Here is a 72,089-nt window from a genome sequence, read left to right on the forward strand (position 1 = left end):
TCCTGGGCCTTGGTGGAAGTCCCCAGGTGCCACACAGCTGTTCCACTCAGCACCGGTGGCCCTCTCAGAGAGTGACATGTCACAGCAGCAATGGTGTCTCGGAACAAAAATAATGAGAAACATCTGTCTCCCTGCTACTCTCTTTTCCAGGCAAATGGCACTTAAGATGCTTATTTTAGACTTGTGAGTGCCCCCAAAAAGCAACAGCTTCGGTGTTAACTGCATCTCCCTCTCTTTGAATCTGTTGATCACTTTGCCTTCACTCGTATTTTAAGAAAGTTTAAAAACAAGACAACCACAGCAAAATGCATGCCTGTCCCGGACACTGTGGGATTCATCAAAAGGAGAGGGAAAGGGGCCAGTGCTGTGGCCTAATGGGTAAAGCCGCCGCCTGCAGTGCCAGCATCCTATATGGGTGCCAGTGTGAGTCCGAATGGAAGACCTCTCTCTCTTTCTCTGCCTCTCCTTCTCTCTGTGTAACTCTGACTTTCAAATAAATAAATCTTAAAAAAAAAAAAAACCTAAGGTAAGAATGACCTGCACCCATTTAATGGTCCATCCAGTGTGCTCTTCCTTCTCCTTTTTTTTTTTTTTTTTTTTAAGATGTATTTATTTATTTGAAAGGCAGGGGCCAGCGCTGTGGTATAGCAGGTTAAGCTACCTCCTGCAGTGCCGGCATCCCATATCGGCGCTAGTTCAAGTCCTGGCTGCTCCACCTCCGATCCAGCTCTCTGCTGTGGCCAGGAAAAGCAGTGGAAGATGGCCCAAGTCCTTGGGTCCCTGCACCCACGTGGGAGACCCTGAAGAATCGCCTGGCTCCTGGCTTTGGATTGGCGCAACTCCAGCCATTGCGGCCAATTGGGGAATACACCAGAAAATGGAAGACTTCTTTCTCTCTGCCTCTCCTTCTCTCTCTGTGTAACTCTGCCTTTCTGTTTTTAATTTATTTATTTTAAAGTCAGAGTTATACAGAGAGAGAGGGGAGTCGGGGGGGGGGGTCTTCCATTCATTGGTTCACTCCCCAATTGGCCAAAATGGCCAGAGCTGGCTGATCCGAAGCCAGGAGCCAGGAGCTTCTTCTGGGTCTCCCACATGGGTGCAGGGGCCCAGGGATTTGGGCCATCTTCTACTGCTTTCCCAGGCCATAGCACAGAGCTGGATTGGAAGAGGAGCAGCCAGGACTTGAACCAGCGCCCATATGGGATGCCGGCACTGCAGGAGGTAGCTTAACCTACTATACCACAGTGCTGGCCCCTGCCTTTCAAATAAATAAACACATCTTAAAAAAAAAAAAAGGAGAAGGAAGAGCACACTGGATGGACCATTAAATGGGTGCAGGTCATTCTTACCTTAGGTTTTTTTTTTTTTTAAGATTTATTTATTTGAAAGTCAGAGTTACACAGAGAGAAGGAGAGGCAGAGAAAGAGAGAGAGGTCTTCCATCTGCTGGTTCACTCCCCAATTGGCTGCAATGGCCGGAGCTGCACTGATCTGAAGCCAGGAGCCAGGAGCTTCTTCCAGGTCTCCCACATGGGTACAGGGGCCCAAGGACTTGGGCCATCTTCTACTGCTTTCCCGGGCCATAGCAGAGAGCTGGATTGGAAGAGGGGCAGTTGGGACTAGAACCAGCACCCATATGAGATGCTGGCGCTTTAGGCCAGGGCCTTAACCCACTGCACCACAGTGCGGGCCCCCTTCCCTTAGTTTTTAAAAGAAGTAAGGGCAGGCAATGTTTCAGGAATGTTTGTACTTAAAATACCATAGGGTTTGGAAAATCACTGAGTGACCACATCTTGAATGGAACAGTGTTAAGAGCGGTCCTCCTGATTTGGCACGGATCATGGTCCAAATACCCAGGACCTCCCTTCGCCTCTCTCGTCCTCACACATGCACACCCTGCTCCGGGCACAAGTAAGCCACTTTCACAAGGAATTCAGATAATGTCCCTGTAATGAAGGAATGGCTTGTGGCCTGGGATTGCTACAGTTGCCCGCTGGGAACACACGCTGCAAGCTCTCCCACCGCGGTACTGAGAACACAGGTGTTAAAGGATGCCATTTGTCGTTCACTTTGGCTCACACAGAACCAGGACAACTCAATCCCCACCACCCCCACCCTCACCCCCACCTCCCAGTTTCTCTAATGTGCAAACTGAGGCTCAGCCAGGCACTGCAGCGTGGCCGAGGCATGGCGCCTGAGCACTGGGTTTTCAGTTCTGGCGTCTCGGCCCTGTCCTCCCGAGGTCTCGCAGCTCTCCCTCGCTCGCTTCTCCACCCCCTCAGCTGTTACAAATCCGCTGCCTCCTCCGAGCAGCTCACGACCTCTTCCAAAGCAGTCTGGTGCTGTTATTTGGAAAACAAGGAGCACAGAGCGATGTCTTTCTGCGGGTATTTTCGTGCTCACAATCTTGCAGCGTCTGGCAGGGCGGGGAGGGCTCGCGGTCACGCAGAATAGACCCTCCCCCTCCCGCCCTTCCCTCTTTCATTATTGGTCAATGAAATCATTTGTGAACATTTTATTAACTTGGGTAAGTGAACTTAGCATAGCCATGTAATCATATGTAAGACAGCCTAAAAGCAAAACTGCAAGAATTAACCTAAGTCTGCCTTTCTTCTGCAAATGGCATTCTATGCACCCAACAGAGGCCTATTCAAGCCACCACTCATTCAGGCCTATTTTCTGCGCATGTCCTAAGTGCCAGTTATTGTATATGCAAAGTCACCTGAAATACAGTCGAGTTAGGGAGACGGAGAAGTCTAAGTAATGACTGCACCGTGGCATGATGGACATGTAGTAGACACAACATTCTGTACTGCTGATAAAGGTTTTTGCAAAGCTCTTGACTGAACACTATGCAAAACCCAGCAAGTAATAAACAGTCCTTGCCAGTAGGATTTTTAATTAATAAGGAAATGTAACACACACACACACACACACACACACTCCTCTAATGCAAAGTAGAATGTAGTATCAGTTTCTCTAAATTACTCTGTAATTTACAGCATTTTAAAAGTTGGGGACAGAAGCTGTATGCATAAGTACAAGAAGAGATGTGGAAGTGGATATGGCTGTTTTGCAGGGAATAGCGTGTTCCATGGGTTAAAGACAAAACTCAGCCCGGCCAGGAGCCTTGCAGTGGAAACCAGGAGCCCGATGATGCTCTGTGCTTGAGCAGGCAGAGCAAACGCAAACCGAGAGAATCAGTGCTATCTAGACGAGGGCTGGTCTTCACGATTCAAGTGCAAACAGGGAGAAAGATGTCTCAGGAATGCAAATGAAGACAGTTTCCAATACAGAAAGGTTAAAGGAACTCATTGTTTTGCTGAATGAAGAAAAGACGGATGTATTCTTGTGCCCTTGGTCCCAACACCAAGTGTTCTGAGCGCCTCCGTGCGTGCCCCGCCCAGCCGGCTGAGTGTGGCTGTGCTGCTTCCTGGAGAGAGGGGCCCTGGCTCGCCAGGCAGCTTTCTGCTTTCACTTCCTTTGGTGCCATCCACATCGCTGACCCTTCTCAAGTTGTTCTTCCCTAAAGCACGCTGCCAAGAGGAGAGCCATTCCCCCTACAAGGGTCTGAACATGTCCTGCAGGGTTGAAGACTTCAGCACGCGTCCATCCTTTTGTTAAACTGAGTACCGCGGTGTTGCTAAAAAGCTCCGCCTTTTCCTGTGTCTGTCGGTGAGGCCCAGCTGCAGTGGGGTGAGGGACTTCTAGCCATGGTCTTAAAAGAGGCCATCAAGAATTTTGAGTTATGGGGCTGGTATTATGGTGAGGATGGTCCAGCTGCTGCTTGTGATGGCTACAGTCCATGTGAGCACTGGTTCGAGTCCCAGCTGCTCTGCTTCTGATCCAGCTCCCTGCTAACGCACCTGGGAATGCAGCAGAGGGTGACCCAAGTGTTTGACTCCCTGTTGCCTATGTGGGAGAGCGGGACGGAGTTCCTGGCTCCTGGCTTCAGCCTGGTCCAGCCCTAGCAGTCGCAGCCATTTGGGGGAGTGAACTAGCCTATAGAAGATCTCTCTCTCTCTCTCTCTCTCTCTCTCCCCCACTCTCTCTCTCTCTTTCTTCCCTTTGACACTTTGTCTTTCAAATAAATAAATATTTTATAAAAAGAATTTTGAAACAATCACTTATGCATCTGAATGCTCTCTCTACTATTAGCTTCAAATCTGTTCTTCTAAATAAATTAATGAAAATAAAAGCAACAATTAGATTAGGAAAACATAAATTCTTGTCAGTCACTTCACACTGTAGCCAAAATCCTAATAACCACATTCCACACTCGACGCAGCCTAATTTTTAAATTTTAGTTGATTTTTAAATACTTTTGTTTTTAATGTTGGCCCATAATCAGTTCTCTACATGAATACTTTTCTCCAAATTGTGTTAAGAAGCTACTTGACAAGAAGGCAAAAATAAAGTTTCACAATTAAACTTAAAATAATTTTGAAGTTTTTAAAAAAGATTTGTTTATTTATTTGAAAGGCAAAGTGACAGAGAGAGAGAGACAGACACACACACACACATACACACACACACACACACCCAGATCTTCCATCTGCTGGTTCAAGCCTCAAATAGCTGCAAAATCAGGGACTGTGCCAGACTGAAGCCTGGAGCCAGGAACCAGGAGCCAGGAACTCCATCCAGTTCGCTCACGTGGGTAACAGGGGCCCAAGCACTTGGGCCATCCTCTGCTGCTTTCCCAGGCACATTGTCAGTGAGCTGGATTAGAAGCAGAGTAGCTGGGACTCAGACTGGTACTCTGATTTGGGATGCAGGCATCATAAGCAGTGGCTTAAACCCCTGCATGCTAATGCCAACCCCAATTTTGGAATACTTTAAATAATGTAATACTATTTAAGGCAATAAGATCTCAGTGTCAGGAGTCATCAAACATCAAAAAAGGTACACTTTTTGGGAATACATGTATTGTCGTGATGACATAGTGAAAGGTAAATGAGAAAAACATCACCTGGAAAGCTGAGCCAAGACCCCACATGTGGAAATATCTGAACCGCACAAGGCTGTTCTTGAACCGGTTCATCAGTTATTTCAGGGTCTGTGGACTGACGATGAATGAAATCCATCTTGTGGGGGAAGGGTTTCCAACATGGCAGGAAGTACTTTGGCACAAAGAATGTGAGAGAGGGGATGCAGAGACTTGGTTACAAGGGCAAGGCTGCTTCTATTCATCTCTCTCTCTCTCTCTCTCTCTCTCTCTGGGTTGCAGGCTCTTGGGGCCAGAAATGACTTTTATGAAAGAGGAAGTTTCTATTCGCACAGGTCCTTGGAAGTGGAGGGTGTCCTACACCATGGGCAGGGCCACACAGGGAGGCCCCCGATCAGCCAGGAGGCAGAATAGAGTGAGTGGAAATGTGGGCAAAGGCCTTTATTGTGGTTTCTCTGGGAAAGAATAGGGCAGGCAGGGTGAGCAGGCTTAGGAGTGGCTTGTCTGAGGTTCGAGGGGCAATGCTTTCGGGGCTTGTCTCTTGTTGCCTGGTACCTGGTACCTGGCTCCCGGGTCATTAGAGCAGGTTGAGAGTGGCCCTGGCTATGAGAGATGGACTGAGGAGGTAGTTGGGGCACAGGCTCTGCGTTGGTTGGCTTGCCTCTGACAGCCACTTACTCTCTAGGATTTAGGTGGCTCTGGGAGGGGCATGCCCTCCAGTGCCAGCATGGCCCCCAATGTCAAAGTATGAGAATGAAAACATGTGCTTACCATGCCAGCAGACAGTGGACATCACCTGCCAGCCTGTGAGTGCGGAAGCCTCTGCAAGGACTCTAGCCCCAGTCCCAGGTCTGATGAGAGCCACGAGCGACCTAGTGAGAACTGTCAACCTGAGCCTGCTGACCTCCCAAATGCATGACAACCATGATCACAACAAATGACTGCTGGTGTTGCTTGCCACTAATGCGTGGTTTGTAAACAGCCATGGATCACTAGGGCATCCTCTGCTTAAAGGACTGATGCTATTACATAAATCACTTGCACATGCTGCACTTTGAACATTTGACAGAATTCTATGGCTACAGCGAATGTTATACATCCTCTCATATAAGCCATTCTCCCACATGACATTCTCTTAACAGCTTAATTATGACACTTCTGGAATGTTGTAAATGCATAGCTTGTCCTATAAATCATAAATTCTATTTTGAAGCATATTACTCGCATCAATTACTATTTACAAATAAAGTTGTTCATTTTAGCAATGTGCGTTTTAGCTGAGGACCACTGAATAGGAGAACATGGCTGCTTGTGGACACCGAAATTATGGATCAAAAACTAATAGGGCTGCTATTGAGACGGCATGCATACAATTGTTTTTGCAGGTACAAACATAGGAAGCTATTGCAGTATCCTTGAGAGATCATCACAGGGGTGCAACTTTCATGCCTGGTTTGTTGAGAGATTGGTGAGACTAAGCTCCACCTAATCAAATACAAAAGTTCATATAAAATGGAATTAAAAGATAAACTTATTTGGGGGGGGGTGGACGATTAGCCTAGTGGCTAGGACACCAGGTAAGATGCCTGTGTCCCACATGAGAGTGCTTGGCTGTCATCAGTGTGTGACTCCAGCTTCCTACTGATGCAGACCTGGAGGCAGAAGTGATGATAGCTCAAGTAGTTGGGTTCCTGCCACTTTTGTGGAAGACCTTTTGTGGAATTGAATTCCTTGGCTCCTGGCTTCGACTCAGCCCAGTTCTGTCTATTGCAGATGTTTGCGGGAGTGAACCAGACAATGGGAGCTCACACGCGTGCGCGCTCTCTCTCTCTCCCCCACCCCGTCTGCCTTTCAAATTTAAAAAAGAAAAAAAGTTAAGTTTTTTTTTTTTGGTGCAAACTTTTGGAAATCCTTGCATGGTTTTTTCATGATATGCATTGCTACAAAGTTTTTGAAGATCCTTTGCATGCATCTATTATTGTAAAAAGCTACCCCCATGCTCATGTGTGTGATGGCTAGGAAAAAAGCAGATGTCATCAGTGGGTCTTCACACAAGGGGCGCTAGCAACATCACCAGGATCAGAAGAGACAGCCCCTTTCTTGCAACAAAAGAGGGGAACCCACACGTCTTTTGCTGTCCTCTTTTCTAAACATCTCAGAGTAGGAGGCTCCTGCGCAGGCTGATGGTGGGTTGCAGAGCCTGACTCCTGATAGCTCTTCTAGCTCCTCCCCTTTCCAGGTTCCTTCTCCTCACCTGCACCCCACATGCTTCTGTCCCAGTCTTGCTGTCCTTTATATTGCTCATTTAAAAGAGATTCTTGATGTCACCAAGGCTTCTGAGACCCAAAATTATGACATCATAGTGTGAAACTCAGGTGAGAGTTGGGAATGGGGGGACTTGAAAGCTGGACCTGGTCATTGAGCCCTGCTGGCCCCCAGCTCAGCAGCCTGTGCGGCCAGCCTCTTCAGCTGCGGGATGAAGCGAATGAAAAGCCCCAACTCTGCTGTCTACTGGGTGAAAAGACAATCTAGAAAAAAATATAACTCATAGCATCACAGGAAGCATAATTTTAAGTGTCCCAGACCAGAGGTTTAAACAATTGTTTCTCAAGTCCTTGGATTGTGACATTAACATTTTAATAAGTTGTTATTTGTATATTTTCAAAATAAAACTGAAGATGACACATGGAGGAAATCTCTTTGAAGGAAAAGTGGTGAGGTCTCCTTCAAGGCCATCTAGATGACCTTCAATGTTTCTGCCATTTAAGACTCTGCTTCATCTTGCATCTTCAGGTCTTCACTACAGAGCAGGTGCTCATTGTTGAGGGAGAGAATGAGTGAATGGGAGAGAAAAGAGCATGAAAACTTAGAAAAGCAGAGAAGGAAGTTATGCACTCAACCAAAGAGACCAAGCATGATTGATACTTCTTTTAACACCAAATATCTAAAGGAAGAATTATTGAAGACAGGATTTCTACTACTAATTAAATTGACAGCAGTGGCCAATTGTGCCTGAATCTGTCTGTTCTGTGATCAACAACTACCACCCCCCACCACACACACAACATTCTGCCAAGTGAATAATCTTCTCGTTAATTCAATTAAGCTGTTCAGAAATTGGTGTCTTGTTAAATGCAGGGGCTGGTGTTCTGGAAGCTTCATGGCTTGATTAGATAGACTCTTTATTCTGGTAGAGGCTAGGGTTGCGGTTAAAGGCAAACAAAGAGTTTTGATGACTACCTCGGTTGCTTCTTGTCTCTTATGTTAAGCTTCCAGCATTTGTAACCAGCCCACAAATTTGGAAATTTTTCTTTTGTGCTATTGCTGCTATTTGAGTCTATCCCTCATCACAGGCTAAAATGCAATCTTCCAAACAATGATTTGCATCTGTGTTAAATTCAAACTTTCCCATATCTAAATGTATTCACCAAGAGTCCATTTAAATGCTCAATAGCACTATTGGAAATCTTGGACTATAAATGTAGACAGAAACCACAAAATGCAAATGTGTCCAGTCAGCTAAGTAAACACATAGTGAAACGTGGATTCTCCCTAAGAACCCTGAATATCAACACCTTTAGAGAAGGAAGAGAGAGAACAAATAATTACAAAGGCCTGAACCATACAATGTCTCTTAGGCATCCATATTGGGAGTTGAAATTGTTATTTAATTGTTTATGAACATCTTTAAAAAAGGGACACAGTGGTTTCAGCAGCTTGTAAAAGCATAGGTACGATAACGCCCCAAACCATTCACAGAAGATTAAAGAAAAAAAAAAAAAAAAAACAAACCCACACTAACAGCCAAGAAGTAGGGGAAGATTAGATCAAGAAGGTCTTTGGAGAAAAGTTGTACATACCTTCTTAAGTCATTATTTTAGTGGCCATATTTGGAGTGAAGTGACGGTATGGTGATGAGAATATGTGTACCTCACCAGTGTTATTTAATGGCTGCGTGACTTTAAGTAAACTTTTCTTAACCTCTCAGAGTCTCACTTCTCACCTGTGTACAATGTGCAGAGTAATAATAATAACACCTATCTCATTAGCATCGTCAAGATGGTAACTGAGTTCATATGTATGAATTGCTTAGAACAGTGCATGGCCTACAATAAGCTCTGTTGGGGGGTCTTTGTTAAATGATTATTTTTTTGTTCAGTGATAACAGAGTTCCCAGAGAAAGCCCAAGAAAACAATGAATCACCAAACTAAGGTTAACATCTTTATTTTTATTTATTTATTTTTAAAGATTTAATTACTTTATTTGAAAGGCAGAGTTACAGAGAGGCAGAGGCAGAGAGAGAGCGAGGTCTTCCATCCAGTGGTTCACTCCCCAGATGGCCAAAACAGGCAGAGCTGCACCAATCCAGAGCCAGGAGCCAGGAGCTTCTTTCCGGGTCTCCCACGCGGATGCAGGGGCCCAAGGACTTGGGCCATCTTCTACTGCTTTCCCAGGCCATAGCAGAGAGCTGGATCAGGAGTGGAGCATCCGGGACTTGAACCAGTGCCCATATGGAATGTCAGCACCACAGTGCCGACCCCATGGTTAACATCTTTAAAAATATGTGTACAGGCTGTTGGAAAAAAAGGAAATGTGGTCACACATAAATTCACTAGTCACAACTTAGTGAATTTAGACTGGGAGCTGTTGGAATCTTGCAGGGTTCTTATTTGGCAAAATAGACATTGAAATCCATCTACGTTAGGCCATCAGTTGCTTCCTTCATTTCAGTGCAACAGATGTTTGTGAAAGTCACTTCCACTATTATAATGTCCATAGCTGACCGTATTTGACTTTTAAAAAGTGGAACGTGATACTGGTTCAGTGTAACATTAACAGACAAAGAAGAACCATGTTCGTTGGAAAGTAAAACAAGTTTTAGACTCTCACCTTGCTGAGAGTGAACACTCTCAGAAGTTTCAGACGCTGGTTGCCATAGGGGATGCTGGGAGAACTCTCCTGTGTGTTTGCCCTTTGGTCTTAAATGACAGGAAGCCTTCTCCCTAGATTTAGCCACAGCATTTCCTGGAGTTTCAGACAACAGGGAGTGTTCCCCATCGTTCTCTGCTTTTAGGCTCAAGAATGGTGAACACCCGGATGGTGCAGGAAAAGACTCCATAAATGGTCTGCACAGACATTTTCACGTTTGACAAGCATTTATTGAGTGCCTCCTCGAAGCCACATGCTAAGAACTTAAGTAGCACCAATGTCACGAACGTAATTCTGCTGCAGCACCTGAATTTTGAGAAGGGACTATTTCATCAGAACTGTCTGCCACTAGGCCAAGCTCTTTATGTGCACTGCCTCCCTGAAACCCGTGCAAGGCAGGATCTCTGCCTTTGGAGAGCTGGGAACTTAGAAAGGGGAGCGGACAATGCCATGGCATCGTGGGCTTTCTCCCTGCAGGTCACGCAGACACGCATGCTCCATCCATGGTACATGTGTGAGTTTATGCCCAGCTGCTTCCAGAGGCTGCTTTGTGTGCACTCAGCGCCTCTTCCTCAGAGGAAACTAGTTAGGGCAGGAGCGGATGCTTTATTGGAATTGGGGTCACCCTGAAACACACAGGGGAGGCAACTTCCCAAAGTGCCATAAAGAACGCAAATAAACCCAGATCTCCGTCTCCCAGATAGATCCCGACTGAGGCTTCAAAACAAATACGGGACAAAGTAGGATATAAGAAACAAACCCTTCTACATTTAGCAGTAGCAGCAGGTGGAGCACAGTACTAATCATACCCATAATTGCTTATGCCAACTGTGTACTAAGATTGGGCAGGCACTTATGTCTCCATCTTCACAGCATTGCCACCTGCATTTTATTGATGGGTAAGATGAGGTGTAGGGCAGTTAGGTGAACGCCGCCTGGGGGTTTGAATCAAGATCTGCCTGTCATGGATTTCCTAAGACCTTGAGCCCCTGTAGCCTGGGCTGATGGGGTTTTGAACCCAGGTCTGTCTCACTCTAAGTGTCAAAGGTCTGTTCCCATGGTGTCGCAAAGACATTGAGAGCTTCTGCCTCTCTTCTGTCTTGGACCTTCCCAGTTTCCCCTCCACTTCATTCAGCGTCTCCCATATTGGGGTTCCAGCCCATCCCTGGTGGCCAATGCCAACTACAGCGTGTGCACTGCCCGGCCAGAGGTTCCCAGTGTGAGGGAGTGAGGTTAGGAAGGCTTTGTGTAGAAACAGAACGAGGCATTAGGTGCAGGATCTAACAAATCATTGGAAGGATGCATGTCTTGGAAATATTCCCCATTCTCTAGGGAGAGAGTGACAGGGCTTTGAGGGGTTCCCATCCGTCAGCTCAACAGCAACACGTTGCTAACATTTACCAGCTGTGGCGCCCACGGCTCCACAGCTACAGAAGTGGACACTGAAGTAGAATGAATGTGAAGAGGCTCACCTCGGGTCACGCAAAGCACAGCAGGGATTAAAGTGCAGACTTTGAATCTCTGGCCTACAGCGCAGCCTGTCAATCCGGCATCCATGCCGAGGGGAGTGGCGGCTGCTGCCTCCTTTGATAGATTGTGCGTCTAGTCCACACGCTTCTGGAGCCGGTATCCAGAGCTTGGATGGGGCACACGGAGGGAGTCTTATGGGAAGGAGGCAGGCTGCAGAAGTTGACCTTAGGCTCGGGGTCACACCTCCCTTTCAAACCCAGCAGGTGATGAGGAGTTGTTTTGTTGCTTATTTATCAAGAGACAACAAGTAGGGATTCCAGCTCACCAAACGCATTTCTCTCGGAGCCCTGCTGCCCGGAGAGTCTGTGCTGTGCAGGTGGGAACCACGCCCACTCACTAGAGGCCAGTGCTTTGACATTTCAAAACCCAACTCCTCTTCAGTATGACTAAACACACACATATATATGAAGGCGAACCCCATGCCGTATCTGTGGAAAGCCCACACTTGGGAGAAAATGGCAAACAGGCTGCCTTTCTCCTTTCACCGAAAATGCAGAGTGAGGGAACATCCTGAATTTTAAGTTCTGTTTGCTTTGTCATCAAGGCAATTGGGGAGGATCATGGGTTTTCATTCACACCTGGGCCTCTGTGTAGAGTCCCTGGCAGAACTTTCTAGAACTTTTGCACTGAGCAGGACCCCTTGTCTGTGAGGAAGGGCTCTGTGGACAGGTGTAGATGGAGTGGGACTGGTGCTCAACAGACACTAAAATGAAGCCATCAAGGAGCCCTTGGACCCCCTGGGTACCCTGGCTCCGGTGTGACCTTTTTTTCTCCTGTCGCTAAAACAAAGCTCTAAAACGTCAGCTCTCAAAACCATGATGCAGAGGCCAGCATTGTGGCACAGCCAGTTAAAGCCCTAGCCTGTGGCGCCGGCATCCCATATGGGTGCTTGTTCGAGTCCTGGCTACTCCACTTCCAATCCAGCTCCCTGTTAATCCACCTGGGAGAGCAGCATAAGATGCTCCAAGTGCTTGGGCCCCTGCACCCACATGGGAGACCTGGAAGAAGCGCCTGGCTCCTGACTGGATCAGTCCAGCTCTGGCCATCGCAGTCATTTGGGGGGTGAATCAGTGGATGGAAGACCTCTCTCTGTCTCTACCTGTCTCTGTAACCCCGCCTTTCAAATAAATAAAATAAATATTAAAATAAAAAAAGGTGTAGCCAATGGTTTCAGATTCCAATTTACTTTCCATGTTTGTCGTGATTCCTGGATATATTTTATGGACTTAGTCATTGGCATATTCATGCTTAATTTAAGAAACCTCACAGCCCCTTATTACAGTCTTAAACAAGGTAATAGGATCAACTGAATACAAACTGATGAGAGGAGTTACTTTCAGAAGGCCAGGAATTATTGGCAGAGCGGGCGTCCCCAGGTCATGAAATTGTCAGAGCACAAGAATATTAAAGTACAACATTAACATGATCATAAATAAACATTCAAGGATGATTATGATAAGAAACAATGCTTTATGGTAACTTTTGCAGTTACTATAAATCAGAGCACCATAAAATCATAAATCTGGCAATAAACTTAAAAGGCTACCTTAACTCTAAGGCTAAGAGTCAGAGGTCCCTAGTGATATCAAAGATGTCTATAATTTGTATTTTTAAAAATGTTACCATAAGTAGAACTATCTTAGACCTGATAATAAATTTGAAAATGGAAATTTTCATGGAAATCTTGGAATTGGGATTCTCCAGTGATAAAAAATTATTTATTTTCCTCTATTTGTATTTCTCAAACATAATATGCAAAATAGTTATGATGCTGAATGTATGTGGTAAATGTTTAAATGAAACATTAGAGTTAAATTATTCATAAGTCCTATATTATAACACCAATTAAAATGTTTCAGACTTAGAATTACTTTTTTTTTAAGATTTACTTATTTATTTGAAAGGCAGGATTACAGCGAGCCAGAGGGAGAGAGAGGTTTTTCCATCAGCTGGTTCACTCCCCAATTGGCTGCAACAACCGGAGCTGCACCGATCCAAAGCCAGGAGCCAGGAGTTTCATCCAGGTCTCCCACGTGGGTGCAGAGACCCAAGGACTTGGGCCATCTTCTATTGCTTTCCCAGGCCATAGCAGAGAGCTGGATCAGAATTAGAGCAGCCGGGACGCGAACCGGTGCTCATTTGGGATGGCGACACGGCAGGCAGCGGATTACCTGCTAAGCCACAGCGCAGGGCCCCTAGAATTACTTTTAATTATTATTTTAATGTAATTCACAAAGGAGTTAGTTTTCTTCTTCTTATATTAAGAGCTGCACGTATTGTTCTAAGAGTTGCCTGGGAGCCCGAGCCTAATGGCTACCCAGCTCTGAGCTACTTCCTCCTAACTGTAGCATTGAAACTGATGCCCTTGCCTGCCTTCCATGCCTTTATAGAAAAGACAAAGTAGGAGAAAATGCAGTAGTGAGTAACTAGTTTTGCTTTGCCTAAAAAGATTTCATGTGTAATCCTGTCTTATTTGAAATACCACCAAACATACGTTTGCACATTGGACCATAATTATTCCCATTTACAAATGAGAAAACCAAAGCCTTAGGGGGTTAAATGAATTGAGTTCATGCATTGTATATGACATCAGAGCCTGAAAGTCTCAATCACTGTCACATAGTGCTCCACACACGCTTACAGGTATGTAAAGCACATTAGAAGGAGCATATTGGATCGTCTCTACCATTCATTCGTACAGCATTTCATGCTCTCGTCTTCTCATTCAGCAGGTAGCCATTGAGTACTTTCTAGCTGTGGGACAACACGGGGTGCTGGGGATTTATCAATGAACAAAACAGGCATGATCCCGGTTCTCAGGGAATGCGAGAGATGGATGCTGTCCAAATAACTACATGAATAAATGAGCTGATTACAAACTGGATACGTGATTGGAGAAGTCTAGAGAGCTGTGAGGGTCTGCAGAAAGATGCAGTCCTGAGCCTGGGAGGGCAGGGGGGGTCCCTCCTGAAGGGCTGATCCTGAAGCAAGAGGAGGTGACCTTCAGGGAGAGAGCAAACACAAGGCCGGCTCCTGGATGTTCATCACCAAACCGCAGCTTTGTCCTCCTACCCAACCCTGATACTACTGTCAGTCAGAAATTTCTGTTCTTGCTTCAAGCGTCAACATGGAAAATCTACCTCCAGATACTTGCTAAAACATTCAGGCAAAGCTCAGCTGTGTTTGACGCTTACTTAGTGGATTCTTTTCTGTTCCCTTCCAGCTATCACCAACCATCACCATTTTCCTTCCTCTTGTGTGTAACTTCTCACAGCTGGACATCATCTCTTACCAGGAGTTTCGCGGTCACCTTCCTGCCTTCAGTGTTGTCAAATTATTTGTCTCTGCTGCTGTCAGGATGCTGTCTATAAGACACAGATTTAACCAAGAGCTTTCCAGCCTCGCTTTGCCAGCTCCTCTTCACGAGGCTGAGCTAGGAATCCTTATCCAGGGCATCTCTGCACGCGTCTTTCATACGGCGTATTGGGGCCAGGAGCACGATTTAGCTTGTGTACACAGGGTCAGCAGGGACAGACAGAAATATCCAGAATCCAATAAGCTGATGTTTACAGTGCTCAAGTGTCAAAGAAAGACGAATCCCACTGACGAAGGTAATACAGCCTGGTGGGGATCACAGATTTCAGGGAATGGACAGAAAAGTAATGGTAGGATTTACATCCTGTAACATGGACAAGAGACCAAGCAAGTTGTCAAGTTTTGGTGTCCTCTTTGCAATGTCAATCAAGAGACCTCATTGTCTCTCATCAAAGTAGCATCAAGAATCTTGTCCTAGGGCTGTCTTAGCTCTTCAGGAAACTTCGGTATACTTGCTTGGAATGTGATGGCAAAATAGTTTCTTTATTTCTCTTTCTTTCTTTCTTTCTTTCTTTCTTTCTTTCTTTCTTTCTTTCTTTCTTTCTTTCTTTCTTTCTTTCTTTCTTTCTTTCTGACAGGCAGAGTGGACAGTAAGAGAGAGAGACAGAGAGAAAGGTCTTCCTTTTTGCCGTTGGTTCACCCTCCAATGGCTGCCGCAACCGGCGCGCTGCGGCCGGCGCACCGCGCTGATCCGATGGCAGGAGCCAGGAGCCAGGTGCTTTTCCTGGTCTCCCATGGGGTGCAGGGCCCAAGCACTTGGGCCATCCTCCACTGCACTCCCTGGCCACAGCAGAGAGCTGGCCTGGAAGAGGGGCAACCGGGACAGAATCCGGCGCCCCGACCAGGACTAAAACCCGGTGTGCCGGCGCCACAGGCAGAGGATTAGCCTAGTGAGCCACGGCGCCAGCCCAAAATCGTTTCTTTAAGGGGTAAGTTGGTGGTTTTCTTTAAGCCCTGGGAACACATAGCCTCACATATTTAAATGTTAAAAAAATCAATCCAATATTAAGATTTTTAGGTAAATTTGGGATTAATATGAATATATTTGAATATTTGGAAATTCAAAAGGAGTGAGGAATGTTCCATATGTAATAGAATATCATTCTATTTTCACATTTCAACTTAAAATGTAAAATTAAGTTAGTTACACTGACATTATTTTAATTTAAAAATATAAGAGAACATTAAAGTTGCAAACAACATGGAAAGATTTTAAAAAGGTGTATGTTTTTACTAGATTTAGGAGAATAATATGGGGGCTTGAGCTGTGGCATAGCAGTAAAGCTGCCACCTGCAGTACCGGCATCCCATATGGATGCTGGTTCAAGTCCCGGCTGCTCCACTTCTGATCCAGCTCCCTGCTATGGCCTGGGAAAGCAGTAGAAGATGACCCAAGTCCTTGGGCCCCTGTACCCATGTGGGAGACCAGGAAGAAGCTCCTGGCTCCTGGCTTCAGGTTGGTCCAGCTCTGGCCATTGTGGCCATTTGGAAGACTCTCTCTCTCTCTCTGTCTCTGTCTCTTACTCTCCACCTCTGCCTCTCTGTAACTCTGCCTTTCAAATAAATAAATCATTTTTTAAGAGAGTAATGTGGGTACTTGGGAAAGTCTTGTTTATATACCAGATAATTGAAGCATTTAAAAATTGAGTATATTATTTTTATAGAAAAGGGGTCAGCATTGTGGCATAGCTGGTACAGCAATGCAGATGCGTGATGGTTCAAGTTCTGGCTGCTCCACTTCAATCCAGCTCCCTGCTAATGTGCCTGGGAAAGCAGCAGAGGATGGCCCAAGTGCTTGGGCCCTGCACCCATGTGGGAGACCTGGATGAAGCTCCTGGCTCTTGGCTTTAGCTTAGCCAGGCCTTGGCAGTTGCTGCCTTCCAGGGAGTGAACCAGCAGATGCAAAATCTCTCTCTGGCGCGCTCTCTCTCTCTCTCTCTCTTTCTCTCTGTAGCTCTTTCAAATAAATAAATAAGTCTTTATAAAAGTTTAAAACACTTAAGGGGATTTAATAAGAATACAAATATTTCTTAAAAGTGGTTATAAAAATTTATTGGATGTATAAATGGAATAGCAAATTTTTTAAGTTGAACCTAAAAACATAAGGAAAAATTAGACTTTTGAGGGGGCACATTTTTAAGTTTGATAGCTCAAGTACTAATTTTTAAGTCCCTGCAAAGACCAGAAAAACTCAAGTTGAGAATTGTAATTATCAGTGGTTTATCAACCTTTCCCCTTATGCTGTGAGCACCTTGAAAGTAAGGGTCAAGTTTCACCAAAATGATAATTTTTTAATTAATATGGCTTCCTCATTAACTATTTCACCTCGTTCATCAGCTGGCTGACCTCCTATTTCAGTCTGTGTTTATATACAGCAGGATTGAATATTAAGGTAATAGAAATATTATTTTATTCAGTAGGCTGTAAGACACAAGTGGTCTAGAAGCTAGCTTGATTTAAGAATTTGGCTCAGAACTTGTGGAAAGTGTTTTGAACTTGATACACAAATCTGTCCTGGAGGAACAGCCCATGTCCTGAAGTCTGGAATACACAGAGTTTTTGTCTACTTTGTAAGTTCAGCACAATATGCTAGATTGGGGCAAATAAACAACACACAAAAAACCCGAGCTCCTTTTCCAGCCTTCTTCAACGAAATGCCCCCCACACACCAGTAGTTTCCATGGACTATGTGATTTTATGCTACTGACACACATCTGTGGCAAAAACTTTAATTGAGAGAAGGTTGCCTTTAAGGTGGCTCATTCGGCCACCGCACTGTCTAGTACACAGTGGGGCTTCCACTACCCCACTGTTCACCGAGAGCCAGTTCCGAGTTACTATAGCCGACGTGATGCCTGTCTGTTGATTCAGCCGTGCTGTCTTGTCCAGCCTCCCCTGGGACTGATCAGAGACCCCCATTTACAAGAACCCTGGTGAGCTGAGCCCTCTGGAGTCACAGAACACGTGGGTATAAGTAACCAGCCCACGTGAACATGAGACTCATGACCTTGGCCCAGGTAACGCTAAGTAACCAGCAGCAGGGTGACTGCCAGCACTGGACATGAGAGCCGAGTCACGGGAGATGGCAGGGTGTGGCTTGGGCAGCCTCTCCGAAGCCAAGGGCATGCGGCCCATGCTGGGCTTTGTGGGCAGGATGTGTGCAGGGGGCCCGGCAGCTGCGCTGTCCAGCACAAGTGGGACAGCTGCAATGAATGGGCCACAGAGCCACCTCAAAGACACACTGTGCTCGACTTCAAACACACAGCCTTGCGTCAGACAGCTGAGAAACAGCAGCAGCAGCAGTGGCAGTGGCCGTGGAAACAAACGGACGCCTGAGCCTTGTGCAGAGCAGGCCAGCAGGCAGGGCTGCCCGGGACTCTGCTAGCGCAGCTGCAACTGCCAGCCCAAAGGAGCTATGTGTAAGCTGGCGTTTCTGCTCCTGCAGGGGTTTTCTCAAGCTCAGTCGGAGTAGGGGCCGCCTCCAAAACCCCTTTGGGTTGTGTCTCTGAGAGTGTGCGGGCAATTTGGGGGTGTTCCTCCTGTACTTGCCTGCACTGGAATGCCTCCTAACTTGGCCTCCAGCTCTGGAGCCATGCACTTGAGCGGGCAGAGCTGGCTCCCTGTGCTCCCGGAGTTCTCCTGTCCCCTGACTCTGCCTGACAGCCCTGTTGCCCTTTCCACCCAAGCCAACAACCACATTAATGCCTCTCTGACTGCCTTCTGGCAGGTAGAAGTTTGTAGGAGTAAGGCACAGCGGTTAGCCAGAGAATACATTGGGTTGAATTTTGTTAGATTTAAGTGTGTGCCTATCCTGTGTCTTGGTTGTTGGTTTTTGCTATGTTTATACCCACCCACCCACACACACACACACGTGTGTATTTTGAAAGTCAGAGTTGCAGAGAGAGCGAGAGCGAGAGTGAGAGAGAGAGAGAGAGAGAGAGAAGTCTGTCTTCCATCCGTTGGTTCACTCCCCAGAAGGCCACAACAGCCTGGGCTGGCCAGGCCGAAACCAAAAGTCAGGAGTTCATCCAGGTCTCCCATGTGAGTGGCAGGGGCCCAGTAATTGGGCCATCCTCTGCGCCTTTCCCAGGCCATTAGCAGGAAGTCGGATAGGACGTGGAGCAGCTGGGATATGAACCGGCACCCATATGGGAAGCCAGTGTCTCAGGCATTGGCCTCACCAGCAACGCCACAACACCGACCCCTATAGTATTTATATTAACACTCAGCACTGTATCCCCTGCATGCTGAATTGGTTGGCTATTTAGCTGGAGGGCTAACCACTATTTTTTTTTTTACAATTTTTTTTGTTGTTTAAGGAATACAACTTCATGAATTTAATATATACAGGGCTCACTACTCTTCTGAAGATACATCAGGTAATTCCTCTCAGTCCTTAGCACTTTATTCTTCCTTGATACTAAGTCCAAGGACACCACCAAAAACAGTCATAGTTTGGAACACATTTTTCATATTGAGGATCTTTTTCCCTACACGATTACAGTTTGTTGGCCAAGCAGATGATCTTGAGCAGTTCCTTAGCAAGGTCTCCCAAGTTCAGAGGGCTCATCCATGATGAACTTCCAGAGAAAACTGGGTTGGCCGTGCTGAATACATAATGTGATCTCTAAGAGTGAAGGTGTAGGGAAGACTAAAACAGCAACTGCCCAGTGGCGTTTTTAAGACTGGCACCGGATGTTTGAAAGGAAAAACAAGATCTTCAACTTTCCAAGGAACTGAGCAAAGAAAATGTATGGGTCAGACGCATCTGGTGCCACGTACGGAGTTTCCAGTATTGCTCCAAGCTAGTTTCCAAATTCACCTCTTTTTTTTATCACTGTCATTGTCACTGCTAATTCTTTCCTTTTTTAAACACTGATATTTCTTAGTGTCTTTATGTGAATCCCAGCTCCTACCCTCTTCCCTCTTTCCTGGAGATACTATGCACCAATCTGAAAGTTTCAGGGAATCTTATTTTACCTCTGTGCCTGCACCCAGTTCACACTTTGCACACTCTGTCCCCCTTTGTTGAGAGAAGTCTGATATTTTGTTAGAATTTAGAGACACAAAGCACAAAGAATTGATTCCAAATAATTAAAGCTAAGTGGTACCACTCTGGTCACTTTCTTTTTTTTTTCCTAAATTATGGTAAGCTATACATAGCATGAAATTTACCATCTTAGCCATTTTTAGAAGTACATTGAGTGACATTAAGTACTTTCATAATACATAGCGTTGACATCCAAACATAAAAATTTTCATCATTCTAAGTAGAAACTCCATACCCTTTAAGCAATAACTCCTCTTCCTCCAGCCCATGATAATCTCTGTCCTTTGTGTGGTTCTGAATTTGCCTATTTAGGTATCTCATATAAGTGGAGTCGTACAATATTTGTCCCTTTGCTCTTAGCATAATGTCATCGTAGTTTATCCATGCTGTAGCGTGTGATAGAACTGAATTCCTTTTTATGGGTGAGTAATATCCCATTGCGTGTATGTATACCACCTTCTGTGTATCCATCCATGTGCTGATGAACAGCTTGTTCCCATCTCCTGGCTAATGTGACTAACGCTGCCATATCTGGCTGCTTGTTGAAGATCTTGCGCACTCCTTAGAGCAGTAGCAAAAGCATAAACTTACTGGAACCCAAAGTCTTTTTCCCTGGCCTGCCCCAGAGACTGTGCTGACTTATCACCCTCTTACCTCCCAGCGCTCAGTCTCTCCCTGCCTGTCTATCTACTTGGATACAAGATGAGAAACCAGTGGGATCACCAGTAGGACTTACAGCCACGACAGCCTCACCATACTCTTCACACTCAGTGTTCTTAACTATGCAATACTGGAAAGATGGGCACAAATACAGTTTTGGAGCCCACTTCCTAGAGCACAGACTGTGGGAGCGATTGTGCATGCGTGTGTACACATGTGTACGTGTGTGCGTGTATGCTTCTCAATAGGGACAATGACATTATTGTCTGCAATTTGCATTCTGTACACTAAAGCAAGGGATTCTATGTCTCTGTGGAGTTGGAAAAAGAAATGTCACCAGGGTTAAGTGCTGTCCTTTGGCCTACGGTGTTGTGGGTGGCCTGAGCAAAGACTGTGGCCCAAGGTTTGCCAGAAGATAAGGGAATGAATAGGAAGGTAGGGGCCTGTGCTGAACTTAAGCTCGAGGCCTTCCAAAAAGAGGCCTCAGAAGCATATTTCTTCCTCGGTTAATTAAGCACAGACAGGGAATTTATGGGGAAATGTGTGGCAACCAAGCAGCCATTTTCCATTTTTTTCTTACCTATGGCCATGGCAGAAGAATGTGGGGGGAGCCCGGCTGTCCATAAATAGTCTGGCGCCGGTTTAGCAGAGACAATTCCTTTCACAATCACAGCGTTAGCATGTGCTAAAAATGACAATGCCATCCAGTGTCAATAGTTCCAGGGAGACCCGTCATTCCTGGTTACAGCAATCAAGCCGCTGGTGGGTGGCCTCTGCTAGCGGCTGCCTTCATTCTCATTCATTGTGCTTATGGGAGGCCCTGTGCACTCTGGAGCTCTCGGGCACTTTGAAAGCCTTTCATGCATTGGAGTGGCCCGACATTCATATTTATATCTCTTGCTCAAATGGCGATGGAATCTCTAAGCTTGGGATCCTCATCTTTTGTGTGGTCGAGGTCACACCCCATGTCAACGGGAATTGTAATAGACCCTGAGAACACGGAGCCGTCATAACTCAACTCTGCAATCCAGATTCCACTTGGATGCTTAAACCCTGCCTCTTGATTCAAAGTCAAGTCTAGAATAGACTTGCTGAACAAAGATAATTTGAGTTTACCATTGACACTTGATTTAAAACATATCAGTTCTCTGTTGCATTTATAAGCAAGTTTGGGTGTCGCTGAAGCAGAAACATGGACATCACACCCAACTCCTTCTCCTTTGGTCTCTTTATATGTGGTGGATCATCAATTCTGTTTTATTCTATTGATGAAGTATCTTTCGATCCCATACCCCCTTCCTCATCCTAAACCCATAGGCTTGCTCCTCTCCCTTCTGTCCTCAATATGGCTACCAGAATAAGATTTCCACCATACATTCTAACCAGAGCATGCCAAGTTCCCCACAGCCTTCAGAGTAGGCAGCAACATCCTTAGTGTAGCCTGGAAGAGGCTTCATCATTGGTCCTTGTCTCCCTCACCTGCCCATCCCATCGTCTCCCTGTTCTCAAGCCCATTCCCACCCTTGCTTTCAGCCACATTGCTGAAATGGCCTTGCTCCCTGCCAGCTCCACGCTTTAGGTCGTGCTGGTATGGGAGGGTGTGTACTCCTCCTCTTCTCTTGGCTAACATCTATCTGTCCTTGCAAACTCAGGTGTTCCTCCCAAAGCATTTCATTTAGAGCCCCCTGAGGCTGACGCAGACACCCCTCCTTATTCTGCTGTGTGCCCCCTGAGTGCCTTGCATGCCTCCCAGCTGCATAACTCCAGGACTGCCCTCGTTGGTTTGCTGATCCGTGCTTCCCACTTGCGGTCTCCCTTCCTTCTCTGGATCCCTGAGTCTCCACAAGGGTGGGCTGCAGAGAATGTGAAAAGTGACTTCTGAAAAAACTATCAAACCAACACTACTAAATCACGTTGCAAATAGTTCTTCTAGGTGGTAGTGTACATCAAGAGTCCGAACCCATTCGAGTAATGCACAGCTTCCTGTCGTCCCTGGAAAGCGTATGAGGCACAGTGGACATTCTAACCAGGAGGCCCTGAGAGGCGGCACCCAATGGCCCCTTGCTAAGCAGTGGCGAGGGAAAGACAGGGCAGGCGCTGCTTCCTGTCGCCTGCAGCTTGTGAGGCAACACTTTGCCCAGGCACCTGTTGGTTTGTTTGTCTTCCTTGATGATTTGTTTGCCACCTCCCTGGTAAGAAGATGAGCAGTGGCGTCAGGACCCTTCCCTCCTTCAAGCCCACAGAGGGCTCATGTGAGAATTTCATACCAAGGGGCAGAAAGAGTCACAAGGGGGCCCTCCACAGCAGGAAGGGATTGGTATATTTGGAGTTGATTCTTAAAATAGAACTCCCCATTGTTCCTGCAGGTATTTGTCTTGTTTGTTTTCTGTGGCTGTCACAAAACACCCAAGACTGGGTAAGTTAGAAAGAAGAGAGGTTTGCTTTGGCTCACGTTTCTGGAGGCTGGGCAGGTTTCAGCATCTGCTCAGCTTCTGGGGAGAGCCCCGTGCAGCTCCAGGCAGGACAGAAAAGCCCCAGGGCAAGCAGGCACTTGCAGAAGGGAGGAGACAGGCGGGTGGATGCTTTATAACAACCCTCTCTCGAGAACTGATCCAGCCTCGAAAGAAGGCCATTAATCCCTCTCAACAGCCTAACAACCTCTTACAGGTCCCCGCCTCCCTACACCACTACATTGGCAACCAAATTTCAGCCTAGCTTTGCTAAGGACAAACCACTGCCAACGAGAGTGCTGCTTCAGTTGGCCACCTTGTGAAAAATGAAAAGGTATTCTTCCCCAGTTTCTTCTTTTTTTTAATTGTTAAAAAATTGTTTATTCAAGAGGCAGACAGACAGACAGATAGAGAGCTCCCATCTGCTGTTTCATTCCCCAGATGAAAGGTCAGGGCTGGGCCAGGGCCAGGATTGGGGAACTCAGTCCAGGTCTCCGCATGAGTGGCAGGAACCCAATTCATTGAGCATCCCCTGGTCTTCTACAGTCTACATTAGCAGAGAGCTGGAGTGGGGAACTGGACCAGGCACTCTGAGATGGGTGTGGTGTGCATCTTAACCTCTGTCTTACCTACCAGGCCAAATGCCTGTCCTTCTTCCTCAATTTCTGAGAGTCAGTTTGTGATTTGGATGGGTGAAATAGTTTAAAGAGAGAGAAAAAAATAAACAGGATTTTCCTGAAATCCAGGCAGGTGATTTCTCAGCCTCTTCCTCATACAGCTCCTTGGGGCCTCCCAGGTAAAGTGCACACTGGCTCCTGGCGGCCTTTCTTGGTCTTTTCGATGACGGTTGTTTAAGCCTCACATGGATGTTTGCAAGATTATCCAAGTGGTTTCCCACAATTTATTTCAAGCATTGACTGTAGGTGGCTTCAGGAATTTTAAGTAGCATGTAAACTACAGACCACCTGCCTAAATGTACCATATCCAGCATCGGTTTATATTCTAACAAGATGGAATAAGGCATAGTTCTTGAACTGCTGCCAGCTCCCCAGAAGGGCCCTGGGTATGTCGGAAACACCTCCCAGAGGCCCTCCCAGTGCTGTCCAGAGTGGCTGGCCTGCATTGCAAGCTCCCGGACTTGTTCCTGCCTCCCAGAAGGGTCTGCCCAAAGACTCTTCTTTAGATACTTTCCTAGATTTAACAATGGACCACGAAAAACATAATCTGAGAATTTTTTTGAAAGCCCAAGGATATAAATGGCCAAGTCTCTTCTAGAACCTGCTTGTCCTCTTTCTCCAGTGTTGTGAGCTCTGACTCACTTCCCCCCCAGATAGGATTTCCTCCTGTGTATACTCCCAGTGCAAAGGGATTCTTTGAATGCCTTTGCCATTACCCCTGGTTCTTCAGTTCAAATTTCTTAACATTCTTAGGCTCTGCTGAATGTGTTTCTTGCCAAATGATACCATTTTCCTATCTTTCAGCATCGCCCACACTGGCCTTGTCCCCGGGGTGGTTCCTGGAGATTGGTCACCCAGCACCATTTGCAGGTGTCCCTGGGCATAGGTGCTGTTGTCTCACACCCGAGGGAGCTCCGTCGTCAGCGTGCGTGCTCTCCTAGGCCTCAATCCCACGTCCCAGGCACCTCAAAAAGTGAGCAAAGTCCCTGAGAGGTCATAGAGCTCTCCCTTTCTGGATCACACTTTGATGGAGCCTTCTCATAGGATCCACGCTGAGTGGAACTTTAGACCCAAGTAAACGCCCTCAAAGAGGCAGGCTGTGCGCTCCAGACACCTGCTCCTGCCAGTTAACCATGCAGAAATAAGAATACCAATTGTATGCGTGCAGTCCCATTGATGATCTATTGCTATTTCTTCCTGAGCATTATGGTAAGGCACTGGGCCTTTTTTTGGTGTTTTTGTGAGTGTAAGCATTGATGATGATAGTAATTACATTAAAGAGGTACATTATTTTTATTAAACATTGTACTATTTTGCTATGGTAGACAGAGACCATGAGAACAAATAGGACTGAAAGGACAATAAAGTTGGCACATGAAGAGAGGTAATGCGGAGAGGGTCCCAGGGGAGGTTAGAGGGGGAGGCAGGATCCAGATCACGGCGGTCGTTTAAGCCTAATTAGAAGGTACCAGAGGTCGTTAGGCAAGAGAGTCACATAACTTGCATTATGCTTTAGCCCTGTGCAAGATGGACAATAGAGGGAAAGAGGGGAGGCAGAGAAACAGGAGCAACAGAGAGATGATGAGAGCTGACGGCAATTGAGACTACATCCAGTGCTCCAGTGGAGATGTGGTCAGTTTGGGTATATATTTTGGAAGTAGCACCAATGGGACTTATTCATGAATTGGTTGCAGATTTTAAAGAAATGAGAAGAATCAGCAGTGACTCCGAGTCTGGGTGGAAAGTAATGACATCCACTGAAAGGGGGAAGGTTCAGTTGAAATGGGGAGAAAGTGATCAAGGGGAAGAAAAAAAAAAACCAAAAGGTTCAATATTAACACTGTTGACTCTGAGTCGCCTACTTGTCATCTCGGTGAGGGTGTTGAGTTGGCCCCTGAGCATGGGAGTCTCAAAGGAGCTCAAAGGATTGTCAGGGCTGGGTAAATAAATGGCATGAAAATATATCTTAAATCTACAGGACTGAATGGGATTGCCTGGGGAGAACGTAGTTAGACTAGAAAGTCAAAAACAAGAGTCGCAGCATCCACATATTTGGAGAGAAGTGAAGAGGAATAGCCTTAGAGCCAACGATGCCGGGGGACAACCAAGCTACTAGAGCGTCTGGGAAGTCCAGAGGAGAAAGCAGTTCCGGGACGGGGGTGGCGACTCAAGTGAGTGCTGCCGAGAGAAGGTGGGCAGAGAACTGATACCTGGCTCTGGCATCGGTAACCAGGATCAAAGCTATTTCAGTGCAACAGAATAGCTTGATTGTACCGGCGTTAGGAGAGACTGGGAGAATAAATGGAGACAATGAGTGATAATCATCACTTCAAAGATCTTCCTATAAGGGGAAGCACAGAATCAAGGTGGGAGTTGGACTGGGAAGAGGAATCAAGAGACTTTGTTTTTAGCATGGATGATTTTGATACATGCTTGTTTGCTGATGGAAATGAATAGGAGGCAGAGAGATATGAGGGAAGGAAGAGAATGAGGGAATAATTGCAGGTGCAAAGTCCTTAGGAAGAGCACAGGGAATGAGGTGCAGACCATCAGCGGAGGAGCTGGTCTTCAACAGAAGCAGGCACAAATCCATTTAAAAAGAAAGCAGAGGGGCCGCGCCGCGGGTCACTAGGCTAATCCTCCGCCTGTGGTGCCATGACTCCGGGTTCTAGTCCCGGTTGGGGCGCTGGTTCTGTCCCGGCTGCTCCTCTTCCAGTCCAGCTCTCTGCTGTGGCCCGGGAAGGCAGTGGACGATGGCCCAAGTCCTTGGGCCCTGCACCCGCGTGGGAGACCAGGAGGAAGCACCTGGCTCCTGGCTTCGGATCGGCGCAGCACGCTGACCGTAGCAGCCATTTGGGGAGTGAACCAACGGAAGGAAGACCTTTCTCTCTGTGTAACTCTGCCTGTCAAAAAAAAAAAAAAAAAAAAAAGCAGAGGTTCCAGTTCAGCTATGTTCAGTTCTCAAATTCCAGCGAACACAAGTGGATAAGTAGGTTAAGCAAGTACTGTGATGGAGAAACAGAGGCACAGTTCTTAAGGGCATTTGCAAAGGAATATGTGTAATGCTGGGCCAGGAATCTAAGCCAAGAAGGAAGGGAGAATATATACATGGGGGGGAGGGCGGTAAGGGCGAAGTGATAATGAATTGGGAGAAGATGGAAGTGGGTCAGCCGTCCATTGGTCACGCTAGTGTCACAGTCCTGCTGTAGGAGGTAACAGAAAATCAACAGCAAAGCTCTGTGGTCACCAAACTGAGATCCGGGCGGCTGTGCACTAGTTGTTGATGACAAAGACTAAGGCACGGCCGAGAGAGGATGTAGCTGGTTTCTAGAGGACAAGATTGTTCGAGCAAAGGAGATCAAGGAACTAGGAAGCCAGGATGTGGCTGGATCACCAACATGGAGGAAGAAGCTCAGGAACGAGGGCTGTGGGAGAAAGGATCGGTGAGCCATGGTGCCAAAGTCATCGCTGTGTGGGAGGAACCTGGGGGTCGGTAGGCTCAGGACACGAGAAGGAGCCAGGAGCCATGGAGCAGTTTGATGATATTTTTAGGAGGGTTTTGAAGAAGCAAAGGGAGCCAGGATCCCCACTGCATTGCAGCATTACTAGTATGCTGGGTATAGAATAAAAACAGCACCACCAGAGAGGCACAGGGGGAAGCAGTCCTCAGAGCATTGTCTGGGACTCACGAAATCACGAAGCCGATGGAACTTTCAGATGGAGCGAGAAGAAAAGTTGTGGATGTTTCTTAACATTTACTAAGACCATTGCAGTGGGCTAGTGGGAGCACACTCTGACCTTTTGCTCCAGTCTTTGCTGGTGGTTAGGTCAAGATGGAAATCTTCCCCACATTCCACAGACTGCCTTGTTTGTGTTAGGAAGGTTCAGCCAGCTCAATCTCGTCGTCACCCTGTGTAAGTGAACGTGTTAGGAGACCAAATGGCTCCGAAAGATTCACCATTATAAACTGTGTCGCAAGGATGTCTACAGAAGGCTGGAATGTGGACTCAGTGTGCTGTAACCCAGTAGCAGGCTGCCATCAAAGGGAAGAAACAGCTTCTGGGTTACTGCAAGCCCTGACAGCGCCCTCTCTGCCCAGACCCCTCTTCTGGACTTGATCCTAATCGCTGTAACTCAAATACATGTTTTCAAAGAATCTCATTTGAAAAAGGAGAAGTCCAGAAGCTGTTAGATTTGAGACCAGGAAGTTAAATATTCTAGAAAGTCTGAATTCTTGTAGCGGGAGTTAAATTTGTCAAAACCATCCCCCTTTTTTTGTTTTGTAGTATTTTTGTTAGAGAAGTAATTGTTATTGCTCTTGTCTAATCTTGGACTGTGAACCCCAAAAACTGTAAGCCAAAATAAACCTTCTTCTTTAAGTAGTTTCTCTTGAGTATTTGTTTTATTTATTTTATTTATTTATTGTTTTATTTATTTGTTTTTTTGTGATGAAAATTGACAAACATAGATGAGAATTAAGTATACCTCAATAGTAAGTTGTAATGATGAGTCCATAACATATTTAACTAAAAGGAAGAAACTTCTGATTGTTTGATTCGAAGGATTTGGCCGTTTGAGTCCAAATGCACATGGCGTCTTGGTGGAGGGATCTGCTTGCTCAGTAGTCATGAGAACTTTTTTTTTTTAACTTTTATTTAATGAATATAAATTTACAAAGTACAGCTTATGGATTACAATGGCTTCCCCCCATAACTTCCCTCCCACCTGCAACCCTCCCCTTTCCCTCTCCCTCCCCCCTTCCATTCACATCAAGATTCATTTTCAATTATCTTTATATACAGAAGATCAGTTTAGCATATATTAAGTAAAGATTTCAACAATTTGCACCCACATAGAAACACAAAGTGAAAAATACTGTTTGAGTACTAGTTATAGTGTTAATTCACATTGTACAACACATTAAGGACAGAGATCCTACATGAGGAGTAAGTGCACAGTGACTCCTGTTGTTGACTTAACAAATTGACACTCTTGTTTATGGCATCAGTAATCACCCTAGGCTCTTGTCATGAGTCGCCAAGGCTATGGAAGCCTTTTGAGTTCACCGACTCTGATCATATTTAGACAAGGTCATAGTCAAAGTGGAAGTTTTCTCCTCCCTTCAGAGAAAGGTACCTCCTTCTTTGAAGACCTGTTCTTTTCACTGGGATCTCACTTGCGGAGATCTTTCATGTAGGTGTTTTTTTTTTTTTTTTTTTTTTTTTTGCCAGAGTGTTTTGGCTTTCCATGCCTGAAATACTCTCATGGGCTTTTCAGCCAGATCCGCGTGCCTTAAGGGCTGATTCTGAGGCCAGAGTACTGTTTAGGACATCTGCCATTCTATGGTTGTGTTGTGTATCTTGCTTCCCATGTTGGATCATTCTCTCCCTTTTTTATTCTATCAGCTAGTATTTGAAGACACTAGTCTTGTTTATGTGCTCCCTTTGGCTCTTAGTCCTATCATTAGGATCAATTGTGAACAGAAATTGATCACCGGGACTAGTCATGAGAACTTTACATGAATGAGATGAGCTGATTCAGACCCACTGAGGGGTTCTGATGATGACATATATCAGTTTACTAGAACAAATTCTGCCATTACGGAAAGTGACAAGATAGCAGAATTGGGAAGTGGTATAAAAGTAACCATCACTTGACATTTGAGCTGGATTGAAAGTGGTAGCTGGGACTCAAACTGGTGCCCAAATGGGATGCTGGCACTGCAGGTAGCAGCTTTACCTGCTACGCCACAGTGTGGGCTCAGGTTTGTCCTTTTTTCAACCCCAAATAGAGCTTTGTGAAAAACCTTTGCTCATTACGTGGACACATAAGCCTTTGATATCCGACTCCATTCCAAGGCACCCCTCCCCCCAAAAAAATCCCATGTTTCTACTCTGGTTTGGTTTCATAGCATGCGCCGGCGGCATGCCCCCCTGAATCAGATGTATGTGGTGAAACCCCCTGGTTTCTTCCCTGTTAGATGGTAACGATCATTCCGAAGTCAGGGATCTGTGACCGTCACCTAAGGCAAAGCAGTCCCAGTGCCCAACACAGAGTAACACTCAATAGCTGTAGAACTGCTAGTGCTGGTATCTGAAACCATCTCTTGCACTACTGTTAACAAATTTCCAACTAATTCTCTACGTCTATTCTTAATTCCGCTGTAAACTAACCAAAGTGACCTCTTAAACTTTTCATTCCCAACTGATTCATAAAAATTGTACCTGTCTCGGGGGAACCTCGTGATGTCTCAATCCATGCATTGTGCAATGTTCAGTTCAGGGAAGAGATAATGATCTTTCCAAATATTTATCACCTCTTTCCAGTAGAAACATTCAAAATTGTCTCTTCTAGCTTAAAAAAAAAAAAAGATTCAGTGCAGTATTGTCGTCTATAGTTAGCTCGTATGCAATGGAGCACCAGCATTGCTTTCTCCTACGCAGCTGTACCGTAGTACCCGTTCACCGTTTCCCATCCGTCGCCTGCCCACTGCTAACTTTCCCCAGCCTCGGTAGTCACCTTCTTTTTTTTTTTTTAATTAATTAATTTATTTAAAAGGTAGAGTTATGGTGGGGTGGGGTGGAGGGAGACCTTCATCTGCCAGCTCACATTAGCAGGGAGCTGGATTCGAAGTTGAGGAGCCAGGACTTGAACCCGGTCCTCCAATATGCGGCGCAGGCGTCCCAAGTGGTGGCTTTACTTGCTGCATCATACTGCCTGCCCCAAGGTGAGGTTTTATATCATTTAATTATATTATAAACGCTATTGAAAACAGCCGAGGGCTTCCCTTTACCCTTAGAATGAGCTCTGAGTCCCTGCCCGGGACTCACAGGCACACAGGACGCCGTGGGATGCCGCCCTCTGTAACAGGACCCCTAGCACTCTCCCCTTTGCCCTCTCGTATAGTGTCTAATATTGCCCAGGTGTGCCCCCAGTAATACTTTCTCTCTGCTATTCCCTCTTCCCGGAGCGCTGTCCTCCCAGATCAGAGCTGGCTGCTTTTCTTCCTTTAGGGCCTGGGTCTAGTCTCACTTCTCTGCAGAATCCTCTCTGTGCCAGCCTCCTCCACCCCAGCCCGGTTCTATGGAGGTAAAGTCACCACATCAGTACTGTACGCATTCGAGGTGTACGGCGTGTTGTTTAATACACAGCTTCCTCGTGAAAGCCTTGCCGTGGTTAATGAAGTTAACGTGCCTGGCACCTCACTAGTCAACGTTTGCGTTTGTGTGTGAAGAAAACAGTTCAAGGTCTGCTCTCTTGGCGAGCTTCCCGTACGCAGTACATCGTTGCTGACTCCGGTCAGCATGCCCTGCGTTAGGTTTCCAGAATTTATCCATCTCGTAACAGCAAGTTGGTATCCTTCGACCTTAAATCTCCCATTTATTCTGCTCCCCAACCAGCTGCTGGTAATCATCTTTCTATTCCCCGTTTCTCTCCATTCTGTTTGCATTTCCTACATAAATGACAACAATCAACGTTAGTCTTTCTGTGAAACTTCACCTAATGTCCTTCAGGTTCATCTATGTTGTCCCAAATGGCAGGATCGCCTTCTTTTTTAAGGTTAAATAATATTCCATTGCATTTATGTAGACCACGTTTTCCTTATCCATTGACAAATTATCCATTTGCCCTATCCATTGACAGATGCTTCGATAGTTGTGTATATTGGCTTTTGCGAAGGATGGTGCACTGAACGTGGGAGTCAGCTCTGGTTATATTCCCAGAAGTAGGACTGATCCATCTGAGCTCTGCTCTTACCCCACAAGCATTCTTCACCAGATCACTTGGCTTTATTTTTCTAACAGTTCTATCAGTATCTAAAATTATCTTCTAATTGATTTGATAACCGTTTCATTTTCCATCTTCCCCTTGTAGAAAGTAAGCCCCATGAAGGTGGGATTTGGTGTTTGATAAATCATAGGTGTTCCATACACAGCTGCTAACAAAGAATTCTGTGGAGTGAATGTGCTCAAGAATATCAGGAAATTCTTGTAATAATCCTAAGAACAAAAAGTATATTTTAGTGAAAGCACGGGTATGTGTGTGTGTGTGTATGTGTGTGTGTGTTTTTTAGCAGATCAGAATGATAAACAAGACGAATAGTGATAGGATTTCATAATTCTAAGAAAATTAGAACGCCTTTCCCTGGAGGCCAGAGCCCCAGGAAACATTGATGGAAATGATCTGGCTTTGATGTCCGTGTGCTTAGACTAAATTAAGACCCAATGTTCACTCTCCTTTCTGGCCATGGTGTAATCCCATACTCATGTGAACAATAATATGGCACAGGCGAGAAGATGAGAGGACCCCCATCATTTGTCTTCATTTCCTCAGGGTCTGATTTCTTGAAAAGACAAAAGGTCTTCCTGACCTGAGGCAGTCTGCACTCTCCCGTGTGTCTGTCTGTCCAGGTAACCACGCAGCCTCATCCTGGGGGAGGAAGAGCCAGGACCATGAAGCAGGCCTCCTTCCAAGCTCCTTAGCCGAGAAGTTCATGGGAAGAGGCACCCACGTGTGTAGACCCATCTTCAGCATACCGTGTCTCCTGCCCCCAGCACACGCCGACCCCTGCCTTTTCAAAGGCAAAATTTGATCCATTAATGTTCTCCAGTGTTAGTTTCATAAAGCATTTGGATGGGCCCATCTTCACAAAATGAATAAAAATGAGTAAAGTCCTCAGAATCAAAGGAAAGCCAGGACTGGCTTCCAGAAGCACGAGGCAACCCAGAGAGTCCATCTGCAGCCAAACCATGCAACAGACCCAGACACAGCTTAGAGGCTGGCAGCAAGTCTGCCTGCAGGATCTGCCAAGGAGCCAGATGCTGTTGCTTCCAAAGCTTGGCATCAGGGCCCCTGATTGCCATCCAACAAAGAGGAAAAATAGGAATGATATAATGTGGTGGGATAAAACACATCCCACCTCAACCTTTTTTATTACTCACTGAAAAAAATATGGAAGATATTTATGGGAAAGTACCAATGTTTTTGGAAATATTGTACATACATTAGCTACAACACCATTTTTGCCAAATGGGAAATATATTTAAATTATGCAGTCTGCGTCTGTCTAAAAATAAATTGTCATCTTTTCTGATCAATGTATATGTCCAGGATATGGAAATGACTCTGCTAATTGAGGATGCTGTCAACCAGTGCACTTGGAAGTTACCAAGAAGGAAAGTTGTGAAGAAGTCTGGCTGTGTATGCGCATAAAATAGCAATTAATGTGGTTGTAATATAAAGTGAGTGTAAGGAAGATGAGGCTTTGGAAGAGAGGAACTATCCAATGAAGGTGGAGTGTGGAATTTCATAGTTGTATAAAGTATTAGGAGTTATGTTAGGCTGCATCAGAGATGTTTATAAAAAACTAGAATGCAGCAAAGAGTGATGTTAGCCAAGGCTCCAGGAGGGTATCCGTGACCCACCGTATGTGACAAAGGACCAGTATGTGTGCAAAATCCATTGTCATTTCTCCTCATCTGGCTTTGAAATGAGCAGATCAGAGTCCCTTTTGATAAGACTTGTGAAATTTCTGTTGTTGGGCGAGTGACTCCGAAGTCGACCTCTAAGAATGAGAAAGATCGAGATGGGGTCTTCTTAGGTGACCGTGGGACCCCAGCCTTCCCCCTCCACTCGTGCCCAGATTCAGTCACCTGCGACCCCGCCCGCCGCGCCTCTGTAGGCTCCGCGGTGCTGCGAGAGTTGGCTCCAGGAAGCTTCAGCGGAAATGCATGTTGCTTCGGCGCGTTATCACAAGCAAATTTGTCATGAGAGCTCGATGACAGGCATTTGAAAATAGGGACAATCTGTGCGCGAGCAAGGAGAGCGAGAGGGCATCAGGTGAGGCGAGCCTGCGGCCAGCGGGGGGCGGGCTCTGATCCCAGGGGATCCTGCCGGGAAAGCCACCTTCCTCGCTGCTTCTCCAGGTGGGAGCCTGACTGAATCTTCTGTCCCAAAAAACTGAGAATCTGGGACAAACACCTAAAAAATAAATACATTTTTAGTCTACCAGGCAGCAGCTTCTTTTTGAAGTTACCTATTTAAATATGAAGAATTGCAACTCCAATGCTATTTCTTAATTCAAGATCCATGGGTTCCTGATATGAATGAAGCAGACAATTAATTTGAAAATAAATCAGAAGTTCATTCCAGACAGGAATGATCAAATTCTCAAAAAAAATTAAAGTATTTATTTATTTGTTGTTTGTTTATTTGGAAAGCACAGAGACAGAGAGACAGATCTTCCATCTGTTGGTTCTCTCCCCAAATGCCTGCAACTGGCAGGGCTGGGCCAGTCTGAAGCCAGGAGCTCAATACAGATGTCCCACGTGGGTGACAGGGACCAAGGTCCTTGGACCATCACTTGCTGCCTCCCAGGAAGCTGGAAAGCTGGAGTGGAGCCAGGGCTGGAATCCAGCCACTCGGATCTGGGACATGGGTGTCCTCGGTGGTGTGTCTCGACTGCTGGGCCACACGCCCACCCTTCAGAAATTTATTTTTCTTTTTAATTGTTGTTATATTTTACATAGCCCTCACACTTCACAGCAAGGAATGTGGTCCAAACAGACAGAGCATTTCCACAGTAGGATCCCCGCAGATCTTCTAAAGTTGCCGGGTCTTGTTCCAGAGAAGACGATTGCCTTCCAAGGGTTGGGTTCAATCGCCTGCCAGTTCGCTGGGACGAGTGTGGATCCGCAGAGACACAAACGCTTGTCCACAGAGGCTCACGCACCCTTCAGACGAGGACCCCGGGGGAGAGCTGAGAGACTCGTGCTGGTGTTCAGATCCTTACAAAGCAAACCACCAAGGTCTTCTTGCACTTTGTAGCTCAGAGGATGCTGGTCACGGGAACAAGCCGAGTGCATTCCCATCTCTTGCTCCGATTATTATCTGTGCTCAAAGGGTAACAGGTGAGGCAAAAATGGAGACAAAAACATCTACAAGTTTACTCCTCAAAAAGCAACAAAAAGTTTTTTTTATTATTATTATAACACTGGTTAAACCGAGGACATTCATAAAAATGCATTTTCAGTGCATTTCCAAACGGGTGCAGGAGGTGAGGTGTAGCTCAGGTTAACACTGTTATGATATAAAGACAGATTCATCACTGTTAGGGCCAGAGCATCATACATCCCAGAGTGTCAAGCAAATCCCACGATTTGTGTCACTGCAGAGAATGATAAATCACTGCTGGAGACGCAGCAACCAGAACCGGCGCACCGTGTCATAGCTCATGATGCACCCCGATCTTTTCCAAGCGTTATTTACGGTGATCAGGGGTTGAGGACAGCAGAGCAAAAACGGATATTCATCTCTGCTCGCTCTCAGGGCTCGGCCGACCCGGGCTGCCTGTCTCCCAGACTCTACCCATAATTTCCAGCAACGTGATAAGCTCTAGTTATGTGCCGTCTGTCCGGAAGGGATCACATATAAATATTTCCAGAAAGAAAGAGTGTTTCAAAGCCCATCCATCAGCGAGAGCCTTGGGGAGCTCTGCTACTGTAGCATCCTGGAAAGGATTGCTGGGGGAGAATGTGTTCCGAGAGGAGCTACTGAAGACAAGGGCGGGGGCCGTGTCATGGAAAGCGGAGGGAGGCGGGTGGGCAGGGCGGCCACGCCCACAGGAGCCGGAGCTCTGCGTGGGGCAGCGCGCCGACCCCAGCACCGGAACCTGAGCGCTTTGCTGGACAGCGCACGTGGGAACAGCTCTTTTGTCTGCATGTGTCTGTGGAACGCGATGGGTGCTCGTGCCCGGACATCTGGCAGATCAGCCCTTGACGCCCCTACTTATGGAGGCTCTGTCCTCACTCCATGTCGCACGCATTAAAATGTACTCACAGCCCACATGAAATTCAAAGGGTATTTTTTTTGCTATAAAAATACATTTTAAAATTGTAATTTTGCTTTTGAAATTTTGTTGGCTATGAGTAACAATTGTGATTGGTGGTGGATTCCTGGCAGTGCTTGTACCTCCTTAGGAATTCTTGCAGATATAAGCTTCATGGATGCCATTGTTCTCAAGTATAGGGTCTTTTTATTTTTTTCATCAAAATATTTGCTTATTTATTTGAAAGTTAGAGAGAGGGGAGAGAGAAAGAGCGAGAGCGAGAGAGAGAGAGAGACTCTTCCATCTGGTTGTTCATTCCCCAAATGGCCGCAATAGTCAGAGCTTGGTAGGGCTGAAGCCAGGAGCCAGGAGCTTCTTCCAGGTCTCCCACATGGGTACAGGAACCCAAGCACCTGGACCATCTTCTGCTGCTTTTCCAGGTGCATTAGCAGGGAGCTGGATCAGAAGTGGAGCAGCTGGGACTCGAACTGGAGCCCATATGGGATGCTGGCACTACAGGCAGTGGCTTTACCCGTTGTGCCACAGCAATGGCCCCCAGGATCATTTTTTGAGTATAGTTAGCTCTCCGTGTCTGTGAGGTCTGCATCTGAAGATTCAATGAACTGTGCAACGGAAAAAAAATTGCTTCAATCTTTAACTCTTTTCTTGTCATTCTTCCCCAAACATGATTCCCACATTTCTAACCATGTCCTTGTCAATTGTAGGTGATTTGCATGGCACTTACATTATCACTAGTGGAGAGATGATTGAAAGTCTGTGGAAGGGGCTGGCGCTATGGCGTACCAGGCTAAGCCACTGCCTGCAGTGTCAGCATCCCATATGTGCACTGGTTCGAGTCCTGGCTGCTCCACCTCCAATCCCGCTCCCTGCTGATGGCCTGGGAAAGCAGTGGAAGATGGCCCAAGTGTGTGGGCCCCTCCACCCATGTGGAAGACCCGGAAAGAAGTTCCTGGCCCCTGGCTTCTGATGGGCCCAGCTCTGGCTGTTGTGGCCATTTGGGGAGTGAACCAGCAGATGGAAGACCTTTCTCTCTGTCTCTCCCTCTCTCTGTAACTCTACCTCTCAAATAAATAAATCTTTAAAAAAAAGTCTGTAAAAGGCACATGTGGGTTATATGCAAAGGATACACCATTCTCTTTAAGGGACTTAGCATCCTCAGATCTTAGTATTTCAAAGATTGTGGAAACAACCCCCAGGGGATACAGAAAGATGAGGAGACAAGTTTAGCAACTAAAGAAGTCATCAAAATGCCATTTCTGCAAATTAAATATTTATGAATTTAAATTTTATAGTTTTCTGTCAGGCAAATTAAATTTTTCAATTCTCAAATATTTTCAGAGATTCCCTAAACACCTCATACCTAATGGCTGAAGTCAGTTTGTCCCAAATCTTCAAGATCAAAAGTGTTATACAGGGGCCGGCACTGTGGCGCAGTGGGTTAAGCAGCCACCTGTGGTGCCAGCTTCCCATACGGGCGCTGGATCTGGTCCCAGCTGTTCCACTTCTGATCCAGCTCTCTGCTATGGCCTGGGAAAGCAGTGGAAGATGGCCCAGGTGCTTGGGCCCCTGCACCCACATAGGAGCCCTGGAAGAAGCTCCTGGCTCCTGGCTTTGGCCTGGCCCAGCTCTGGTGATTATGGACAGCTAGGGAGTGAACCAGTGGATGGAAGACCTAGCTTTCTCTGTAACTCTTTCAAATAAATAAAGAACACGGAAACCACAGCTCATCTGGGCGTGGCTCTCATCTTGCAGGTTTGCCTCTTGCAAGCTTCCAGAGTTTCAGAAATCACCCTATGGCTTTGCTACCTTCTGGGCCTCACTTGCAGGCACAAGCAGAAAGCTACCTCCTGTCCCTGTCAACAAGAATGGCTGCACTCACAGTCAGACAAGATCTCCTTTCTCAAAGCTATGGTTCGCAACAACTGGAGCACATTTAGCATTTAAAGGTAATGCTCCATAGTGTCTACCGTGACTTTGAAAACACTCAAGAAGGGCTGTCAGTGTGGTGTGGCGGGTAAAGCCACCACCTGCAGTGTCACCATCCCATATGGGCGCCGGTTCAAGTCCCGGCTGCTCCTCTTCCGATCCAGCTCTCTGCTATGGCCTGGGAGTGCAATGGAAGATGGCCCAGGTGCTTGCGCCCTGCACCTGCATGGGAGGACCTGGAGGATCCAGGCTCCTGGCTTCAGATGAGTGCAGCTCCAACCATTGTGGCCAATTGGGGAGTAAGAGGATGGAGGACCTCTCTCTCTCTCTGCCTCTCCTTCTGTGTCTGTGTAACTCTGACTTTCAAATAGATGGATAAGTCTTTAAAAAAAAACACTCAAGGTAGCAGATCTATGATTTACTTTCTCTTGGTTTTCCTCCTACCTCCCTAGTCTTTCCTGATAAGTCTCTTCATTCAGTTGTCACCTCCTCCATGAAGCCCACCCAGATGCCCTCTTTACAATAGCAACTTTCTCCTCCTCTTTCCCAGTATTCCTGCCCCTACACTTGCTCTCTGTTCCCCCCCACCACCTTTGGTTTTTCACCTTTTAACCTACAATGCAGTTTACTTACTTATTATAATGTTCTAATACGCCTTTTAAAATCCCCTCATCACAATGTAAGCTTTAGAAGAACAAGAATTTGTATCTGTTTGTGCTCTGATGTAACACAAACATCCAGAACCTGATAGCTACTCAGCAATTATTTGCTGAACAAATAAATAAAAAACATTTCCTCCCACCCCTAAGGTAAGGGCTTAAATAAAATCCTCTCCGTACTAGTGCTGTGGTCTCCCGGTGTCGAGTGCTAACATTTATAAACATAAAGTGTCTCATCTCCAAGTCTTTTGTAAATTTCTTATATCCTTTGCTCACCGGTCAGACTTGATATGCAGCCATATCATTAGCTATGCAAACATTGCAGAGGAGAGAAAAGTCAGCATTCAGGTAAGGTTTAGTGATGTGTGGCACACAAATTGGGTTGTCGGTGTCTCAGATGCCAAACGTATCGAACAAGCATATGCAAAAGGCTTTCTGTCCCTTGTTTGATTGGGAGTTCACTGATAACAGGGGTGACCGGCACAAATGTGATGATACATTTCTTGTTCTCAAAATACTCTTCTACAGCATACCCTGCACAAGAAATACACTTGGCTGTCGGTACTGCGCGTTCTGCATCAGCAGATCCAGCCAACTATGACTTGAAAATATTTGGAACAAATATTGCATCTGTACTGAACATGTTCAGACCTTTGTTTCTTGTCATTATTCCCTACACAATACAGTATAATGACTATTTGCATAGAATTTACATTGCATTAGCTATTATAAGTAATCTACAGATGATTTAAAGTATGCGGGAGGATGTGCGTAGGTTATGTTCAAATCCTGTGCCATTTTATACAAGAGACATGAGCATCTGTGGATTTCGGGGTCTGGAGGGAACCTTGAACCAATCCCCAGAGGCTCCTGAGGGACAATTACGTGGCTCTAAGAGAAATCAGACCTGAGAGTTAACATGTGGGATGGATTGCTTTTGTTTTCCTTTGCTTCAAAAGGCAGAACTGAAACCATCAGGTAGATATTGTGGAATGGTGTAGGAGTAGAAGGAAGAATGTCCTAGCAATTAGACTTAGAAATGAAAGGATTGTCGTGAGCATGGACGGTTCCAGTCCCTGGGAGAACTCACTCTGGAGCCGAGTGCACCTGTCAAAGACACAGTGGAGAGCATTCCTGGGATGAGAGAAGGGTCAACCAGGGTGACCTTGACGTCCTTCCTTGGCTGAGAGTCTGTAAACACATGGTTTGTAAAGAGTTGCTTCCACGGCTCGCTCTTCATGGACGATGAGGAGTACAGACGAGTAAACTGAGGCATGAGAAAATTGAACAGATGACCAGAATTTTCAGAGTGAAAAATTCATGAAAAGAACACCCATATTTCTGAATTCCATTTTTCCTTCACATCAGATATAATTAGCTTTCCAAGTGAAAAGTATCAATCAAATGTGAAGGGCATGGCAGAAATGTTTCCATGTTCTTTCTACTTGGATAAAAAGGAATCTGCTCCTAGCATTCAAAATTCATGTCACAGAATCCAAAATTAAGTTAAGATAACCTAATGGGGCCGAGCAACCATTTTTTAATTGCCTCTCAGAGAGGCCCAAACGTTCCAAGACGGAGGAGACAGGGAGCAGATAAAGTGAGTGCCAGAGATGGATCGCGAGGAGAATGGACTCCCGGGCTTAAAGCAGAGAGATCACTGCTCCTGGGGAGACGCCGACTCACAAACTCAGTTCAGCAGCAGGTGCTCGCAATGGCAGTGACCGGCAGTGGCAGCCCCTTCTCCATCGCGCTCTCGGGGAAGTCATGCAGAATTTTTTTTTCTTTTTGACAGGCAGAGTGGACAGTGAGAGAGAGAGACAGAGAGAAAGGTCTTCCTTTGCCGTTGGTTCACCTCCAATGGCCGCCGCGGCTGGCGCATTGCGCTGATCTGAAGCCAGGAGCCAGGTGCTTCTCCTAGTCTCCCATGCGGGTGCAGGGCCCAAGCACTTGGGCCATCCTCCACTGCCCTCCCGGGGCCACAGCAGAGAGCTGGACTGGAAGAGGAGCAACCGGGACTAGAACCCGGCGACCCAACCGGGACTAGAACCCAGGGTGCTGGCACCGCAGGTGGAGGATTAGCCTAGTGAGCCGCGGCGCCGGCCAGAATTGTTTGTTTTGACCCTATCTATAAAGCTATTCTGTCTGTCATGTGGTGTGTCTCAGGAACCTGGTCATCAACTCCAAAATACCCAGCAGAGGGGAACTCTCTCTCTCTCTCTAATAAGAAAACACTTTTTTTTCTTTATAAAAGGATGACATGTAAGGAAAGTACTGCGTTAGAGATTTATCCCATTGAGGAACCTGAGATTCCAAGCTCACGGAAACCCATCAGTGCGGGGGCTTCAAGGGTCCCTGCCCTTCTATTTAATACACAGTGGCGCTGGGTAAAGGGCTTCTTAGCCTCACACCACACCCGCTGCCATCTCTGCCCCTGACTGCTCTTCTGTCCTCTCGCCCTGGGCCGACTTGCAACATGGCCAGGCACCTGCAAGCTGTGGTCTGAGAATTTTTTTAACTCCATTTCCCCCTAGAAGGGTGCAGGAGATGGTTCTGGGGAATGATTATTGATTTGCTTTAGTTCTTCAATCAACTGCAATCTAAACCCCTTCTAAAATGAAGAAGCAGTTTGCTAGAGGTAATTGGAAAGTTGACAGCATTACCGTGCCTCAGAATCGGACCTCACCCCTAATTAGTGACCCTTCCTGAGCTGAAAAGTACTAATTGTCAGAGCTATCTCTCTTCACGCTTTCTTTGCTCGAATGATCTCTTTTGGTTCAAGTTCACAAAGCTGGCATCTTACTTCTTTTTTATCTTTTTTTTTCCTTAAGATTTTATTTATTTATTTATCTGAGAGGCAGAGTTACAGACATAGGAGGGAGAGACAGGTCTTCCATTCACTGGTTCACTCACTAAATGGCCACAACAGCCAGAGCTGCGCCAATCTGAAGCCAGGAGCTTCTTCCAGGTCTCCCACATGGGTGCAGGGGCCCAAGGACTTGGGTCACCTTCTATTACCCTCCCAGGCCATAGCAGGGAGTTGGATTGGAAGAGGAGCAGCCGGGACACAAACTGGCACCCATATGGGATGCTGACGCCATAGGTGGAGGCTTCACCCATTACGCCACAGTGGCAGCCCCTCTTTTTGCTCTTTTAAGGGTGCAGTGTAAGTCCTTGGCTGCTCTCTGATTCCCTGAATTTTGGAAGAAGTTCTGTCTTCCAAATTGCCGATCCCCGGTTCTACCTATGACTATTTTCTTGCCACAGAGGATGTGTTGGAAGAAGAGAACAATCCAGAGCACCTTGGTTCAAATCCCAGCTCTGGCTCCTCACTCCAGGTTCCCACCAACAGAGACCCTAGGAGGCAGCAGTATGGCTCAAAGAACTGGGTTCCTGCCACCCATGTGGGAGGCTGGATTGCTATGGCTCGTGGACCAAATTGGACCCAGCCACCCATTTTGCTTAAATAAAGTTTTATTGGAACAAGTTTTGGGGTTACAGAGAGCTGGGCGGTGGCTCAGGTGCTCTATGGTGCACAAAGCCTTGCACTCTTACTATTTGACCTTTTATCGAAAGAGGGGCTGGCCTCTGGTCTGGGGCACAAGACGACAGAAATAGCCCTTGGTAGAGAGTTGAGTTCCAAGTAGAGCCAAGACCCAACTTTGCCTTCTGTCACCTCTGTGTCACTTTACCTCCCGACTCTCCACGTGCAGAGCAAGAGAGAGGGCCGAATGTCTGCAGAGTTCCCCTCAAGAACTAAAAGGCTGACGTCTGTGAACAGGACACACCCTGCCGCCTCCTTCCCTCCAAGACCAGCTCGCAGCACACGGCGGGGCTGCCCAGGCTCCCGTGCCCTTCTCTCACCCCCATTCAGCAACCCGCTTCCATCTGGGTGTGTGTGCAGAGGAAGGCGCTCCCTCCATTCCTGTCGCTAGCCGCCTGTTCCTTCTTCGGGTCCTTGCCCGGTGAGTGCTCAGCCAACCTACAGAAGCGACCCCGGGAAAGCCTCTCACCCAGGGCCCTGCAGGAACAAAGCACCAAGCTCTGGCTCGCCATTCCCTCTCCTTAAATAAATGACCAGAAACCAGAAACCCAACTACAACAAAACCCGCAGCATTGTCTTTCATCAAGAATTCCTGCTTGGAAATTCTTTGTTGCGACTCTTTGCCCAAATCTTGGAGCTGTAGTTACATAACCATCAGCCAAACAGCCGACCAGCGCCTCCTGTCTATTTTTGGAGAACGTCTGCCGCGTGAGTTCAAACGCGTGCTAGGTCTCTAGCTCGCTGTGAGAGGAGGCCTGGGGTATTCACCCGCTCTGGCCTCAGCTTGCTGCATGTGAAGATGGGAGATAACAGTGCCCACCTTGCATGCTCATGCCAAGATCACAGAGAGTGGCTGCAAAATCCCTGGGGTGGAGCAGACACTCACGGCCACGCTGTCATTAAGGACATTGCTTTCTAAAGAATTCCTCCTCCTGGGCAGTTGCTATCGTCCCTGCCTGCATTCCTCCTCCTGGTGGGACCTGGCTGGGCTGTCTTTTCTCTGAAGTCCTCGGGTGAATTAGGGAAGCTGCAAAGACTTCAGGTGGGAGTCACTAGGCCAGCCAGGGAACCACACTCCAGTCTGCTCCAGTGTCGACCGCTGCCTCCTCTCTGAAGACACAGGGAGGTAGGAGGATGGTCGCATCATGGGATGATGACCAGGGATAGTTGTCCCAGGGACTGCTAAGTAAGTAGAATCAGCCTTCTCTTCTGGTTCTAATAGCGACCATGGTTCAGAGACCCTTGCTTAATGATCTTCTGGCTGAAGCTGATGTTTGGCTTTTGACCTCTCTAGATTAAGTAGAGAAGCTTCCAGAGGTGAGATGCCATGTCTACCTCCTAACTGTGCTATGTGTACTGTGCCTGGCCCAGGCCTGGCCTATAGACAAGGGTCAGCAAATGATGGGATGATTAATCTTGACTGGTTAATGGATGAGTTAATAAATGAACGAGTTAACTGCCTGGATTTGGGGAAGGGGGGAAGCTTGGACTTCTTTGTATAGAATCAGGATGGAAACAGAAGGGAAGAGAAAGGCGCTGTGGAAACGGAGAGGATTCTGAAAAGAGAAACGGCATCCAGCAAAAGCCGGAACTAGTAGCAGCCCGGAGTGGCCCAACTGTGAGCAGTCCAATTGTCCAACTCCCGGGTTCTCGGCGCCAATCCCCAATCTCCGAGCCGCCAGGCCTCCCTGGGCCTGGTGTCAGAGCCCATGCTGCTGCCGGGAGCAGTCATGCGTGTTACCTGTGCAGCCCAGGCCTGGCGGAGCCGTGCCAACCTACCTTCTGCTGCAAGGGCCAAGTCGCTTCCTCCAGCAGCTCTCCAGACCCTGGCCCTCTCTGACATTTGGGGGATGGTGGCTCCCAGCCCCCAGCGAGTAGCTGCAAAGGAGAATGCGAAAGTCTTTGCTTTTATTTTGGCTGCCAGAGTCCCTCCACTGTGGCTGGCTGAGGGCTGCCTCTGGAGGCAATGGTTAGGAATGGCTTCTGCCTGCTGTTCTCTCTTGGGGATACCACACAGGCCCACACACAGCTCCAAGACCCCACCCTCGACAGCCTGCGCAAAGCCCATAAAGCCGGACCAGCGCCGTGGCTCACTTGGTTAATCCTCCGCCTGTGGCGCTGGCATCCCATATGGGAGCCGGGTTCTAGTCCCGGTTGCTCCTCTTCCAGGCCAGCTCTCTGCTGTGGCCCAGGAGGGCAGTGGAGGATGGCCCAAGTGCTTGGGCCCCTGCACCCACATGGGAGACCAGGAAGAAGCTCTTGGCTCCTGGCTCCTGGCTTCGGATCAGCACAGTGCTGGCCATAGCAGTCATTTGGGGAGTGAACCAATGGAAAGAAGACCTTTCTCTCTGTCTCTCTCTCTCTCTCTCACTGTTTATAACTCTACCTGTCAAATATATTTTTTTAAAAAGCCCATAAAGCCAAGCCATGAGCACGTTCTGTGGGTGCTGCTTACAAGGCTCCCTGCCCATTGGGAGACCGGCTGTTGGCTGGGCCGGGCAGGGGGCACACTCCCCAGCGCAATCCCACTCACTGTGGCTCAGCTCCTCTCTGTTCTGGGGAGTTTGGGATTGAAGGTCACAAAGGCCCTCATTGGGCAAGACTCATTCCTATGCGGGTGACATGTTTCCCCGCTGTTGGAGACTCATGGAGACACTCTCTGCATCCAGCCCTGGGCAAGCAGGCAGACCCACCGGGCATCTCCCCCTCTGCCTGGACACGTATGGTGACCAACACAAGACAGCCCTCTGGGATCCAATCCCGCCTCTGCAACTTACCTGCTGGACAACCTTGAACCTGTCGCGATTTCCTCGCTACCTCAATTTGCTCATCTGAAAAATGGGGATGAGGCTGGCACGCACGTCCCGGCTTGCTGTGAGAGTCTACGTGTGAACACAGTACGTTAGCCACATTAGGGCTTGAGTGACTTAGTGATGACAAATGACACCCGGGCTACCACAGTCTCAGGGACCCAGCCGTAATGTTGACAGTTGAATGGAAGCATTGGGTGTTCCCATCTTGTCTGGGCGTGGCACTGGCCATGTGATCCTGGACAAAGCATAGCTGTTTCACAGCCACTGCTGTGAAAATGAGGTCCTGCCAGTGTGATCTGTGAACAGCATGGCGCTGGGCGAGTGCTCAGTGGCTGGGGAGTACGTCCAGAACACAGGACTGATCTGTTCTGTCTTTTTTTTAAAAAAAAGTCTCTCCTGGGAGAGGGATTCCCGAATCTGCCGCTGCCAAAGGGTGATGTTCTTTCTGCTCCCCAGTGTTGAAAAAGGTCTTCTTTACATGACTGAAATTCTCATTCTGTAAAAGCACAAACAAAAAGTAGTCCTCAGTGCTTCATCAGAGGGAAGCGGGAGAGGCCAGGGTGGGGGCAGTAGGCCTGTTTCAGGGAAGCACCCATGACACTGGTGCAGGCCACTCAGCTTTTTGTTTTCTTTTCTTTCTTTCTTTTCTTTTCTTTTTCTTTTTTCTTTTCTTTTTCTTTCTTTCTTTCTTTTTTTTTTTTTTTTTTTTTTTTTTTGACAGGCAGAGTGGGCAGTGAGAGAGAGAGACAGAGAGAAAGGTCTTCCTTTGCGGTTGGTTCACCCCGCAATGGCCGCTGCAGCCAGTGCACTGTGCTGATCCGAAGCCAGGAGCCAGGTGCTTCTCCTGGTCTCCCATGGGGTCCAGGGCCCAAGGACCTGGGCCATCCTCCACTGCACTCCCGGGCCACAGCAGAGAGCTGGCTTGGAAGAGGGGCAACCGGGACAGAATCCAGCGCCCCAACCGGGACTAGAACCCCGGGGTGCCGGCGCCGCTAGGCGGAGGATTAGCCTAGTGAGCCACGGCACCGGCAGCTTTTTCTCCATGGAGATCTCGTGCACTAAGAGACCCAGTAGGCACACTGCTTGCTGTCCAGTTGCTGCTTCAGGAGCTGGCAATCACAGCCTCGTCTGCCACCCGCCCTGCGTGGGCACAGAGTACATGGACAGATCTGATGGGATTCGCACAGGGAATGCGATGGGCCGGCTCCAGAGGCAGCTCTGCAGGTCCTTTCCAGCTACTGTGGGAGCTCCAGCTGGCTTTTTTCCATAAAGCACCCCCAAGTTACATTGCTCAGGTTGCACTTTCGTGGGTACCACAATCCTCCCATTCCAGACCCAAGCTCTCCATGGGTACTCTCTACAGGTACTGAGAGGCCCAGAGGTGCTATTCCTAAGTATTTTTTGTTGTCTCCTTTTGATTTCCTCAGTGTCTGCTCATTGCTGGACTCCCACATTGATCACCTCTGTGTCAGAGATGCTCCTAGAGGGTGCAGACCCCCAGGAGGGCACAGCCTGGAGAGAAGGCTCTGGTCTGGGTGCTCCCTCCAAGCTCCTCAACTCCACACCCCCCCCCCCCAGAAGAGCAGGTGCACTTTTCAATGTACAGGGAATGCACAGAGACCCACCCCTTCTTGTTGGTCCCCATGGCAGCAGAGCACCTGGGTCTTAGGTACAGGGAACGATGGCCACCCACAGGGGTTACCTGGTCCCCAGAGTCTTTTCTGAGCAGCCAACCCCAGGGGAGTCAGATCCCTCCGGAAAACATGCCATTCTTGCTTCCCTGAATCCACGACTGTGGTTAGCGCCTCCTCTTCTGCCTCCATCACCCCCCACTAACAGAGCCCTGAGAGGCTGAGTTTGGCAGACACCCGGGCTCAGCATGTAGCAGAAGCCAGGGAGCCTTCCTGGCCGGAAATCCTGAGTGTTGGAGGTCAAGCCTCAGAATGCTTGTTTAACTGGCCGGCAGCAAGCACCCCTCCAGGCATTTTATTGGGCGGCAGGTGTGCGGGGGAGAGCCATTTGCCAAGCGCACAGTGTGCTAGATGCTTCACTAGGTGAGAAAACAGGACATACATGAAGGCGGCTGGACAAATGAGTGTCGCGGGGAACGCAGAGGAAGCAAAGAAGGCACGGACAGAGCAGCCCTCGCAAGAGCAAATGAAAACCAATAAACGCCAAGGTGGGCTGTGAAGAGAGGAAACTCCTTCTCCTGTACATTGCTACCAACCCTGAGCCCCAGGCTTTGGGTCCCGTTTCTTGGAGAGCCAAGTGGTGGTCCTTAATAAGGACTGTGGATGATCTCTATTGTTGACCTAGCCACTGAACTTGCAAGTCTATAACCCAGAGAAATCGTCCAAAACGAAAGGATGGACTCTATTCAAAGACGAATTTGTAAATTACAGATGTAACTATGTAAATATAATTATTCATCCCAAATGCTGAGGATTTTGAGGGTTGGGAAAAATATTCCGTATGATACTATAGTGGTAGATACACATTATTGTGCATTTGTCTGAGCACATTGAATGGCTTACACCAACCGTGAACCTTAATGGAAACTCTGGACTCTGGTGACAATGACGTTCAATGCAGGTTCATCAACTGTTACTGTTCTACTCTGGGATGAAGACATCTTGGGAGGAAACTGTAGATATAGATACATGGATACAATGACCAAGCCACTGGGATAACACACCTATTCTACACCCACCAAAAGAGATAATAATGGGGTCCCTGCTAAGCTATGGGCTATGTGCAAAAATCACAATCAGAACACCATGCAGTGCGGTAAGGATGGGGCGACCACCTCCTCCACGCCATCCCCCTTCCTGACCTCCATCCGACCCGCCGCCAGGCTGCCAACTCTACCTCCTCTTCTTTTTACAGACTTCATTTCTTATTTATGCCTTTTTTTTCCCCCTCTAAGGTGAGAAAGCCAAGGCCAGTGGAGCGTATCTGAGCTCCTCCCTGGCCTGTCTGTCCCAGGTCTCTTCTACAAAGCCCGGTTGCCTGTGATGCAGGCTCCAGAGCTTTCCAAGAGACCCAACTCCACACGGCATGCCCCGAGCTCTTCCAGGGCAAGCGTGTGCAGGGAGAGAAGGCACACCACACAGCCCCAGAGTCCAGAGTTGCCACTGGCAGCAGGGCCCAGGGCCCCAGATCCAACACTGGGCTCCCCTGGTCCACCCGCGAAACATTTATAACCTCTCGAAGCAGTGCTCTGGCAGAGAAAGTGAACTGGGAGCTCAGGAAGCTAATGACCTTGAAACTATCCATTTATCTTGGCCTTTCCCCCTCCGTGTGAAATGCCACAAAAAGCGCCAGTCTCTCTCTTTCTCTCTGAAGAAGAGTCAGGATCGCCAGAAAGCCATGCCTCGCCCTCGCGTTGCCTCCTGGGCCAGCCCCAGGGTTGGAAGACCAGCGGGCACCAGAGAGGAGAGGAAATTATTCTTGATCATCCAAACTGCCTTCCCGAATCCTCGGTGTGGGGCAGAGAGCTCACCTGGGTTCTGTTTCAAAGCCTAATGTGTGCCGGCTTCTCCATAAATCTTCATAAGTAGACAATGCTGAGTGCTAACAAACCTCCTGCCCGGAGCCAGCGACTGGGGACAGCTCTCCCAGTTCGAGCTGTGCTGGCAGCCAGCGGCGGGCGACACAGCTCCCAGCTACCTCCACCCTCCCGGCAAAGGAGGAGGCGGGCGGCCACCCCGAGGAATCTGAGCTTCTGAAATCAATAGTTCTCAGTTGCCCAGCATCTGCTTCGGCGGCCGCCCTCACCCTGGCGCAGGGCGTCAGCTTCCCGCTGGGCGTAGCTGGAGCCAAGAGCTGGCAGAGTGAGCCTCCTCTTTGTTTACGGTGTGGGCCACTTGGGTGTGAGATGTTTCCTCTTCTCTTTCCTGCGACACTCAATTGGATTTGGGTTAAACAACAGATTCGTGGACCATGGCTAGGTTGAGAAGGCAACTTGTCTGAAACCCAAAATACAAACAAAAGAACAATGAAGGAAAACCAAATGACCGTGCCTTGCAAAAAAGACAAAGCTGGTTGGGGAATGAGGAAACCCATCTCCCCCAGTACTTGTGTCTTTGATTTTGTGAGGTCTCCATTTTCCTCCTGCCTCTTCCTTCTCAACCCTTCCCACCAAAGCCATGTTTCTCTTCTGTAGTGGAATCCTACCAGGGCCCTGTGTGAGTGCCCCATCTCAGAGCATCTGCTCTCGCTCACCTCAGTCCCAATGCCCTCCAGAGGACAATGAGAAGGAAGGACATTTGGGGAAAACAGATTGGGGAGGAAGGAAAAGCAGTAGGGGCTGATATAATGGTCTCCCATTCAGATCACCAGTTAAGGGTTCTTTGTCTCCCATTCGTTCTCTCAAGTTCTTTTGTTGTTGTTGCTTGTTTGTTTGTTTGTCTTTCTCTCATGTCTGCCTTAAAGGATAAAAATATATTATTTTCAGGTAAGTCTACAGTTGCATTTAAAATTCCCAGGCTGCCTTGGATACATGAAAAGGGAGGTTAGTTTGTTTCCCACTGTATTAATGTGTGAAATGGCTAAATTCATCCTTCCATATGATGTCTGAATAGGTTATTATAAGGTGCTTAGAGATTTGGCAGGCTAAGCTCCATCTTTCTTTCAAGATGTTAAGAAAATAAATGTAAATGCAGGAAACACGGCATGTGGGGCATCTGCCGTCCAACTTTATAATTTGAATGTCAATGTAATATTTAGAAAATTTTAACTACGAGAACAAGGGCACACGATTCTTGCTGGAGTTGATTCTTCCTCTGACCCTCTGTTCACTTGCACTTGATCCCAAGGGACTAGAGACTTGATCGCCTTCCAGTTTCTCAACCTTTTTGCCTGAGTTAAGATTCCTTTGTCTTCTAACAGAAACCAACTTGACCTAGTTTGAACCAAGAGGGGAATTTATTAAAACGTTACTGGGAAATCTCACAAAAGCCAGAGGGAAGGGGGCCTGGCCAGGAAGACAAAATGGGAATCGGAAGGGCATCAGGAACCCAGGCCGTGGTCTTGCTCTGCTGGCTTTTCTCTGCGTTCGCTGTTCGTTCTGTTCTTTGGTATAACTCTGGAGGTCAGTTTTTTGTGTTGCTGCTTCTACATGGGGAAGATGGCAAGTCCAGCTCCCTACTTTTTTTTTTTTTGACAGGCAGAGTGGACAGTGAGAGAGAGAGACAGAGAGAAAGGTCTTCCTTTGCCGTTGGTTCACCCTCCAATGGCCGCCGCAGCCGGCGCGCTGCGGCCGGCGCACCGCGCTAATCCGATGGCAGGAGCCAGGAGCCAGGTGCTTTTCCTGGTCTCCCATGGTTTTCAAACATCCCCAAATCCTATCCCAGCTGGGGCTAGTGGCCACCCAGGGTTAGAAGCTCACGTTGTCAATCAGTCCTGCGTTCGACACATCGAGCTGTTTTTCATCTGCACTGCATCTCCTTTTGGCCCATTCCTTTCTCAAAGCATGCTGTTCTTGTTATATGAATGTGATACTTTTCATCTCTCCCATAGGAGACCACCAAACATGTGTGTTCTTATTTATTTTGTTGATTTATTGGCAGAGCCAGTTCACTGTTTCCATGCACGTCATCTTATTTTCATATTACTCGCTGTGTTCTGAGGTCTGCTTAACTTTGCTTGCCCTTTCTAATGAAGGGCAGAGGAATGGCTTGATTAATTTCTGGGTAGCTAGGTGGATTTTCATTGCCATTCCACATGGCCGCCTGTTGCTTTCTCTTTCATAAGTGGACTCTTTGGGAAATTTGTACATGTGATTAGAGTTCAACAGATGGCAGAGTGCACTTAAAAATCAGCAAAGGAGGAGCTGGCCAGGTAGGGTACCAAATTTGGAGCTTGGGGGATTCACAGTGCAAGAATGGGACATTCTTTACTTTACTCTGAGACATTGATGCCTACCATCGAGATCCTAATTCTCCTTGGGCTGGGCCCTCCTTTATTTGCTTATGGATACAGAAACGGGCTGCCATCCTAGGGAGGCTGAAGAGGAGAGGGGAGGAACAACTGGTACTGTCGTTCAGTGGGAGACTCCCCAGGCCTCTGTTGGGCAAATTAACCCCTCTGTCTGCTTCCTCCCTCTGTTTTGCCTGTCAATAGATTTCCAGATTCTCTTTTTATTCCAGAAGAATACTGAAACACCTCACCCCTTGATAAATATCTTCATATTTGTGAACTGATTCCTTTGCATTCTATTGGAGTGTCTAAATGGAGGAGAAACAAATACTTGTGCTCATTATACTATACATATTTTTAATGATTTGTTTATTTATTTGAAAGACAAAATGAAAGAGAGAGATAGACAGAGAGAGATCTTCGTTCTGATGATTCACTCCCTAAATGGCTGTAACAGCCAGGATTGGGGTCCAGGAGGCTGGAACTCCATCCAGATCTCTCACGTGAGTGGCAAGGACCCAAGGACTTGGGCGATCTTCTGCTGCTTTCCTAGGCATGTTAGCAGGGAGCTGGATCAGAAGCAGAGCATCAGGGATTGGAACCGGTGCTCTGATTTGGGATGCTTGCATCACAGGCAGTGGGTTAACTGTGCTGCACCACAATGTTTACCCCTCATTCTGTCACCTTGAAAAAGAAATTACTGAGTCCTGATTTGAAATGCCAAGAGAGAGAGAGAGAATGTGATTGATCTATGTCAGAGGATGCATCACCCCTGGTCCAATAATTTGGGGTGAAAGGGACTCATAGTTACCGGAGACTGGAGCATGGGGATCATTACAAGGCAGGCTTTAGACCACAAGTTTTAAGGGTTTAGATACTTGTTACGTTTTTGGGCTGTCTTCTCTCTCCCTCCCCCTCATTCTGGCAGAGCCCTGTCCCTCGGAGTGTCCTCATTGCATCCTGAAGCAAGGTGAAGTATGGTTGTGAGCTGGTAAATGTTTAACTAGGGGCCCACGCTGTGGCAAAGTGGGTAGAGCTGCCGCCTGCAGTGCCAGCATCCCATATGGTCGAGTCCCGGCTGCTCCACTTCGGATCCAGCTCCCTGCTATGGCCTGGGAAAGCAGTAAAAGATGGCGCAAGTCCTTAGACCCCTGCACCTGCATGGAAGACCTGGAAGAAGCTCCTGGCTCCTGGCTTTGGATTGGCTCAGCTCTGGCCATTGCGACCATTGGGGAGTGACCAGCAGATAGAAGATCTCTCTCTCTCTCTGCCGCTTTGTAACTCTGCCCTTCAAATAAATAAATAAATAAATCTTTTAAAAATAGTATTAAGAATTCCAAGATGACACAACAGAGCATTAAATCAAATGTAGAGGGCCCTTCGAAGCACAGGGCCCTGCGACAGCCCAGGTCATAGGCCTATTACCTTAGCCTTGGCTGTGGGCTCATTCCTGCGGTCAAACTGTGACCTGTGCCTTTGATTCTCTCTCTCTTATTCTCTCTTGAAATCATCATCATGGAATATCATAAGGTAATCCCATGGAAAGACCACATAGCCAGGGACTGAGTTATCACCCATCACCTGAGTACACCCCTGCCTACCACAATTCCAAGTCCTCTGATGGCCTGGCAGCCCCGCATGGTCCTTTCAACCTTGTGAGAGATCTTGATTCAGAGACACCCAGCTAATCCATGCCCAGATTCCTGACATGCAGAAACTGAGAGGTAATACATTTTTGTGGTTCCAAGTTTCATTTATTTGATTTTTTGAGAGGCAGAGAGACCAAGAGAGAAACAGAGAAAACTCCCATTTGCTGGTTCACTCCCAAAATGTCCACAAGGGCTGTGGCTGCGGCTGGATCAAGACTGAATCCAGGAGCCAGAAATGCAATCCAGATCTACAATTGCCTGAAACACCTGCGCCATCACCGCTGCTTCCCTGGGTCTGCCTTAGTGGGAAGCTAGAGACAGGAGCCGGAGCCAGAAATCGAGGCCAGGTACTCGGATGTGGGATGTGAATGTCTTAACTGCTAGGCTAAACACCTGCTCCCATCTTGCTGTAAGTTTTTGAGGGTAATTTGTTTCTCTACCATAACAACTTTTATATAGTCATTCATTGCTTCTGGTTTATTGAGATGTATTGGATTTACACTTGAACATTTTGCATTAGTCTATGGATTGTATTGTTTCTATATCATCAATATATATCATATCATCATATATTATATCATATCATCTATACATGGCTGGACATGTATAAAATCACAAATGAGTAAATGTTTATATACATGTGCATATTCAAAAATATTTCACTGAAGAGTTGCATGATCCAAACAGCTTGGTGACTGTTGAGTCCCTCTGTGGAGTGAGGGTGGTGGGACCACCCAGTCCTCTGTTCTGAGGCCTTATGTTTATATCCACGTCCAGGGCAAGGGAGGGCACCAATCAGGTGGCCCAAATGCAGCCTGGGGGAGCAGCTGGGAACAAGAAAGCACTAAAAATAATCAGGAGACAACCAGTGTCTCCAAGTGTCGGCGAGAAGACGCTCTGGGACGCTGGAAGGAAGAGGAACTCCTACGGGGCAGGCACTGGACGCGGCAGGCGAGTCACTGCTCGGGACTTGCAGGAATGCATGGTTTGAGTCCTGGCTCCCCTACTTCTGATCCACCTTTTGGTAATGCACACTCTGAGAGGCAGCATGAGAAGGCTCAAGAACTGGGGGACCCCACCATCCACGTGGGACACTTGGTTCTCCGCTCTTGGCTTTGGCGTGGCCCAGCCCTGGCTATTGCAGACATCTGTGGAGTGAACGAGCAGATGGAAGCTCTCTCTCCATCTGTCTCTCTGCCTCTCTCAGACCTCTCTGCCTTTCAGCTAAAATGAAAAATAACAAATAAAAGGAGAAGAAATGTGCACTATGAAAAATGTATAGTTTTCAAAAAAAGTTTTTGTATGAAAACAAGCTTACTTTTTTAATATTCATTTGAAAGGCAGAGAGTTACAGAGAGGCAGAGGCAGAGAGAGAAGGAGAGTGAGAAAGAGAGAGAGAGAGAGAGAGAGAGAGAGAGAGGTCTTCCATTGGCTGGTTCACTCCCCAAATGGCCGCAAGGGCTGGAGCTGCGCCGATCTGAAGCCAGGAACCAGGAGCTTCTTCCGGGTCTCCCACGTGGGTGCAGGGGCCTGAGGACTTGGGCCGTCATGGAGAGGTCTACTTCCGGGGAAGAAAGTCCTTGTTAAGGTCCCTGCGGGTGCCTAAAGGTCAACCAATGAGGATCAGACCCACCTCAACCTTTAACCCCCATGCCCTGAATCTATAAAAGGAGCCCTCCCAGTCTCTGACGCACGACTTCCCCGGCCCCCGTTCTGTTGCTTTGTTGGGGCCGGGGCACCTTGCCCGGGAGCGGAACCCCAATAAAAGCCTGTGAATTAATTGATTCATCTGCCTGGGAAGATCTGTTACGCGCCGGACACCTTGCACTTACCTTCTTTTAAATCTTATCCCATGACTTTTTTGAGGTACCCTCCTCTGGTTAACAAATCCACAAAGTCCTTCACTGTCGGCTTTCCTCCATGTCGCCCTCTAGGAAGCCGGTGTTGCCTCTCCCAGGGGCTCCCCTCTTGCCCCACAATCCTCTTGTGCCGCTCACCCATGCTGAGCCCTTGCCCCTTCCCTTCCAGCCTAAAGCTCAGTGCACCTCAGTGCCCCGAGCTCCCGCACGGGTGCCAGGCACCTCTGTCATCTAGAGGGAATGACTAAAAGCAAATGAATAATAAACAGGAAGTGAATTGTGCGGGTGTATGCGAGTTAAGGAGAGTTTCTTACCATGGGGCAGTCTTTCGAATGAAGCGAACTAATTGCAACTTCTTCGTGATAACTCAGTGATGAATTCCCCTTGGAGAGGATCTCAGGTAGAAACACCTTGTCCTGAATTGCGGTCGTAGTGAGCAGGGCTCCTGAGGGGTCTGCCACAGTGCACGCATGCATGGATGTGTACGGGATATAGCATATATATATATTTTTTTGCTTTAAAAAAAACTTACAAAAATAAAGAAAATGTCAAAGGCTTTTAAAGGGCGCGATCACGCTGAGTAATACAACCCTTCCCTTGGTTTTTACATTATTTCAGTAAGAGATGTTGTTATGGCTCTTGCTAAAAATAAAAGACATTTCAGTTTCTCAGTAAATGAAGCACTGCAGACTTTTCAGTTTTGTTGTTTCCCCTAAAATTAATATAATTAATGAAAATCCACTGTTAGTCTGATTTACAATCCGTGAGGGAATGAGTCACAGCATCTTATGCTAACGGGGCAGCCTTCTGAGCGCTCAGACCTCAACCCCATCCCAGCCAGGGGCCACCGAGGCCCAGTGAGAAAGACCCTCTCACCTGGTGGGATCTATTTATGTTGTGTTTGCAATAGGCGGATCTGAGAAGGATTTGCAAAGACAACTGCTTTTATCAAGTGCAAGGACTTAGTTTAAATGTAATTACAGGGCAGCTGGTGAAGGCTAATTTCTGTTCAGTCTGGTTTCCCATTCTGTTCCCTGCGACAGGATCAGGTTTCCAGCTTTACATCACAGATGCCACCCCAGAGGCCGGGTTTGGCCTGCAGGTCAGTGCTGGGGCCGCAGGGGTGACCCCCACCCCCCACCCCGGTGTTTACCGAGTCAGGTACGTGTGCGTCATTGTTGTGGAAGGCTCTGGTGTCTCTGTGGAGATGGCTGTCCCAGTGGCGCCTGACCTGGCATGTAGGAGTCTTCCAGTTCACAGTGATGGGTTCCTCTGCGATGAGAGTTGGTGACTTCAAGAATCGGAAAGTTCTGAAATGGCCTCCACCTTGGCCAAACTGATCGCTTCACAGTTCAGAACTGAAACCGGGTAATCTGACTGCCAATCCAGTTCCACCACCCCATACACCATAACCCTACCGCCCCCAAATAGGGTTAAAACTCACCCCCTCCCACCTAGGTCAATATTCAGCTGTAAGGCTCACCTTGAATGTGCCTAACTCTGCACACAAGTATTTGGGCCTTTTCATATAACGCTACCTGTACTTCTTAAAATATCAACCTTCCAGAATGTGGAAGACTTTTCAGTCATTTACACTCTAGTATAAATGAACTGATAGAATTATGTATAGGAGAAGAGACTGTCAGATAAACAGGCCCTAGAGGGCTCTTGCCAGCTGGCCTTCTCCTGCCCACCAAAACCAAGCCAGGGCTGGGCAGAATGAGGCAGCATGGAGTTTGCCTCTGGGGGTCCTGAGAGCCACCTCATTCTGGACTCCCAGCTCCAAAAGTCAAAAGGAGAAGCCAGCTTACCATGAGCGTAAACAGGAAGTTGGTGGGGAAGAGAAGTCACAGCAGCACGGAGTTTTCGGGAGGGGAGCGAGGCGGAGAGAGGCAGGAAGAATAGGCGGATGAGGATCTCCATATATTTCAGCACCTTCATCTGCCTCATTGCAGGTCTGCTCCCACCTTCTCAGTGTCCCTAAAATCTCCTAGTACCTGTCCACTGCCTGCAGTTGACATGAGCCAGAGCAGGGCTCTGGGCTCCCACAGGAGCTGCTTAGCCGAGAACTTTCTCCCAGGCCATAACCTGGCTCCCCAGTTCGTCACCTGCATCCCACTCTGCGTGTTCCTCCTTCTTCAGTTTTGACACAGGACTGCTCTGCCCAATCTTGTCCATTGCCTGGGCCTCTCCCTGGGTCAGAGCCCAGCCACACGTGTGCTGGAGACATGAGACTCGCCTTTGCACCCTAGTCCTCCTTGCAAGACTTTTCCTGTCCTGCAGTTCTCCTGTTTCCAGATCCCTTCTGCCCCTAACAATTCTCCTTAGCCCCACACGGGGCAATATCCAAGGGGTCGTCAGATCGTCCCCATTGTTAGCATTAGTCTTAGACTGATTAACACCTACAAAGACTCTTCACCATAGCCCCACGTGGGTATTTGGCTTGCAACAAGCGAAGAGCTGCCTCACAGCACCAAGAGTCAAGACTTCCAGGTGCAAGTTCCCAACCTGATCCTTGTACAGTTGCTGCCCAGTTCAGGTAGGATGAACATGAAAAGTCTTCCTTCCTTTCTGCTGGGATTTGCACATTCCAGGGGCTTTCTCAAATTACTGGCAGAGGTGGAAGAGGATGGGGGAGTACCCTATACATATGCAAATATTAATAAAATCCACGGGTGGAGGGGCGAAGAGGGAATTCCAACATAAACACCAACCACTCACACACCCACCACCTCAGTTCCCTAGAAGGTGTGCAAGGAGGTGGGCCAAGCAACCCAAAGATCCTCTTCCAGTCCCTTGGTTCTGATGCTATTTATAGCACCTGCCAATCACTGGGAAGTGACCTGGCTGCGGAGAAGTGGTTTGTCTCTGCTTGTGAAGGGCGATCAAGCTGTCGGGAAGATCTTGCCCAGACCCTTCCCGTCCTGGCTCAAATCACAGAGCCTGCAACCCCCCCCCCCCAAGCTGGGGTAGCCTCAGTGGGATGCTTCTGCTGTCAGGCAGCAGCATTCACTCTGAACTGACCGCCTGCCTGTCTCTTTTCTAGGCAGGTGTCTCTCTCTATAAAGTCATTTTGCTCAATCCCTGCTAAATGCATTGCTGCTAGCATTCCTTAAATAAGCAGCACACAGGAAAAGGTCAGGTGGGCAGGAGGGCAGAGGGTTGGGCATGGTGGGGTGGGGATAGAGTTACGGGCTGCCGAACACCACCGTGAGATCTTTCAGGGTCAGGCAAAAAGTTGAGCAGGCAAAGTGAACTTCAAGTTCAGCCGGCAAAGGCCGGAAGCTGGCCAAGCTCCTGCACAGGCCTGGACAGGAGGAGCCCTTTAGGAACAGACAAGAAAGAGTTTTGTTTTCTGAGGACCAACTCGCAGCTCAGCCCATGTGAGAGCTGTTCACCGAGGTGTCTCGGCCAGGTGGTGGCTTTCTCCTGTTGTCCTGTAACTTGGCTTGAAGCGGAAGATGACCCATGTCACCTGGCGCCCTGAAAACAGAGAGCGAATTCCAGCAAAAAGTGCCCATGCCTCGGTTGGCCATTACCATACCCAGCAGGCTGCTCCCTGCCATCTGGCTACCTTAGAGAGATCACAGCCGCTCTGCTCCTCGCCCACCTGGCTTCAGCTGCCTCCCAACCCCAGTGACAGGGTAGCGTGGCCAACACTGGGCACAGACTGGGCTCTGATTTACCTGCTTCCCTGCTCCAGGGACTCTGGGATCAGATCCCCTAATGCTGTTGTGCCCCAGTTTTCCACACAATTGATGCCCCCTTCCCTTGGGGTAAGCAATCTTTCAACCTTATTTGCAAATATTGAAGAATTCAAAGCTCACATGCATTTGTGGCATTCAGAACACTAATATTTGCAGTAGAGAGTTCTAAAAGTGTTAAGTGTAGAAAATAAGTACCTGGCTACAAAGACGGTCAGGGAAGAAAAGCACATGGACGCCTGGGTGGTCACTTATCCTGATGTAAAGTTAGGAGGAGGAGATCCAGACAGATTTCCCAGAGACCCCGGGCGGTAAATGATCTCCCATCATATCACCATGTTTCTTTTCCTTTTTTCTTTTTAAGCAAAGCCCCCATCATTCATCTTTAAAGTTTTTTAATTTGCCTATTTTCATTTTTATTTGAAAGGTAGAGAAACAAAAAGAGACAGTGAGACAAAAGGAGAGAGATCGTCCATCTGCTGTGTCACTCCCTAAATGCCCACAACCACCAGGGCTGGGCCAGGCCAAAGGCAAGAGACAGGAATGCAATCTGAATCTCCCACAAGGGTAGCAGGGCCCCAAGTGCTTGGGCTATCTGCTGCCTCCCAGTGTGCATTAGCAGGGAGCTGGACTGGGAGCGGAGGAGACACTCTGATGTGGGATGTGGGAGACTCAGTGGCAATTTCCCCACTGCACCAAACACCGGCCTCATCATGCTTCTTGTAAAGGGGAATTAAATATGGCTCAGGGCATTCCTACAAATCTGACAGCTTCAGCTACTGGTCCACATGCGCGTTGGCTTCATTCACAAGTGGATGATAAGAATGCATGCATATTTGATTCCATGCAACGATATATAGAGGTGCATACAAAATGAGAGACAGCACATTTTGGATAGAAGGACTAAGTCTGGCAGCCGCCATATGGACATGGGGTTACCCAGCGGATATGGTTGAGCCCTGAAGATACATACGAAAACCTGTTGGGGAATGAATGAGTTCCGAACGCTTCCTCCTCACTAGTGTTGGTGACATTCATCGGTACCTGCATGAGCGAGGTATGGCTCCATGTGGGGTAGGATGCACTCTTAGCTCCCAGAACTCCCAGAAGCTCAGGGATTTGGAGCAAAGAATAGGGATTTTTCCTTACAGTTCTGTATTCATCCATTCTGTCACTACTATAACAAAATACCTGGGGCAGACTAACTTGATACATGAAAGAGATTTATTCAGCTCACAGACTTGGAGGCTAAAAGTCCAAGTAGCATGGCACAGGCCCCCTTCAGGGGTCCTCCTTGGCTGTATTGCATGGTGGACGGCCTCTTCTCTGTTTCTTCCGTGGCAAGAGACATGCAGTGCACATATGTGTGTGTGTCCCTCGTTCGTGTCTCTCTCCTGCTGCTTACAAAGCTACTAAGTGTCATGGAAACTCCATTCAAAACATGACAATTGGAGCTGGCACTGTGGCATAGTGGGCTAGGCCTCTGCCTGCGATGCCAGCATCCCATATATGCACTGGTTCAAGTCCCGACTGCTCTAGTTCTGATTCAGCTCTCTGCTATGGGCTGGGAAAGCAGTAGAAGATGGCCCAAGTCCTTGGGCCCCTGCACCCACATGGGAGACCCAGAAGAAGCTCCTGGCTCCTGGCTTCGGATCAGCACAGCTCTGGCCAGTGCAGCCATCTGAGGAGTGAACCAGCAGATGGAGGATCTCTCTTTTCCTCCCCTCAACCCCACTGCCTCTGCCTTGCCAATAAATGAATAAATCTTAAAAAAAAATACACCATAATTGGTTTAAGTTCCCACCAGTTTATTTATTTATTTTTTTAAAGACTTATTCATCCATTTGAATACCATTTAATACCATTGACATATGTCTTTGGAGGTTAAACTCCTGCAGGAGTGCGGGGAAACAAACCATAGCCCATATCCAAACAAGTTCTGACGTGAACTCTTCGGGGGAAAGAAGACTGGGGTCAGCAAGGTGACATCTCCGAGGCCGGGGCTAGGTACAGGTGGGAATCGACACTGTCCCTGCTCATGCCCGCTGCACGGTCCCTCCCTGGGGACCCATCCAGGCCCATGCAGAACTTCCCAGTGAGGAATTTCCCCCTTCCTAAATAGCCCCTTCGCTCCTTGCCCTATTCTCTGAAATGCTCACCGGTCACCCACATGGGAAACCCAGCTCCTGGCTTCAACCTGGCCCAGCCCTGGCCATTGAGGCCATTTGGGGAATGAACAAGCAGATGCAAAATCTCTCTCTGTCTTTCCATCACTCTGCATGTCAAATATATAAACTTTTTTTAAAAAATGTTCAGCATTGGAAGCATGTCCAGTAGTTGAAGCAAGTCCTATTTTAAAGTTTAGTAACCGGTCACTAAGTATCTGTATGGATTTGCTTATCTGATGAATTGACTGGAAGACTGTCCCCAAGACAGGGGTTCAGTATGTGGAGAGGGGGAGAAGAAGCCTGGACCAAGGGCCCAAGCTTCCCACATCGACGCTTCGGGGGTCCTGGAACCCCCACCTCAGAACACCAGAATAGCAAAGAATGGAAGAGATGTTCCCCTATTTCCTAATTTTGCTGATGTGCTGATGACCAAGATTCCTGGATCAATTTTTAACGTCACTTAAGCAAAGTCAATGTTATAGTATTTTTTATTTTCCCGGAGCAAAATATTCTGGATTTGGTTTTGGTAATTTTGGAAAGAGACACATTGCATTTCAGTGCCCTTGGATTTCTCTTCACAGACCCTTCACAGACCCCACCCCTCAACACTCAAGTGTTGCACTGTCCACTGGGTATTCAATTTTTTTCCTATAACAGACATTAACAAGACTAGTTTTTCCTCATCTCAATATCAAGTCATTAAATTAGCTAAATGTGATCACCAATATGTACTTCCAAAAATAATTCAATTAAAACTGAAAACTGATATGTTTCCAGTTAATATTTCATTATTTTAGATAATTTAATGCTAGCATTTATTTTAATATCAAATTATCCAGAATTTTTCTTTCTGAGTTGAAATCCTGCTTGAGAATGAGTAAGGCTCTATACCAGCTCTATCCCAGAAGTTGAACTTCAAGACCTGCTGGTGTCGAGCCCTAGCTGGAAGATGCCATCCATGCTTGGGTCCAGCAGACCAAGGGCCAGGGGCATAGACTGGGCTCCAATGCCTGCACAACCACTCTGCAACTATCTCTGAGCCTTGATTTTTTTCACTGACATGAAGAAGTGCATAACACCTACTGCACTGGCATCCTATAATGATTAAATAAAGTCATAAATGTGCAAAGTTTAGCCAAGTGCCCAGTGCTCAGTGCCTGAATTGTCCATCACCATTCTCCTCTTGTCATCATTTTCACAGCCACCGTGAATTCTTACAATGTACCCAAGAACACAGATCACACTTTTCCTATAAATTTCTCATCACCAGTGGAAGGCTGACCCTGTGGAAAGACGATGAGATTCGGAGTCCATCCTGGCTGTTGGTTCTGTTCTGCCACCTCGGACAGTTTGCTTGGCTATTCCAAGACCCATCACTGCACCTGTGAGGTGGGGACCACAGCCACATCCTTAGGGGTTGCTGGGAGGATCACTGAGACATGTACACAATGAGTCTAGGTTAACAGAAGATTGGTTTCCCCTCCCCTTCATAATTATTTCTTTCCATGTGACAAAATAATCAAAGAAACCCCAACAAAATGAGATGGCACACATCAACCTAAAAGCCTGTTAAATGGCGTAAGCAAAATATTTAGTGTCATTTCATCAGATTCGATTCTCTTTAGATTCTGCCGGTTCACAATAGGTATTAATCACATAATCATACAAGCTAATTTATACTCACCTGTTAATCAGCTAATGGCTCTTCTGTTAGCATTTACATAATGTCTGTAGCCAGAAAAAAGTGCAGTACCTCCTGGAGGCTGCTCCAAAGTGGCTATGTGGTGAGCGTCTCTGGCGTGGGCCTGCCGTGTCCAGTGACGGGGTGGCCGTTAGGTAGATTTAACTCTCCAAGAGCAGCCTGCCTGCCTGCCTGTGCCCCAGGTTGGCTGACTGCTCCAGATTCCCAAGTGTTTGCACACATCCGCCTTGCTGCCTGCCCTCGCTCGGCCAAGCTTCTTCCCAGGTCCAGAAGCACAGCACACATACTTCCTTGCTACAATTAAGGCACAGCTGGACTTGCATCTTATGAGCAGGATGAGAAAGCCTTAACCTTCCAAATGTGAACACCTCTGTCTGTGACAAATACAAACCCTAATATGTAAACTTGGGGATGGGCCAGCACTGTAGCGCAGTGGGTTAAGGCCCTGGCCTGAAATGCCGGCATCCCATATGGGCGCTGGTTCGAGACCTGGCTGTTCCATTTCTGATCCAGCTCTCTGCTGTGGTCTGGGAAAGCAGTAGAAGATGGCCCAAGTCCTTGGGCCCCTGTACCCACGTGGGAGACCCAGAAGAAGCTTCTGGCTCCTGGCTCCAGATTGGCACAGCTCCGGCTGATGTGGCCAACTGGGGAGTGAAACAGCGGATGGAAGACCTCTCTCTCTCTGCCTCTCCTTCTCTCTGTGTAACTCTGACTTTCAAATAAATAAATAAATCTTAGAAAAAATAAACTTGGAGAAATTGGCATAAACAGGATGGATGGTCACTGTAGCAAAAAGGAGCACGTGTGTTGTGAAGTTTACGTGCCTTGTAGAACAACTCTGAAAATCAAAGCTAAACGACTTATTGAGGTTACACAATATGCCCAAGACACAAGTGACAATGCCTCTTTGGGACTCAGAGTGTCCAATGTCACACAGTTTTGATTGGATCAAAGTGTTGTTGCACTGCTGTCATGGAACGGACGGCTCTCCACCTGTTGAACACAGCTCAGCACGGACAGTCACCAGGGAAGATGCGTTAACCCCTACAGTGAGGGAGGCGTGTTCAATCCACTAGGCATTACTTTCAATCGTAGAGGAGTATTCTGGAAATCAGTCACTCCATCTACCAAAGGAGGAGAGATAGAAGGAGTCTAAATGGAGGTAGGTCAAAGACTGACCAAGCTGGATAACGACTGACAAGTGTGAGTGACACTCCCAGAAGTTAAGCGACTCTGCTTATATTTGAACACAAACTGCAGATTAATGCCGGGGCTTGGGCATTTGGCCACAACAAACACTTGGAAAAGGCTTTGGCCAGAGCAGCCACTAAAGGAGCACTTGACCTTTGTCTGTGCTGAGTAACGTGGATGTGAAGGGGCACAGCAAATGCTGTGAGATGAGTGTGGGTCAAGAAAACAAGGACTTCTGCAGACAGGCCACATCCTGGTGAGTTAATGCAGCTCCATGTTATCTTCAGAGTTGGTGCTGCTGCTGTCCTTGGGGCCACAGAGAAGATAGCCAAGGTCTGGTGTGGTCTCTGATCACTTCCAGCACACTGGCTTGGGACGCAGCTTTGGGCTCCAAGGATGGACGCATCCATGGCCAACCATCTGGTTAATGCTCATTGTTCTAGTGCGGGATACAGACAGAGAACATACTTAATCCATAATCCAGCAAAGAGGAGGAAGTCTGCAGTTTTGCAAAGCAGCTCTTTAATTTATTAAAGGTACATGATATGGCAAGCAATGTGGAGAGCTTGCTTGGAAGATGGAGGAGAGGTAAGATATTATAATAAAGACATAGAAAAATACACCCCTCTCTGTATAAATATAAAACCCATTCTGGAGAAGCCATGTAGATATCTCATTAGAATACAACTGGATAAGTACTGTTTCTGTGGATGCACACAGAGTACCCTGGACTATAGAGGAGTATGCCGTTACCTGAGAATTCCATTAAGCTTCATGGAGGAAATGACACGAGGGCTATGCCTGGGATGATGACTGGAAAGGGTAAAGGAGAAAGCGATAGCCTTGAAAGTCAGAAAGAGCTACCTTCTAGTCCTGGAGCTAACTGTAAGCTTGTGTTCATTATCTAGCCTTGGCGGTACTCTGTTTCTCCTTCTGCAGAACTGTGAAAGGGATTTGAGGTCATCCGTGTTGAGTGTTTGGCAAAGGAGTGGACACAGACTAAGCGGGGGCTTTATTAAATATCCCCATGGGGCTGGGAACAAGGGCATGTCAGAGGCAGGGCATGCCACATGTGAAACCAGACATGTGTGAAGAAGTGGGCTGTTTCTGCAACAGAACGTGGTTTTCTGTGTCGGGAAAGCAGGCCTTCAGAGTAGAAAACAATACAAGCCGAGGCTGGATGGGTTGACCGGGGTCAGTTTATAATGGGCTCAGTCTTGTCTTAGGCGAAGACAAGGCCAGCATCATTCAGGCTTACCTGAAATTGCTCTACCGAGGTCTCTCTCTGAGTTTACTTTCACAGGTGGCTTCAACTCACGTCTTCCTCCTTCTTCCTATTCTTCACCCCTTCCCAGCCCATCCCATTCTGGAAGTCACCACACCATCTCCACGGCTCCTATCTTTGGCTGAGCCATATGCTGTCCCTCCTGATGGCTGAGCAGTCACGTCTATTTAGAGATCCATTGAAAGTCATTTCCATCAGTTCTCCTGCAGGTGCGTTGTGTCCTAAAAATACCCACCAACAAACACACAAACATGCAAACAAAGGAATGCCAGAGAGATTGCGACGACACCAAGGATTTGTTACTCTCAAGACATCAGTCTCTTCAGGGTTTAATTGGGAATAAGAACGTGCTGGCTTCATAGGATTAAATGAGATAATTACGGGAAGTACACAGGAAGTGCTCAAATATGTAAGCTGTTATTGTTATTATTATTAGCTTTATAAAACAGTTTACCACTCAATTCATTCGAGTGCTTCCTACGCATGAAGTATCAAAGAATTCTTTCACAATTTACCTACAAGTTTTCAGGACGCATAATTCATCTACAGCTTTTCAGGCAGTTAATATCCTGCATGAGAAGAAAGTGCAAACATATGGGGGCAACGCAATTTAATCATCACCTAATTAGCCAAACTATTGAAAATAGGCCCCACAATGACGATGGAAACATTCCCACTTGTAAATACCGGAAACTGTGTCTTCCCGTCATTCTCTCCCGCGGAAACTGTGAGCAGAGCGACTCGGCTCCTGGCTGAAGCTTCCTCCCCTTCACATGTAGGCCTCACTCATTTCCTTTCTTTGTCGTGAGAGGAGGCGAGCGCCGCTTCTGCATCTTTCCTCCTGCGATGCTTCTCCTAGTAAGGCTGTGCTCTGTGTGCCCGGGATGGACATGGCAAGAGCTCACATCCACGATGCCGTATTCCTCAGCAGAGGGTGCTTAAGCCTTTCACATCTGATCCTCCCAGCCACCCTATGAGATTAATATGGCCAATCTCTCCAGTTACTGGAAAGAACCAAAGTTCTAAATGATAAAGTAACCTGCCATGTTCTCTGAGCTGGTAGGTGGTGCGGGGAAGGGCCTCCCTCACCCGGGAAGTCTGCTTCCAGAGTCAGCAAATCCAGAGCCATTGAAGAGGTGGCTGTTGCGAGCTGAGCCAGTTCTTACCTTTATCTTCCAGTCAACTCAAAGCTTCTCTTGCAGGGTTTAGAACTATCCAGTAGTAAAATGGTGGGCACCCAAGCCAGGTGAATAAATGTTCAAGAAAAGATTTCTGTCAATGAATGACTGATAAAAACCTGTTATGATTTTTTACAAAAAGGACGGAGAAACCTAAAACTGGAAGTAAAAGATACTTTGAAGTCTTTGAAAGAGAACCAAAAAGGAAAAAATATTCTAACTACAGGGAGAGCTCAAGGCTTACTGAGATTGAAGTGCTGGAAGGTCAGTGGGAAAGTTGTAGAAAGGGGCAGGTGCAGTGGGTTAACACCCTGACCTGACGCACCCGGCATCCCATATGGACGCTGATTCGAGTCCTGGCTGCTCCACTTGATATCCAGCTCTCTGCTATGGCCTGGGAAAGTAGTAACAAGATGGCCCAAATCCTTGGGCCCCTGCACCTGCGTGGGAGACCCAGAAGAAGTTCCTGGCTCCTGGCTTTGGATCGGCACAGCTCCGGCCATTGTGGCCAACTGGGGAGTGAACCAGCAGATGGAAGACCTCTCTCTCTCTCTCTCTCTGCATAACTCTGACTTTCAAAGAAATAAATAGGCCGGCGCCGCGGCTCACTAGGCTAATCCTCCGCCTAGCGGCGCCGGCACACCGGGTTCTAGTCCTGGTCGGGGCGCCGGATTCTGTCCCGGTTGCCCCTCTTCCAGGCCAGCTCTCTGCTGTGGCCAGGGAGTGCAGTGGAGGATGGCCCAGGTGCTTGGGCCCTGCACCCCATGGGAGACCAGGAAAAGCACCTGGCTCCTGGCTCCTGCCATCGGATCAGCGCGGTGCGCCGGCCGCGGCGGCCATTGGAGGGTGAACCAACGGCAAAAGGAAGACCTTTCTCTCTGTCTCTCTCTCTCACTGTCCACTCTGCCTGTAAAAAAAAAAAAAAAAAAAAAAAAAAAAAAAAAAATCTTTAAAAAAAAAAAAGGTCAATAAACAAGTGAACTAAGTGGGATTTTTTATTTTTTTGAGATTATGTATTTGAGAGTCAGAGTTATGGGGAGGTGGGGGAGAGACAGAAAGACAGAAAAAGAGAGATCTTTCATCCTCTGGTTCGCTGTGCAGATGGCAACGCCAGTCTCAGCCAGGACTGAGCCAACCTGAAGCCAGGGCTCAGGAGCTTCACCAGGGTCTCCCACGGGGGCGGCAGGGGCCCAGATCCTTGAGTCATCTTTTGCCACTTTTACCTGGGCATTAGCAGGAACTGGATCCGAAGCAGAGCAGCTGGGATATGAACCAGTGCCCTTATGGGACACCAGCATCACAGACCACAGCTTTACCCACTAGGTCACAACATCGGCCCTGAACTAGGTAGGTTTTAAGGACTTTCATAAACCTGAGATGCCATCACTCATTTGTTAAATGTCCAGTTGCATTACTTTCACTTTCAGGAATAACCCACGGTGGACCAGCACAGTTTTGTGCTTCTGTCTGCCTCCTGAGCATGTCCACACCCCGACTCCACTGTGCCACAGTCTCTCTGCATCGCAGACCCAACATGTTGGCTGCACTGCTCCCTTACTCTGTCTGCTTTCTTCCGTGGTGGTCTCGCTATTCCCAGCCACCCTGCCTTGACGCTCAGGGTGCTCAACTCCTCCCTGCCCCCCAGGCTCTACATCCAGCTGGTCAACGTCTTCCCTCTTCCCCAGTTCCACTGCTGCCCCATTGGGATGAGCAACTTATACTACGATATTTACTGTCAACTAAAGTTACAAAGATGAAAGCATCGTCCTTCCTCTCAAATAGCTCATGGCCTAGTGCAGAGGGCAGACATATAACATGTAACTGAAGATATTGTGGCGAGAGGTATAACGGATAAAGTAAACGTGCAATAGCTCAGGATGTGCACGGCATCTCCTTACCTCTCACCTGGACACAAAAGGCTCCTAACCCACTGCTTCCCTACTGCATACCCATGCAGCCACCCCTCACCCTGCCACGATAATGCTCTCCCGTGCAATGCCTCTTGGTGCTCAGGAGCTTTAGGTACTTGTCCATGGAGAAGTCGTGTGTGTTACGGGCAGATTTCTCAGTCATGGTATCTGTAACTTGGGCTTGAAGTGATGGGAGCATATGAGCTTATTTGGAGATGGCATCCAGGGTGAGAGAAGAAACAGTGAGAATGGGTTGCTGCGGAAACAACGGCCTTATAAGACTGGCAGAAGAGCCAGGGAGAGCCCTAGAAAGGAGAGGCATGGGAACCCAAAAGGAGAGAGAACACAAAGGTGATCGCTTAGCAAGAAGTCAAAAGCACTCAATGGCATTGAATGCCGCTACCATTTTAATCAAGAAGAGAACTGAAGATGGGCTATTTTTTCTTTTTCTTTTCTTTTTTCTTTTTTTTTTTCTTTTTTTTTTTTTTTTTTTGACAGGCAGAGTGGACAGTGAGAGAGAGAGAGACAGAGAGAAAGGTCTTCCTTTGCCGTTGGTTCACCCTCCAGTGGCTGCCGCAGCCAGTGCACCGCGCTGATCCGATGGCAGGAGCCAGGTACTTCTCCTGGTCTCCTATGGGGTGCAGGGCCCAAGCACCTGGGCCATCCTCCACTGCACTCCCTGGCCACAGCAGAGAGCTGGCCTGGAAGAGGGGCAACCGGGACAGAATTTGGCGCCCCTACCGGGACTAGAACCTGGTGTGCCGGTGCCGCAAGGTGGAGGATTAGCCTAGTGAGCCGTGGCCCTGGCTGAAGATGGACTATTGACTGCCTATTACTGATCTGCCGAAGTTACAGATTTCATTTGATCGGCAGGATTAAAAAATCAGAGTTCTCAGATTTGTGCTTTGAATACACGGTGCAGGGGGGACAGCAAGAGATGTGATCTCCCCTTTTGAGAAAGTTGGAAATTAAAGGAATATATATGTATATGTATAAGCTGCCTGTCATGTTCAGTTTATTTGAGCAGGTAAGTGTAAGTACTAGGAGCTGAGACCTTCTCATGTAGCTTTATCTCCTCACGCCACCCCCATCCCACGGCAACCAGCAGCGTTCTGTCCATGTGTGTTTATCTAGGACCGTTAGCTCTTCTAAAATGTTCGAGGGGAGCCCTCGAAAACAGTGTGTTTTATCAATGATTTTAAACATTAGTCATCAATGAGTCTAAACATTGCTCTATCAATTTGTATTCTCTGAGAAGAAACAGCTAAATAGACAAAGATAGACTTTCAGAGATTTACGTCTGACTTACCACAAATTCCACCCCTGTAACGGTCGGCCCAAACCAGGATTTATTTTGCAATATGGGCTGTCCGCGACCCTGCCGGGTAGTCAGAAAGAAGATGGTGTTTGATTACCAACTGGCTTAGCTTACAGCACCCAGAACAATTCATAACCGACTCTGATGGAAACCCCCACCGCATAAGGCAAAAGCTCCACCAGCAGGCTGCGTCGGGACAGGTAGTGGCACCAACTCCATGGTTGATTGAGATTTCTCAGTGCCTGACATTAAATGTTCCCTTTAGTATCAGAGTCATGATTCTTCCCAGCACTGGATCCCAAGCCGCCCCATTGGCTGTGCCTTGCAAAGCCACTTGGCGCACCTATCAGTAACGTGATGCCCACGTGCTTTCACACAGACCATCATTAGCCATTCAAGCAGCTAGGGCTCCCATCTAGCCATCCTGAGAGCCCTCTCCAGCTGCTCTTCTTTGGGTTAGCTCCAGGATATTCTGGAAGCCCCTTCAGTCATAATCCTGGCCCTACATCTACGAAATCTTCACCAAATCCACACGGTGGAGAAGAACCAATTCTCTGCACGGACCTGGAGCTTGCCAGATTCTCTCAACATCTTCCCAATCCTTCCCATAGTGGAGCTCTCACCCTGCCCGCCCAGTGCCATGGTCCATCAACCCTTACCTGCACAACAGACACCTAGCTGCCCCACTTGGACATGTGCCCAGGGCAGCCCATGAGTCAGCCATCTAGCAGGGCCTCCACAACACCCAGCCTATGCACAGAAGCCCTCAGCAATGGTGTCTGTGTCTCTCTGGGGTATGGGAGGCAAGCAAGTAAGCACACCATGAAACACTGGGTGAGCAAGTCCCATTGCTCCTGGCCAGAAAAGAAGCCATGGAGCAGAAGGAATGGGCGCTGTTCCAGCCATGGTCCTGGGGCAGAACTGGAACTTCCAACCACAGCGCCCTCTTCCTTCTGCAGGCTGTGCTGCAGGTCAGGGAGCGTCCAGGGCCTCCCCAGGGACAGGCGGTGCCAGAGTTCTGCTTGGCCAGAAAGTCACCTGGCATGCCTCCTTTTTGTTACAAATGCGAGGGAGTACCTTGCACACAGGCTTACAAGCACAAAGGCTCCTAATCAAGCCAGGCTCCGCCCTGAGCCAATCTGGGGAACAGAAGGGTAAAGAGAGGCATGACCCACGCTTAGCCTCTTTAGGAGGCGTTGAATTTGTAACTGACATATCAACACGGTGATTACTCGGACCCGTTGTCAACCTAACGTGGCTTGCTCCTGCTTCCTCTCAGCCAGAGAGGCACTTAGTCATTCCGTGTCCATCAAAACAGGCTCTGCTTCCAAAACATTGCCCAACTCCGATCCTGTAATTCCCTCTAAGTCTATCATAACCTTCCAAAATAAGCTTGTTAGTTTAAAATAGCCTTGTAAATAGCACTCACCAACCGAGCAAATAATGATTTATACCTGAAAAAAAAGGAAAAACTGTCAGCAGTTGAGTCATGTTGGAGGAAAGAGTGATGTATTTATGCACCGCTGTTTTAGTAATCTTCACTTTAAAACACAAATTTTCTTTTTTTTTTTCAAATGACAAGAACGAAATATGACCTTAGGAAAAATTTTAGGAAGTACAGCTAAGCAGCAAACTAAAACAGAACTCCAATGCCACCCCAGAAATGTAATTTGCGCTAACATTTTGGTCTGTATTCTTCCATATTACACACACACACACACACTCTCCCTCTCTCTCTCTATCTCTCTCGTTCATCTTCCATGTGGGATCCCAGTCCCCATTTGCAGGGTCATTTGATGTGGTGAAATCCGTGTCAAGAAATAACCCCCAAGCACTCTGTGGTCGCCAGCGAACCCCATCCAACCCCGCTGGAGCATCAGGTCCTGTTTTCGCTGGCTTCAAAACACAATGGCTTCACCGTGTGCTGGGCCACATTCTAATTCCATGTCCCAGTCCCAGGCACTGGGCAGGAGCAGGAGACAGGGGAGCCAAGAGGGCTTACTGTAAGTCAACATGTTTGTTGATCCTGGACCAGCAGCCCAGCCAGAGGATAGGATGCAGCCGCGGGGAGATGGTGTTTGCCTCTTGCCTCAGGGGAAGAGACTCGGGATTCTCTCTGTCTGTGGAGGGGACGGTGGTCAGTGCCCCGTGCTCTGCAAGGCTTCAGGTCCGGCACAGGAGACTGCCCCCCAGGGCGAGAATTGCTTATTTGGCAAGTCACCAAAGGCTCCTTTCAGAAACACTGGATCAGGGGACCAATTACTGTAGCAGATCCTGTGCAGAAAAGGAGGTCAATCTAAGGAAAGTGTAGGTAAAACAACAGCAGGAACAACAAAGCAGTCTCTTTAAGGGGCATCGATGTGAACGCTCGGTTTCTAGGGAAGGGGCACTGACCCCATTCCCTTGAACACGGACAAAGAAGCTCACGAAACCCAGGCAGTCATTCATAAGCATGAAAGAGGCCCTCCTGCCTCTGCCTGCTGGCCAGGACCCAAAGGCGCCATCAGCTTTGACACAATCAGTCCCATTAACATGGAGAGGCCCTAGAATGGGAGCACATTCCACTGGGCAGCCAGCTTGCCTTCCACAGCCTGCCAGAGCCTATCCAAGCACTGGTTGCACTCTAGTTGGGAAATATCAATACTTCCTGCCGGGAGAAAGAGAAACGGAGCTCACGCTTCCTGAACTCTTGCTAATGACAGGGCACCCCATGTTACCTCAGGTAAGCACCACCACCCCGGGAGGCTCAGTAGTACTGTTCCCATTTCACAGATGAGAAAGCTGAGGTTCAGACTGCTTATGGGACTTGCTCACGATCTCCTAAGAAAGCATCCGACTTAGACTTCCAAGCCCTGCATGTTGCTTCCAGAATTCACATTCTTAACCTCTATGCCTAGCTGATCCCAATCCCCCTTTGCTTAGGATTCTTTTGCTGTGCTATTGACCCTTTCCCTCCTCTTCATCAGAGGAAGAAGGAGCCTATCAGGTGATCACAATGAATGTGAAATCTGTTTTTCAGAGGCTTACACTTCATGTAGGGAAGAACCAGGAGCTGGGCTGGGGGTGACCCTCACGTAGATGCAACTTTTGCATCCCCTTGCCTTAGCTTAGGTAACAAGGAGGTGCGTGGTGTGATGACTACTTGGCCTGTACTATTTGCCTACTGCTTAGCCAATATTTCAAAAGACAGACTCAAGGGGAGTCCAGCACGAAAGGCAGGAGAGAGAAAGCGAGGCATAGAGAAGACACCAGAGGTTTGTCACCCTGTGCGGTTTTACATATTGTCATTCTGTGCCCGAAGCACGCCAACGAGTGTCACTGCACTTCCAGTAAAAGAGCAATGCTTCCCTGGGCAGGGAGCTGGCCACAGTGCACACTGGGAGACCCTGGTCCACAGGACATAGATTCCAATTGTGGTTTTCCAGGGGTGGGACCGATGGCTCTGGGCCATCTGTGCTCGGCCGGCCAGACCCCACAAGGCTTCACCATGACAGCTGAGCTGGACTAAGATTGCAGCCTTCAGCACTCTGGAAAAAAACAGCTGCTGCGGTTCCTTTGCTTACTGGCCTGGCCCCCAGCGGCCAGTGGGACATTAAGGTCTTTGTTATTCACGTAGCAGTTGGAATCTCTGTCCTTTTTAGGAAGGAAGCTGCAGGGTAATCCCGTCCTGGCTGTGCCATTGACGAGTGACTCACTCATTTCTGCCACGTGAACTGCGGATGAACCCGGGCCCTTCCTCAGACGTGGTCTACAGCCTGCACTCGATTAAACTTAATGGATTCCCGAGGAATATGTGC

At 47.7% G+C, this 72,089-nt stretch overlaps 1 long non-coding RNA gene across 1 annotated transcript; it reads right to left on the minus strand.

The window, feature by feature from the left end:
* Positions 1-30,998: 30,998 nt before the first annotated feature.
* Positions 30,999-48,268, minus strand: LOC149122629 (uncharacterized). Its single transcript, XR_016219742.1, has 3 exons — positions 47,912-48,268; positions 43,376-43,474; positions 30,999-34,509 (listed from the first exon to the last, which is right to left on the minus strand). It is a non-coding gene; the product is annotated as an uncharacterized LOC149122629 (long non-coding RNA).
* Between the last annotated feature and the right edge of the window lie 23,821 nt (positions 48,269-72,089).

This window comes from Oryctolagus cuniculus, chromosome 13, assembly GCF_051225735.1.
Source record: "Oryctolagus cuniculus isolate XC-2025 breed Fujian yellow rabbit chromosome 13, ASM5122573v1, whole genome shotgun sequence".
NCBI lineage: Eukaryota > Metazoa > Chordata > Mammalia > Lagomorpha > Leporidae > Oryctolagus > Oryctolagus cuniculus.